The 71,728-nt window shown below is 37.5% G+C and overlaps 4 protein-coding genes across 4 annotated transcripts in view; 3 read left to right on the top strand and 1 right to left on the bottom strand.

Moving 5' to 3' along the window:
- The window catches only part of LOC145782615 (5-aminolevulinate synthase, erythroid-specific, mitochondrial-like), a 19,353-nt gene extending 3,622 nt beyond the window's left edge, over positions 1 to 15,731 (top strand). The window contains exons 3-12 of the mRNA XM_082594425.1: positions 1,672 to 1,875; positions 4,036 to 4,143; positions 4,790 to 4,872; positions 5,213 to 5,355; positions 8,485 to 8,669; positions 10,805 to 10,984; positions 11,229 to 11,393; positions 11,700 to 11,968; positions 12,768 to 12,919; positions 13,416 to 15,731. Of these exons, the coding sequence (XP_082450551.1) occupies positions 1,672 to 1,875; positions 4,036 to 4,143; positions 4,790 to 4,872; positions 5,213 to 5,355; positions 8,485 to 8,669; positions 10,805 to 10,984; positions 11,229 to 11,393; positions 11,700 to 11,968; positions 12,768 to 12,919; positions 13,416 to 13,587 (1,661 nt within the window). The 3' untranslated portion in view covers positions 13,588 to 15,731. The remainder of the gene's footprint in view (positions 1 to 1,671; positions 1,876 to 4,035; positions 4,144 to 4,789; positions 4,873 to 5,212; positions 5,356 to 8,484; positions 8,670 to 10,804; positions 10,985 to 11,228; positions 11,394 to 11,699; positions 11,969 to 12,767; positions 12,920 to 13,415) is intronic.
- An 11,528-nt stretch (positions 15,732 to 27,259) lies between these two features.
- Positions 27,260 to 71,516, top strand: LOC145781800 (E3 ubiquitin-protein ligase RNF123-like). The gene is made up of 35 exons (XM_082593470.1): positions 27,260 to 27,351; positions 28,915 to 28,987; positions 29,420 to 29,532; positions 30,175 to 30,279; positions 30,462 to 30,602; positions 32,253 to 32,428; positions 33,140 to 33,207; positions 33,722 to 33,878; positions 36,802 to 36,882; positions 37,539 to 37,616; positions 37,963 to 38,094; positions 38,617 to 38,783; positions 39,032 to 39,134; positions 39,312 to 39,372; positions 39,635 to 39,693; positions 39,969 to 40,040; positions 40,872 to 40,995; positions 41,679 to 41,780; positions 42,558 to 42,719; positions 42,985 to 43,208; positions 45,973 to 46,059; positions 46,275 to 46,382; positions 46,784 to 46,902; positions 47,253 to 47,386; positions 47,940 to 48,027; positions 48,563 to 48,656; positions 49,300 to 49,375; positions 50,442 to 50,581; positions 50,897 to 51,115; positions 51,606 to 51,681; positions 51,792 to 51,876; positions 65,992 to 66,173; positions 66,291 to 66,382; positions 66,893 to 66,981; positions 67,544 to 71,516. Exons 1-35 carry the CDS (start codon positions 27,279 to 27,281, stop codon positions 67,689 to 67,691), a joined length of 4,008 nt encoding a protein of 1,335 aa, XP_082449596.1. The 5' UTR covers positions 27,260 to 27,278; the 3' UTR covers positions 67,692 to 71,516.
- LOC145781802 (microsomal glutathione S-transferase 1-like) lies at positions 56,462 to 58,218 on the top strand. The gene is made up of 3 exons (XM_082593472.1): positions 56,462 to 56,765; positions 57,158 to 57,268; positions 57,892 to 58,218. The coding sequence occupies exons 1-3, from the start codon at positions 56,559 to 56,561 to the stop codon at positions 58,030 to 58,032; spliced, it is 459 nt and encodes a 152-aa protein (XP_082449598.1). The 5' UTR covers positions 56,462 to 56,558; the 3' UTR covers positions 58,033 to 58,218.
- Positions 59,512 to 61,348, bottom strand: LOC145781801 (uncharacterized). Its single transcript, XM_082593471.1, has 2 exons — positions 61,226 to 61,348; positions 59,512 to 60,416 (listed from the first exon to the last, which is right to left on the bottom strand). The coding sequence occupies exons 1-2, from the start codon at positions 61,291 to 61,293 to the stop codon at positions 59,966 to 59,968; spliced, it is 519 nt and encodes a 172-aa protein (XP_082449597.1). The 5' UTR covers positions 61,294 to 61,348; the 3' UTR covers positions 59,512 to 59,965.
- Positions 71,517 to 71,728: the final 212 nt, after the last annotated feature.

The following is a 71,728-nucleotide window of genomic DNA, read 5'->3' as shown; positions in this document are numbered from 1 at the left end:
TTTGGTTTGGCAACCCTGAACTACGAGCCAGGCGTTTTCACTGTGTTCTTAGTTTGCTTGGCAGCCACTTTAACAAGAAAATATTCTGCCACTGCAAATGACTAGAATGACACCGCCAACCAATCAGAACATGTTATAAGAGGCTACCGTCCAATTGTGACCTTTCTCGCACTTAGCCAGAGAGTTAATCTTTGTTTTGAACTTTATTTGGTAATTACAGAAGAAAAAAGAGCAATAGCAGTTGTGAGAATCGAACCCACGTCAATGAAATGATTATACTTTCTAACCCTAACCCCTAAACAGCCAACCAGCTGCCAACTTAGTCGGCAGCAGTGGCCGAGTGGTTAGAGCGTTGGGCTCGCAGTCGAGAGCCTGAATGTTCGACTCCACCCCCCCGCACTTGCTGTTGTTTCTCTGGGGAAAAAACTTCACTATGAGTATAATTGCCTCTACTCAGTGATCGATTTCGAGTAATGGGTAGTACCAAATTTAAGTCATAAGTAGAGTAGACAACCGGAAACAGACATTGCCGTCGGCTGCAGCGTAGGTCAGGTGTACGTCAGAAGGCGTGAACCGATGCATAGCGTTCAAGTCCGCTTTCTCGCAATGCAGGGTAAAAATATGAAAAACAAATAAACAAACAAAAAAACAGCTGATAGAAAATCCAGCACTTAATTTGCTTTGTATCATCTTCTTTTCGCCCTTTTTTACTTCACGGAAAACGTAGTTTATGATTGGTTCGAGTTTTCATTTGCAGTGCCAGAAATATATTTCTTGTTAAGTGACTACCAGTTTGCTTACTCAAAAATGCCCTTTCCAAAACATACTTTGTGAAACGACTCGGAAACCCTATGCTTCGATCAGAAAGAAGCTGATGCTGCAATGGGGGGTCTGGGGGGCGCAGCCCCCCAGAAGTTGAAATGACTATGACGATTTTAGCCCACTGTCCAAAAATCACCCCCCCGAATTGTAAAAGTGGATAGAGCCCCTGATGCCAGGTGTTGTTTATCATTTGTTCACAGTAAGTTTAAATAATCCCAATAATGACATTTGCTTTCCAGTTTCTAGTGATATTTTGTGTGAAACAAGCATTTAAAACATTTTTTTGTTTTGAATAAAACATTTCCAGCTAACATCAACAATCAACATGTTCTGTTTCTTATTAATTAAATCCGCATAGATTCAAAAGACTGGTTTTGTAACCAATTTCCAATTAGTCTGCTGTAGTAGCTATGACTCACATCCGTTTATTGGAAGCTACACATTAGTTTGCAAGTTCCTGTTTAATTAACAGCAGATTTGTCCTTTTGTTTTTTCACAATCCAAATCCACTTCACAGTTCGGTATTCTTCTGGTAGCAAATCAGTCCATTTTTCACAGTACATTATGATCGATTACATTGACATCTGCCGCCGTTGAATCAATGTTAAAATAGAACGATTTGCTGGCTTGGTTTGTTTTGATAGTTGTCATTTAAGTTCAACCAACGTTTTTCGACCGCTTGTCAAATCATTACTCTACTACTGCCTTGTCCTCAAGCAGTTTACGATGCGTACCCCAGACAGCAAGGCAGCAGACACTCACTGATTTGCTGTCTGGGTTGATGCTTCCATTTGTTTGTTTAAGGTGAATGCAACGTAAACTTCAATTTATTTTCCTCTTTTTTTTCAGCAGTATCTTCAGTGTCACAATCTTTTTCTCATTCTTCTGATGGAGTAAAAGGAGCTCTTCACTGCCCGCTGAGCAAGTATGCCTCATCGAAAAACCGCTTTTGGACGCCTTTTGACGTGGTCGAAGAAGAAGACATCTTTGTAGATGCTCTTGGACCCCAAGGAAAAATCGAGGTTTCTGACATTTTTCAAGATACAACTGAAGGTTTGTCTCGTGCGGTTACTGCGTACTGAAATATTGATCTTTTTTTTTTATAAAATTATGGTAACAAAAGAAGGTACGGGGCCGCAAAATATTTTTTCCCACGAGATTTCTGTCTCATTTACATATTTTGGTAAAAGTTTGTATTAAAACCGTGTGAATGCAACAGTTTCTCGTTGGCACGGTTGGTTCAGTGGTTTCATCCACTGCCTAGTGATCGTGAGAACGAGGGTTCGACGCCCGTCGAAGTCAGACTTTTTTTTCTATTAATTTTTGCTGTGCACTAGAGCTTTTCAAAAAAAGTAGGGTTAGGGAAAGCTTATATTTTATTATCATTGCAGAATTTCATTGGCAAATAGTTATTTCGCAATCTGATTTAACCAATCTCTCAAAACACTTTCGGAAAATCTTACTTTTAGAGTGACTAGAATCAATGAGACAGAAATCTCGTGGGAAAAAAAATTTCGCGTACCGCATGCGATGTTTTCGTTGAGTTCGACCAGCAATAAAACGACAAATTTAACGCAGTTTATTTCATTAACCAATTTTCTCAAAACTTATAGGCCTCGTTTGTATTCTCAGCTGTTAAATAGGATTTTCGAAATCGGACAGCTTCCCAGATGACCAATTAGCCATTTTTACATTGATTCACCGTCTGCAGACGTTAAATCATTGTAAAAATGATGGATTTTTCAGTCTAGAGATCGTTTGTTCACAATGGCCTGGTGTCACACCTCAGCCAACAAACTGGTCATATTTTACATTGATTCAATATCTACAAGTGTTGAATCAACGTAAAAAGGACTGAATTGCTGCCAGAGGCGATCCTTCCGTTTTTCCTGAACCAACCGTCGTACATGATAAGTATAGAAGCCTGTTTTGCAACACATTGGTTGAGTGTCTGATAACAAATCTTCTGAGTTTCTATATACTGTATATGAATACAAAATGAACAACGCAGTATTTCACAAACTGCAGACGCTTCTTACAGTTGTGGTTAATTGTTTTACTTAATTGATGGCATGCATCGTTGTATGGATACAGTAAGTGCAACCATGGACCGTTATCCAAACTATTATCATTCGTTTATTTCATCAATTTGTGCAATATCTTTTCCTCAAGCACCAGTGTCAAACATGGAATTAAATTATTTCAATAAGGAACCGAAACTGGTTACTGAGTGAACTGGCCTGCAGAGTCTCAACCGATCATCGTTTAGTTTCCTTCTTGTTATAGACATTTATCTACAATTGTGAAATCAGCGTTGTATTGTTGGTTACCTAATTGGGATCTTACAGCAGGCTACCGTATTTGTTTATGCACATTGCTAGATAATTGCTTGTTTACGCAATGTAGTTCACCAAAGAAATAGAAACACTGTGCTACGGTCATGGCGGCTTGACTGAATAAATTCACAGACGTTGAATTAATGCAAAAGTAGGACTAATTTGCCAGCTGAGACATTGTTGGTCATGCTCTTTATTCGTTTCTCTTATTCTTTGCCTTATTTGTATTGTATGAAACAGATTTTGTTAAGTTTAAGACATGTGAAAGTCAGAGTAGCTTCGTCCAATTTCGCCATACCGTGCATGCCGTTTGGCATCTCAGTTCAACCTGTGCTGTTATCATTATCATCAACCAATTTTGATTATACAAACCATACGCGCCGACTTCCGGGGGGCGGTGCCCCCTGTAAATTTATGGTTGAGGGCAACAAAAATGGCTATTACAAGTGGTGTTTCAAAGATAAAATACTTCGCGAAAGAGATTTAGATCATTTAAACCAAGGCTTCCCGATTCGGGGTGCTCGCACCCCCTGGGGGTGCGAGAATCCACCGAGGAAGAAAAGCTACAACAACGTATAAAGAGATAGAGTTTGTTTAACGAGGGAGGTGGTGATCATCTCTCAGAGCATTCTATGTTGGCCTATATAGCACAATGCACAACAACAAAATACCACCCGACAAGTTGCTGATAACAAAAAGGCTGTGGTCCGAACGTCACATTACAGACCATGAACTAATTCTCATGTTGAGGGTGTGGCCTGTCTCCAGAGCAAAGTCTTTCTCCACACCTCGTGGTCCATTGAGTCGGTAGAGCCGCTGTATCAAAGCTTAAGCTTTTTTTACACTAGATAACTAATTGTTGTTTTTTTGCTTTCAGCTCCCTATTGTGACGACATCTCCACTAACGTCATCGCCACCATCAGAGAGGGCATTATGACGTTACCCGAAGAAAGATCTTCAAGGGAATCCCTCAATCATAATTCAGGTTCGTTCAAAGACCTCGACTTTAATTCGTTCAAGTTGTTAGCCGACAATAGTGCACTGATACCCTGTGTGGTTTGGTAGAGGATGAAGGTTACGGTTAAGTTCCATTTTGACAAATACTTATCACTTTTACATTATTTCAACGATAACCGAAATGGAACTACGTAAAAATGACAACTTTTGCTTACTGGGTTCAGCTAAATGTGTCGTATCAGTCGGCTACTCAGCCTGGCAACACCTAGTGTACCGGTGTAACGCAAGGTAATTCTACATGATTTGGAAACCACATTCTCCTATTTAGCTTCGGTTGGCGAAAGACAGTTCTAGTCAGAAAATTGTACGTTTTCACGTTGATTCGCCGTCTGCAAACATTGAATCAATGTAATTGTAATTAGAAGACATATCCAGGTTGGAGTGATCTTTGACTATGCGGACAAATTCCTTCAGAGCATTTCTGTGCTTAGTTTTAACACGGCGATGGTATTATCCCAGTCGCCAAAGTGATTCTTTTTACATTAATTTAACGACTGAAGACGTTGAATCAACATGAAAAGCATCATTTTTACGAGGCCAGATAGAAACTGGCAGCATAATTAACATATTTCCGACCAAGGAAATAATTGATCGGACAATGTATTTTCTTTCAGGGTCTGGGTTCGACTACGACAAGTTCATGTCTGATAGAGTAGCCGATAAGAAGAACGACAATTCCTACAGGGTGTTTAAAAAGGTAACTGACAGCCAATCATGACATCATTTGTATTACTGCTCCCTGTCGATCTATCGAAAATTACATTTTCCAAAACTTGATGTTGTTTCAATCTTCGGTTGATTGAAACGAGCAAGAGAGCGATGTTTCTTTATATGCATCAGCTCATCTTTTAAATGACGTCATCAAGTAGTAATTTAGAAACGTTTTATTTAATAATACGAAATTAATCGGTAACGACGTTGAATTAGCGTGATAAAATAAATGCCTATTATTGTGATGATAAAATCTTTGAGTTGATCACCGGATAAAATTTGCTAACTGTATCAAACCGACCAACCAGCCAATCATATCTACTCAGGTGAACAGGCGCGCGGACGCCTTTCCTTACGCAGAGCATCTTTCTTCCTCGTATAGCGGGTCGGCTGCCAGCCGTGTTTCGGTATGGTGCAGCAACGACTACCTGGGAATGAGTCGTCATCCTAGAGTGTTGCAAGCCATCAGGTACTTTCACACTGGTTTAAATTTGCGTCGCTGTTGGAGGCAGTAATCCCATCCAGCAAGTCAATTCTTTTCTACGTTGGTTCAACTTCTTCGGACATCGAGTTGATGTAAAAAAGAACTGATTTAATGGCTTGGATGCAGAGTGAAGTTGATGTGCCCGGAGCTGATTTCTTAATATTTGTTGATTTTATTGCTTTGACGAAGACAAATATATATATCATTAAATTGCCTGGAAATAGTTTTTACGTGAAATACAGTTTACAGTAATATGTAGAGTAGCCTACCATAAGTTAATAATGAACTTAGGCCTGATTCGATTAAAAAACTGTTAAACTCTTATAAGCGGATAGTTTAAATATTTACACTCCTTTTTAGTGTCGCTATAGTGTTCTTCTAGAATGTTTGATAACTTTTATCAGAAAGTACAAGGAAACGCTGTGCTACCGAGTATCTTGTACATTAGGGCGGGTCACGAAATCACTTTTTTTTGATATCCACCTTCCTCATACGGATTTTGATAGATAGACACCTAAAATTGTTGTATACAAAATTTCAGCTCATTTGAACAATGGTTTGGGATGAGGAAATCGCGTTTAATTTTTGCCGAAAATCGCAAAATTAGGTAAAAATGCGAAATTTTAGATTATGTTCAATTTATATTTTTCCAGTGACATTCGTTTGCTGTGGCCTTATACTTATTTTTTAGACAGGTATGGACTTACTGAAGTAAGTTAGAGCTGCAGAGATTGCATTCTAATATTTATTGTAGTAGTATTAAAAATTAAATTTTTGCCGAAAATCGCAAAATTGGTTAAAAATGCGAACTTTTGGATTGCCTTCAATCTATACTTTTAAAGTAAAGCATGACTTTAAATTATTATTTATGGAAGATATGGACTCACTGCAGATAGTTATAGCTGCAGGAGACTGCATTTTATTATTTATTGCGGCAGTATTAAAAATTGAATTTTTGCCGAAAATGTCAAAAACAGTAAACTTTGGAGTGTCAAGTGTTGGCTGTCATTGTCAGTGACATAAAATCCTGCTTTGATTCTGATGATGCATGGAGTTTTCGGGAGTTCAATTGGGAAAGAATCATTCCCTCTCTTCTTCTAAATCCAGAAATGGTTTTGCTTGCTTCTGTAACAATCTTAATAGCCCTTTCAATTGACTGGGTTTGATTCGCAATTTTACCAAACAGTAATGGAACCTTTCTGATTTTTTCCAACTGAAATGATCCAAGCTCCGTTGTTAAAACTGGTTCCGTTGGATTTTCCCAGTTTATCATTTTGGTATAATCCTCCGCTTTAAAATTGAGTGTTGGTACATTGAACTGTCTCACACTGTCATCTCCAAATCTATTTTGACCACGTATCTTTCTTATAGTATCGACCGCTTTTCCTCGTATTATTGGGTCATTGTCAGCGATCATTGCCAGGAGGAGGTTCTCGCTATTGGCACTGTATGCATTTCTTTGCATATAAGGTTTTACAATGTTTTGAATTTTTTCTGGAAGCAGTTTAACTCTTTGCAGTGATTGAAATATATGGCACGGAGCATCTTTGTAGAGTGGCTGACATTTGATCCTAAACCACAATGATCCTAAACCACAATGGAGCATAATTTGTTACAATGAAGTTAACTAAGTGTAGAAGATTCTCACTAGATTTTTCATTGAAATTGTGTTGACTTATATACAAACGACAAACCCTGGATGCAAGTGTAAGCCAGCGAGCATGATTTAGTGGCCCAATTTTTGATTTAATATGTAGTGAAATTTGTCCGGTTGTAATGGTGTGTGTGATCTCGTATAAATATTTTTGGACCCATGATAAATCTTTAACAACATCGCCAGGTAATTCTGGAAGTGGAACCCAGCATCATCAGTTATTGGGGTGAAGTTATTATTGATAGACAAATCTTCAACCTTTTTACAAAGACGACCAATAGGTCCTTTGAATGATTCATTTCCAGTGGTTGACCCGTCCAGTTCAATAAACAAGTGTCGAAATGGCAGTTCGTTTGTGTGTAACTCACAAATCAACCATACTAATCTGTGACCGAATTCTTTTTCAACAAGAGCAATTACTCCACCGAATCTTCCTGTGTTCCTGTAATGTGGAATTACTTAATAATTAGATATTAATAAATCTGAAAAATACAAAATTAAGATTAGTGAATAGTGATGTTCTACGATCATTAAAGCAGTAGATTTTCGACAAAAATTCAATGTTAATACTACTGCAATAAATAATAAAATGTAATCTCTGCAGCTACAACTATCTTCAGTAATTCTATAACTGTCTTATAAAATAAGTATAAGACCCCACAGCAAACGCATTTCGCTTGAAAAATATAGATTGAACATAATTCAAAATTTTGCGTTTTTTGCAATTTTCGGAAAAAATTCAATGATTAATACTACTACAATAAACAATAAAATGCAATCTCTGCAGATCTAACTTACTTCAGCAAGTCCATAACTGTCTAAAAAATAAGTATAAGGCCACAGCAAATAAATTTCACTTAAAAAATATAGATTGAACATAATCTAAAATTTCGCATTTACACCCAATTTTGCAATTTTTGGGAAAAATTAAACGCGATTTCCTCATCCCAAACCATTGTTCAAATGAGCTGAAATTTTGTATACAACAATTTTAGGTGTCTATCTATCAAAATCCGTATGAGGCAGGTGGATATAAAAAAAAAGTGGTTTCGTGACCCGCCCTATTGTACATGTGGTTCAATCTAGATTACAATGCATTGTGAAGGTTCGACTCTTTTTTACCAGTCTTTGTTTTTATTTTCTAATCTGATGATAAGGCTTTTGGTGGATGTTTATTTCAGCAATGATTCGGTGCTACCATTCTTGCTCCAACCAGGGGAAAGTTATTTTAAATATTCAGTTTGCAGTATTTTTTGTAGCATTTGTATGTCATTTTTTCTGACAAACAAATGGGTCAAAAAGTAGTGCTCTCTCTAATTTTAACGAGTTGAATGCAAGATTCAAAAGTCTCCTGCATTTTAGGATTGAAACGCTGACAAAATGCGCTCCCCGGTTCCACTAATCCTTGTGTGTGATCTTCCTCAATTTTGTTCAGGATCTTAATCATCTTCCTCTTTCAGAGACACAATCAGCAGATATGGCGCCGGAGCTGGAGGAACACGCAACATCTCTGGGACATCTTCTCTCCATGAAGCTCTGGAAGAGGAACTTGCTGATCTTCACCATAAACAATCCGCTCTTTTGTTCTCATCGTGTTTTGTGGCCAATGATTCGACGTTATTTACTCTAGCCAAGCTAATGCCAGGTTTGTTACAGATTAGTTGAAAATAAGTTACTTTCGGTTGAATTTGTGTTTGCCAAAGAAATATTTGGTGTACGACTGACGTGATAGAAGTTGAAATAGACGCTGAATAATTAATTTATTTTATTAAACAATCCTTTAAAATTTTTGTTTATGAGAACTGTTACTTGTGCTTAGAGTTGGAGTTAGTTGTTGACACTTTAGAATTCAGATGCATGCGATCAATGTAATTACAATGTAAAAAATGGCTTAATTTTATGATTTTGCTTCCCTGACTCAGAAATTGTCAACCACTCTTTAATGTTTGTTTCCTTTTAACATCAATTTAACGTCAAGACACTCGAAATCAACGTAAAATGCTGAATGGACAAACGGGGTTTTCTCGTGGCGTGTGGTAGAAATATGACATATACCGGCGTAAGAAACTTTTAGTACATGTCAGATTGTCGTGTTAGAAGGAATTCGAAGAATCACGTCCTGTGGTTAATAACATATTGTGCTAAAAGAACCCTTCAAAGCTTAACATGATCGTCACGAAATTTTGTTGTGACGTTTTTTTTTTGTCCAAGAAAAACGGTCTTTTTTACATTTTGTTAACGTAAAAACAATCGATTTTGGTTTCTGCTCAGAGTTCGATTCGTTATTTTCGGGCGTATGGTCGAAGAGAAGGAAACCGAATTATCTTTTTAGATATTTCATTCTATTGAGTTTGTACCATTTTCTCACGAAATACAAATCTACTTTTAACCGAATAAGCCTTAAAAAAGCAACAATACGCGATTTCGCTGAAACATAACACGATTCTGGAAGCTTCTATGGAGACAGAAACTAGAATACAAGAAATCGAGCTAATGTTTACTTGTTTTGAAATTAAGCTACTTTTATGACTTGGCAATTTTGTGTGAACTGATTAAAAGAATTTTCAATACCTCCTTCCTTGTTCCTTGCTTACTGTGGAACAAGTAAATATACTTTTACGTACATGTACGTTTTGTTTAACCATGAAGATAGTTTTTGTTAAATGTCGTCATGGCACAATTGTCAATTCCAACTCCTACGCAACACCATGTACTGTAAATTCAAGAAAGTGTTTTCCGAAAGCACAAATTTCCGCTCGATGTTTACTGAATGACAAGCCATGCACTGATTTGGTAACGAACTCTCGTATCGTGTCTTATGCAAACGAAACCATATAAGTAACTCCGCTTCCAGTAGTTGCTACAAGCTACAAAAATTGATGGATAAAAATAAATTTATTAAAAACTTGAACATGCTGCTTCTTGGTTTCAGAAAGCGTGTCGTTGCACACGACGTTTGTGTGCCCTTTTTTCGTCACAGTTTTCTTGTGGAAACTCAAGCTAGTTCTCCTCACTTGATATACTCGCACATAGCATACCTTATTTACTCTTTGCTTTGTAAAATAACCGCAAACTTTGCCAATATTACCAAAATTGTTACTTTGTTTGATTTGGAGTTGAGAGGAAAATTTTTCTGATCTTTTTTCTCTTTTGACGAACTGTATTCTACTTTCAAACAAAAGTACCTTTTAACCTTTTCAAAAGTACGTAAAATTGACTGAAAAAGCTGTAGTGCAAAAACATCTCGTATAACAACATGCGGAACGTGACTTCTGTACCCATGTACCGGTGATTATGAAAACAAAATGTTAACACAGTTGGGTCATAAAGACGGCTTACTATATGCATTGTGACATGTAGCCTGTTTACCAACGTCTCGCATCATACTTTTAGATTTAGTTGTCAACAAACAACTACATTCGTGTGCATCAATGGGCTTTTCTGAAAAAAACATTACCTATATCTCTTTTTTTTTGTTTATTCTCGAGAAAAGGAACACCAAATTTCATGTGCACTATTCAAGGAGAGGACCAACTGAACAGTTTAAAAGCCATTCTAATATTATTAACCCAGAACTCATCAGAACTCAGGACATCTATGTTACTCTGAGGATGCTCGTTGAAATGTTGTGCCAAATTAACTCAGGACTCATCAGAACTTAGGACTTCTATGTTACTCTGAGGATGCTCGTTGGAATGTTTTGCCCAACGTCAAACGAGCCATAAAATTTGCTAGCACACTTGAGCGAGTAAACACAAACAATGATCTTATTTTCTTTAGGTTGTGAGATCTACTCGGATGCTGGCAACCATGCTTCCATGATCCATGGGATCAGAAACAGCGGTGTACCGAAGTTCGTCTTCCGCCACAACGATCCTCAACACTTGGAAGAGCTGTTGAGTCGGTCTAACCCCGACACCCCGAAAATTGTCGCTTTCGAAACAGTCCATTCTATGGATGGTAAGTTCAACCTGGTTGCTTACCTCATTGAAAGGCAACAAGTTCTTGATCAAACTAAGATAGTGTTGGATCGTCTCTTCCCAGACAAAAAATGACGGATTTTGATGTCTGGGTTTTAGTAATTTTAAAATGCTAGCAGATCAGTCAATCAACGTAAAAAAGGATTTTTGACTTGGATTCCTTAACAAATATTTTTTGTTGTAATGCTGAAATGGCTTCTTTACTGAACGACTTCCTTCCGCAGGAGCCGTATGCCCGCTTAAGGAGCTGTGTGATGTATCGCACAAGTACGGTGCCATCACGTTTGTGGACGAGGTGCATGCAGTGGGATTGTACGGCAGGCGTGGTGGTGGGATAGGAGAGAGAGATGACCTGCTTGATAGAATCGATATTGTCTCGGGAACGTTAGGTAATTGTCTGCTCACATCTATTACATCAGTGGGTTATTCCAGCTAACAAAACCAGTCTCTCTAACCAGCGTTTGATAACATTTTTTGAATTTCAGTTGGCAACATTTCTTGCGGTTTATATGTGCGACTGTTTGTGAAGGAGACTCGATGAATAATTGCAAACTATGGTCATAGCCCATGACTAGGGAACTGTGTTTCGAAAGCTGCTGCATATCGCTATTATCACGGCGAACTCACAGCATCAGGCTAAAAAAGATCGTTAATATCTACATTGTGAAGTACAAACTTTCAATTGTATTCTTCAGGTAAAGCGTTCGGGAATGTTGGAGGATACATTGCGAGCACTTCCTCCTTGGTGGATACCATCCGCAGCTACGCTGCTGGGTTCATTTTTACCACTGCTCTTCCTCCTATGAATGTTGCTGGAGCTCTGGCAGCTGTTTGCATCCTTAAGTCGGAAGAAGGACACGTTCTCCGATCCCTCCATCAGAAGAATGTGTCTTTGATCCGGAAAATGCTTTTAGCAGCTGATCTTCCTGTGGTGCATTGTCCAAGCCACATTATTCCCATTCATGTAAGGATTTGTTGTCGTATTTGTGCGTTTGTCGTTTAAGTAAGGTTACAAACAACTTGCTTGCAACCAAGAAAACAACAATTAAGAAGTGTGTTTCAGTAAAATTTATTAATATGACTTTTGTTTTAAATCTTAAATCACTTGTCATTAATTTTATATAGTTTTGCCATTAAGATTTTTCTCACATGGTTGGAGATTTACATCAAATATAGTTATTACTTTCTAAAACCTCTACGTCTACCGGAATGGCCCGTTTCGGTGAGTCCGATTTGGTGAGTTCCCTATTCGGTGAGATCCTGTTTCGGAGAGTTCCCTATTCGGTAATTATTTTTTAAATTATCGGGTGTAGCCTAATTATCATTGCCGTTTCTGGGTTAGGGGTGGGGTTAGGGTCTTATTTCAACGTTTAGCGACGTTAAAACGATGTAAAAGCGGCAATGATAATTAGGCTACGGTACCCGATAATTTTCAAAAAAAATTTCAACAAATCACCGAATAGGGAACTCTCCGAAAAAGGCTCACACCGAAAAGGCTCTCACCGAATCGGACTCACTGAATCGGACTCACCGAATCGGACTTACCGAATAGTAGCAGACCCACGTCTACAGCCTGTTTCACCCTAAAAGGGGAATCATCAGAAGGTCCTTATTTAAGTATATGTTTTGGCGCCCTTGCAATCTTTTTTTGTTTTGATTAATAATCGCCTGAAGGAATTTCCTTATTGTCGCTGCCGGTTCGGTCAAATGTTCGAGCCACTGGATAGCTCCACTAGTTTCATTATCGTCACAAAACTTTCCAGGTTGGTGACCCTGGTAAGAGCGCTGATCTATCCGACCTGCTCATGAAGAAGTACGGCGTCTACGTACAGGCCATCAACTATCCGACTGTGCCTCGTGGTGAGGAAATGCTGAGGGTGGCGCCTACTCCAGGCCACACTGTGTCTATGATGAGGTACGTTTTACATCATGTTGTATTGTACCTGGATGTGTTGACAAAACAGCGGATGAAATTGGAACCTAAATTTTTTTTAGTGGAGCTAATCACCAAACAAAACTTGCAATTTTTACTTGCTGTTTAATCATATTCTTTTAAGGTTTGAAAGCAACTTAAGAATGGAGCAATTCTACAGTGTTGAATGTTTGCTGTTTTCTGAGCATAATGGAATAGTCGCAAGCTGTTTTTTGAAAGTAAATTGGTCTAAATTGTACCTAAGACTTGCATGACTTATATGCCATGGAAACCTGGCTACTTTTGCACTAGGATAGGCCAACCATAGCTTTATTTAAAACTGGCTAAATTGAGGACTTTGTAACAACGTTTCTAAGAATGAAATCACTTTGCCTAAGATCTGTAGAAAGTATTGAAATCCGTCTGACATAAATTTCCTTGCGACGTGTTCACGACCCACACATGAGTTTAAAAGAACCGACACGTCTTGTACCTTCAGATATTTTGTGGAGAGCGTCAAAAAGGCTTGGCTGGAGGTCGGCCTACCCTCCAATGCCGGCCACAGCTCAGTGGAGACTTGCGAGTACTGCCAGAAGCCCGTTCAGTTCGAGTTGCTTTCTTCAAGAGTTCGACTTCCAACCTATGTTCCTCGCCAAGTTGCCTGTGCGTAGTATTCGTTATGCCCAACCAAATCTACATTTGTTTCATTAATTTAACGTTGCAAGACGTTGAATGAATGTAAAAAAGTGAATTGGTTTGTTAGGACTGAATAGATGACGTTGTTTTGTTTGGATCACGTCAGTAGGTTGCTTTCATAATTTTGTTGATGTGAAATTAAAATATTTGAAGTACACATTTTCAATTTTTGAAGCGTTACTTCTGCGTTACTTTATGTTTAGTTTTGTCTAATGTTATTTTTCATTTGAGATTAGTTAGTTTTTTCATGTACTAAAGTTTGATGTAATACAAAAAAGTATTTATATCATAAATATTAAATAAAATTTAACTACAAAGAATCAATTTAAAATAATTATGCTTCCGCCCAATGTATGTATTGCAAACAGTTCCATTGTTGTTCCATAGTTCGCATTACAACGTTAAAAAAGTTTTCAAATACTACACTGGTCAACAGCAAATTTTAATTGGAGATGATTTCGCTTGTCTCTGTCCTTTTGACGCTGGTTTCAAAAATGTGTTGACTTTTTTTAACCCATCAGGCTTTTAAGATATTTACATTTTTAGTGTTGTTAACGTTTGAACTCTATAGAGTTGCGCATTGCAACTTTCACCACAATACATAACAAGTATTGTGAAGCTATGAAACCAGAATTCATAGACCATTTTGACAACACTAACATGAAACAAAGTTTGGTCATATTTATAAATATTGCTACCATTGCTACATACGTAAACTATTAAAGTGCAAATGTGTTGAAAACCTTATGGGCTAGAGAAACAGCGAGCGCACATTCCAAACCAGTAAGCCTCACATGTATCTCTGATTGAAAAGTTTGTTGACCAGTGTTTTGTGCTGTACTTTCTGTGCGACCTTCTTTGGTTGAACGAATTACTGGCGCAACTGTGTGGTTTCACTTTAAATTCAACCTGCAAAAGTTATCTTAACAACAAATTCTGTTCTTTTTCAACGTGTGTGAACGTTGAATCAATATAAAAAGGGCGAGTTTTGCTTGCTGGGTCGCTGTGTTATCGCGCAATTTCCGATTTTAATTCCATGTTGATTTTATGTTGTTCATGAAGACTTATGCAAGATGTGTATTTTCTGCTAGAATATTTTTGTTTCCTGCACTTACTGAAAATCATGCTTGTAATATCGTTCAAGTATTAGCAACAAAAGTGGCTAAGAGATTCATGGATTGTGTTAAAAGTGTCTCGCAATACAGTATAACCAGGTAAGATATATTCTGGTTTGAGTTAGTAATGGATTTAGAAAATGCTTCACGTGTTTATCCCATCTGTCAAAAGTTAATGCGTAAATCAGACGCGTTTTTATTGGTTCAGCGTCTGAAGACGTTAAATTAATGTAAATTGGAATGATGTTTATTAGTTGTGTTAAGTGAAAGAGAAGGCTGTCGAAGATTTTAGCTGTCGAAATTGCTGCTTTTTACATTTGTTTAACGTTTACGTAACATAGTTTGCCATCTGAGGTAAGTAGAAGCTGTTTGGAATATCGCTCAATTGGGTCCCTAAAGTACCCTATTATGTAAATGCCGTATTTTGACACAAAAACCAGAAAAGGGCAACACCGGCTTTTCATTCAGCTGCTCGTGATTATTGTCTTCGTTTTTACTGACCCAGAGTTTGGTTTGTATGAAGTGCCGGGGGATGCCGACCTAGCTAGCATAAGTCACGTTCTTGAGCAAAAATGTCAACATGTGGTGAAAGGGTCAGATGACCATTGCGGTTTACTGACGTTCGCACACCACGTTGTCTTCACTGGGAATGTTTCGTCATACTTTTGACAAATTTCATACGTTATCTTAAACGGTTTGCGTGTCCTATAACTAGCCAATTATTTATTCCGTAATCCGGTTTGTTATATATCTATGAAATGTATTATTAAAAAAACCATTGCTTATTACTGTCAAGATCATACAATGCAAATCAACCGTTTTTTACATTGATTCAACGTCTGCAGATGTTGAATCAATGTAATAAATGTTGATTTGCTGTCAAGATGTTGGAAAACTAGCAAAAACACCTGTGAAGCTGAAACGTTTTCGAATTATTGACCGCGTGTTGTTGCTGGGAGAGTTGTGATGGTTTTCATATGCGGCAATAAAGATTTTGACTGTCAGTAAGGTCTTCACTTGCTAGCAACTCGCATTTACTGGCCTGGTTATCGGGATTTTGAAAAAAATGGTCCGTGAAAGTTTCCGAGTTTTCAGCATGATTGATAAATTACGACATTTAAAAATTGTTTGTGCTTTGTCTATGTATTAGCCTACAGTGATTCTCAAACTGTAAATCGCAACGCACTGGTGCGTCGTTTGAAATTGCAAAGGACATTGCACAAAGGTTTGGCTTCTCAACTAAAAAATATCATATAAATAACTTAAACCTTTTATTAAGGCTATGTTGGCTTTCTGTTCAACTTAATTCTTTTGAGACAGCAGATTATTGATCAATGATTAACTTGGAAATGCAAACGTTAGTCAGCAGTCTATTAGGCTACCACTCACAGTTTTGCAATAACTGTGATTATAACGAATTGATATTGATTACAAATGAAAGAAGAGAGAAGTTCTTTGTAACGATCGCAAAATTTCTATTAGCTTTTGATAAAATTTTTAGAAAACATCAAATGAGCATATAGATTACTGATGTTTGATCCTGTGTGCCAACATATAGCTCATAACATAATCTCACCAATCGTCAATTGCGTTGTAAATTCAGCAAACTCTTCTAAGTGTGTTGCTAATGGAACACATGATTCCATAAGGAGACGTGACACACCAAAATTTCAAATAGAAATTTTTAGGGGTCCTCGACCACCAAGACAAAAAGTCTCATCACATTCACGGACCCCTCATCACATTTCTGTCCAGTGTGTGCTTGGAGTTTGTAGCGGGGAAAGCTTACTCCCTCTTGTATCGCTTAAAGTTTGATTTGTATTTGTGGGAGGCACCTTGTCTTATGGCTAAGCGCGTTTTGTTTTTTTGGTGCCTCCAATCTGTAGCCTCGATATGGATAAAAGTTAAGGTATGTGTTTGATATAGCTTAGGCTGCTCTTTTTGTCACTGACTTTTGCCAAATGTAGGCTACTTCCTTATACCGGTATGTAAAGACATAGGCCTACTGAAATAAACTTGATTATTTGTTATCATTACAGTTAGCGGTTTGATTTTCAAAGCGCTCCGCGAGCAGCCACATAGCCTAATGTTAGGCCTATAGATCACTGGTTTCCAAACTATGAGTCGCGACCCAGGGACGATCAAATCAGCCAAAATAGGACTGTGGCAAATTAATTTATTACTGAAATTTTGTTGTTTCTTTTATCAACTTGTTTTAATACCAACACCGACTAGATTATTGTCACTTATCATACGTAGGCTATTTATTGGGGTCGCGGATTGGGCTACTCTGATCAAAATCATTTATTGCTTCAATAAGCAGTTTTGCCGGCCTTGAAGTCACTTAATTCCTTCAGAAAATCACAGCAAACGTGAAATTTAGTAGATAGCCTCTGCCAGGGCCGGATTTAGATGATGGGAGGCCCGGGGCACTATTAGATCGGAGAGCCCCGTGAAAAACCACCTCAACGTCTACAGTAGCATTAATCCAGCACTGCACAGCATTTTGAAGGTACTTGAAAGGCTGAAAAAAAAAATAATGACACAAAATTACATTTTTTTCACGTTGGGAGGCCCTTCAAAAGAGGGGCCCAGTGCACCCGCACCCTCTGCTCCGGGCCTGCCTACTGCATGTTCACAATGCAATACTTCTGAACTATTTTTTTGAATTTGGAATTCATTTTTATCTGCGATTCTGATGCTGTAAAGCCCTATTGTGAGTTGTGTTATGAAATGTTGTCAAATGAAGCCTTGAAGAAAAATGTGGCGGACGAGGCCTAGGCTTTCCGCCAATACCTAGCTGTAACTGCCACAGCAACATCCTTAGTAGCTGGATGATCTGAGAATTATTGCAAAAAAAAGAATCTTCAGTTCATCAGGGCGTATTAACTCAAGAACATCACACTCAGATAATCCCTAGCTAACGGTGACGAAGTGTTCCGAATAAAAATCATGATTCGGAACATGCTCCTGGAACAGTAGTACAGAGACTGTGGTAGTATGGTAGTTTAGTTTCACTTCAGACAGATTTTTTACGTTTATAAACTTGAAAAGGCAGACTGCATGCAGTGGCTCCGAGAGGGGGGGAAGTCGGGCCAGTTTACCCCCTAGCAAAACATTGTAAAAGAAAAACGAGTAGTTTTTTGTTTTTGCACTTTTGAGGGGGGCCCATTTTTAGTAAGGTACTCTTCCCAAATAAGGCCCACCCTTTCCTATCTGGAAAACCAAAGCAAGCAAGGAACAGCTGTGGTAATCTAATTGGCTGCGATAATCATGTGAATGAACAGAAAAATAATTTGATTTCCTAGAAGAAACCACATGCCAGCAGAGTTCTATCTTGCAGGAGTAAAATTTTGTTCAGTAGGCCTACTAATCTATCTGCATGTTTCCGTAAGGGGTGTTTGTTTTCTACCTTTGTTAGAGTTTCAGGATATGCTAAAGGGTCTAAAGTTTCAACATGTATTGACGTATTGACCTTTCTTGGATAGTGTATTTAGGTAGTTTACGTTAAACTGATTGTGAAGAGTTGCCCTAACAAGGCCCATAGAAATCAGCCATGGGCCTTATTAGGGCAGGTACCCTTGACATTCAATTGTGGGCTGTTAGGAGAAAGATAGTGCAGTTGATACTCCCTTACTGGCAGCTAACAAGCACAACCTCAGATCAACACACCACCACCATGTGGTTAGGGCACAAAATAACTTACCTGTTTCCAGTTTTGCGAAAATTGGGTTTCGCTTTTACTAGGATTTGGAATTTTTTCATTTGATTACAAGACTACTACTGACCATGTCTTTGCTCCAAGTGGCGTCACCAACATTGACCATACAGTCGGTGACCAATCTCAGCTGCCATCACCGAGTAATGACATGTTTTCACAGCCACCAACAAGTTGTGGGATTTCTCCACAATCGTTAACAAGTCATGAGATGTCTCCACAAATATCAACAAGTTATGGGATGTCTCCACAATCGTTAACAAGTCATGAGATGTCTCCACAAATATCAACAAGTTATAAGATGTCTCAACAACCATTAACAAGTCATGAGATGTCTCCCCATAAGCAAGTCATGGGATCTCTCGTCAACTATCAACAAGTCATGGGATTTCAACACAGCCCCCCATACCAACACTATGTCATAGCATTATGGCTACACCGTCAGCAAATACCCTAAGCAAGAAGCGGGGGCAAAGAAAAAAGAGCATTAATATCGAGCAACAACTGTATCGAAGTCTCTGTTTGACACGTATGGAAAAGGGAGAGAAAAGGCAAAACGAAAGGGGAAAACAGTAAATATGCAAACACGTCCAAGTGTAGGAGATTGGTGTTGCTCGGTAGGCCTATGTTTAGAAAATACAGTCTCTGACATGAGGCAACGTGAAGGTTGGAAAATATGATAGGCAACCATAAAGACTGTGTTGGTTTAACAAAAGATGATGATGAATTTACATGCCCTGATTGCTGATTGTGATATGTAAATGTTTTACTGTTGAAAAAAAATTTCTTTGAAGAAATTTATTTGAACTTGTTTAATTGAAACTTGAAAAAAAAACTTGTTTGCGCAAACTTACAATTGATTGGAAAAGAACTTATATGAACTCACTACGTGAAGTCTAACATTTCTTTCTGTGATAAACTATGGTAACTACATTGTTTTTGCGATTTTTCACTGTTTTGATGTTGTGTATTGTTTTTTCCCCTCAATTTATGGTTCAAAAAATTGAGTTTAGAAGGCTGGCCTTATTAAGGCAATGGTGCCCTTTTAAGGCCCACTCAGAAGTAATTAGCAAATCACATATAACTTTAAAACTGTGGTCAATATGTTATTAAAATCATTCTAATGAAGTGCTTTAATGATGCTAAAACACAATAAAACACACATTGGTACCCGATTTTTTCATTTTATGATCAAATTGCGACAAAATCAAAAAGGCGGGCCTTATTAGGGAAGGGTACCTTACTAAAGTAAAAATGTACCAACTAAATAATCAACACATTCTTAAATGAAGTGCGTAGTTCCAAGTATTTCTCAATCATTGTAAATGTCACTCTCGATGCTTCTCATCAAGAACAAATCATTTTCGTGTTAAGGTAGGCGATGTTGAACAGCTTCAAGACGTAAAATCCGAAGCTGAAATGACTTCTGTATTACTGAACGGTTTCGATTGTATTGATAGTGTCAACTTGAAAACTGGTGCTGTTTTAGCTAAGCGGAACTATTTTTGCTTGACAACTGAACCTTTTCAAAATCTGCGTTGGTCAGGCATAGGATGTTGTATCCAACATAGCCTAATAAGTTATCTGGGAAAGTTAAAGGTATCAGTCCAAGCACGATTAAAGAAAGTAAATCCTGTATATTTTTTGTTTATGGATCATCATCATCATCAGTCATCATCTCCGCCTGCAGAAGATTGCGCATCAGCATGAGTTATTTGCTTCCAAGAGTGGCGATTTTGAACCAGCTCGCCCAGTGTCGCCAAGTTGAGTCCGGTCCATGATTGGATGTTGTCTTGCCATCGTTTTGGTTGTCTGCCACGTTTTCTTTTTCCTTCTACTTTTCCTTCTGTGCAAACTTTGCTGATTCCGAGTGGTGATCTTTTAGTGTGGCCGAACAGTTTTAAAACTTTTGATTTTATTAATTTACTGCTGCAATTGGATGTAATTTTGTCATAGTTAAAAGATCTTCTGTTTTCGTGTGGTCAAGTAGCCTTTTGTTGGTCAAGCTTCTCATGATGTGATTTTGGAAGGTACGGTAGTAAGTTTTTTCTTTATTTGAGTTTTTTGTTTATGGATGTTGTTGCTTAGGCTAAATCTAGTTGGAATTCATAATGTTGCCTACAGACAGCATTGTTCAAATGTCTTATCATTTTTGGAGTAGGCCTAATTGATTATCTGTAAGCTAGCGGCATCTTTAAAGTTAGGCTATAGCCCAGTCAGAGGAAAAATTCTGAAAAATTTAAAGAAAGCTGTCCTATCATCTTGCAAAGAAAATTGACTTCGAGAGGGTAATCAAAGCGTAGTGCAGTCAAACCCAATGCTTTACATTATCCTTTTGCAATTGAAGACCATCAAAGAGCTTGATCGGAAGCTGAGTCAATGCTAAAGTAGCCTACAACTAGCACTTTTAAATTTGTGACTGCTTTGCATTAGGCTATGTGGATTACGGTGCTAAACAAGATTCACTGATGAATTTAATGAAATTAGAGAAAGATGTAATATAAGTAGCCTAAGAGAAAGCTGAGAAGAGTAGGCTACTACTCGCAAGCTAAAGTTGCAGTGGCAATTATAAATTTAAAAGAAAATGATTTTCTTTTCCTGAGGACAGAACGCTTTTATAACTCCACTTAACTAGCTGAATCATTCGAAGGAAATGTTTTCTACCGTAGCCTACATTGCAAAGCATTCGATAGTTGTTGGAATTGACAAATGTATCAACAAACTCAAACATATCGTCGATGAGTTTGAAGTTCCATGAAAATTTCATCGTATGTCTGTTGTGCAGTTGCGGGCATGTAGGACAAATTTAAACCATTTGTAGGCTACAACAATGACATTTTGGATGAGTTGGTACTTTTGACAGAAAGCCACACAGCAAACTTCAGCTGCAAACCAGAACGAACCACCCCATAATCTCTACACAAGGAATCATTGATAGCAACTTTCGAAAGGTTTTTCCAAATAGTTTTGTTATGATTTTTTTTGTGTTCCAGTAGCTACCTCAAGCGGTTGCGCTTTGAAAACGTGGTTATAGCAATTACTGAAATTTGTAAAGAATTGTTTGCGCTCCAGTAGGCCTATGACTCAAAACCGATTGAAAAGCCTAACTATAGGCTACATGTTGTGCATCAATTCAGATGTTGCAAATTTTATTATTTGATGCTGTGATCCGTAACTTTGCATTGCAAAAAGTCCAGAAAGGATTGAATTAAATCAGGGATGTCCAAAGTCCGGCCCGCAGGCCAACTCCGGCCCACGAGACGTTTTTGTATGGCCCGCGCCTGTTGTTGTACAATGTGTTATTTTTGGCCTGCAGACACACAAAAATCATATAAATTTAACTTGCAGTTTTCAGAAAAATTATTGTGGCTGTTAGCCCTCGAACACTTATTATCAAATCTGGCTCGAGTGGGAAAAAGCTTAGACACTCCTGAATTAAATGCTTGGTTGAACTATTTTCGTTGCCTGTAGGCCTTGTGTGTTTACAAAGCTTTCTAGACAAAATAGTTAGCCTCAATGGCATTTTTGCTGCAAGTGTAATCCAGTGATTATATATTACATTGAACGAAGTTCTTTTCATGTTGAGGAAAGTAGGCTAATTTCAGCTTAACACGAACATGCAACGCAATATTTGCTAAAAAATATTATGGGGCCCATTCTTCGTATTGTTTCTCGATCAGTGCTGACTTCTCTCGGAGGCCCTGACTGCATGCCGCGAAAGAAACAATTAGAAATTGTAATACCACTAATAGCCAGGCTAGGTCAAAGGGACGTCTTGTTGTGAAAGCAGAGTCAGTATATAGTGACTCTGGTGAAAGGGCAGTGAATTTTTTGCTGATACCGTGTTACGAACAGTTTCGTTCATCACTGTATTCAATTCTTAATATTTCATTTTTAATTCGTTTTTGGATTTAAGACTTTCACCTTTTGCCGATTTTAATTTTGTTTGGTTATTTTTAAGCAAAATATGGTATCTGCTTTTACGTTTTAACAATGCAAACATTCGGCAGGTTACCATTTTTACAATCAGCTGTTCTTGAAATTCTAAGAGCAACCAATGAGATTTCAGTTTCTCACAGGTTTGGTCCACCAGAGGAGCTACATTCGTGGTAACCACCTAGGTTCGAGACTTAGATTCAATTTTTAGGCTGTTTATACTTTTTTACTTAATTTTAGATAAATTCGTTTCTACGGCATCATCATCAAGCAAGATATTGATTGTTATCGCAATTTGTAGCCTTTTAATTGTCCTGCATCTGCTCCAGTGGACTTTAAAGAATCCAGGTCAAGAAACTGAAAATCAAGTTCTAGTTTGATGTATTAGTTTGCATCAGTGTTTCAAGGCCTCTGCAAATATTTAAAACTGCCAGAAGTAAGTTTCTTAAAAAGCTATCTTAGTTTGAAGATAAAATCATCAACCTACGATATTTTTCTAAAACAAATGATTTTTTGGAAAAAGGAACTTGTGGAACTTCTTTTGGAAATCAAAAGAGAAACAAAAAAAAACGAAAAAAAACTTTTCACGTCTTGAATTTGGTAAAGTTAAAATCGCCCTTGTTGCAAGTGTTACAGTAATAACTTAATAAAATTGTACAGTATGCACGTTTATGTTTTCTTGTAAAACTACGAAAAAAATGTAATAGGGCTATGTAAGTAGCCTATGTATTTTTTTTAAATATTTAATCGTATTTTTGCTTTTTTTACTTTGTTTCTAAATTTGTGCGGTCACTCTGAGCTGGTTTCCAGTAATTTTGCCTCGCTGAGTCTCTTTTGTAGCATCACTTTTTTTAAAAATGCTTTTGATGACTCACAAAGCAAAAGTTCAGGAAACTTGTCACCTTTTGGATTTTTTCTTTGTGTTAAAAAGTTTAATCGCCCTTGCACTTGTAAGTGTTAATTGTAATTGTAGGACTAGTAGGAATTGTAGGAATTGTAGGACTTTCCCAAAAAATCAAGTTTTTTTTTCTATTTTGCTTCTAGGTTTGTGGCTGTACAATTATAAGATAGTGGTAACACTGTTTTATCGATGTATATTTTAAACTTTTGGGTTTTGCCATCTTTCCCTTTTGTTGGTGTCAAACTCGTATGTTTACTTTGCCGTTTTGTACATGTTTGCGCCAGCAGCAAAAAATAAATTGAATTGAAAACAACAATCTTTTAACCCTATATGTAGCGTCACTTGGTTTTATGAGGACGCCCCACCCTAGCAGTGAAATACTTCTCAGAAGGAAATATGCCAGAAATGTGAAATTTCTTGACTTTTAGTTTTATTCTAATTGTGAATTTTCTAAATCTACGCTGGTCATATTTCTACCTTCCTGCCCTTCACAATAAGCATTTCGTCTCAGGTGGCTAGACATTTTCATGCAATGCTAGATATATATAATTTAATGTTAGTGCAACTACTTTGAAATCTAAAAGTGTTCAAAAATGCCTTTTATTAATGAGCAAAAGTAATTTTTTGTTTCGTTTAGCATTACTCTGTGTTATAATTCACAACTTTCAATTTTGAAGCTATTTTTGGGAAATTAAAATAAAAACCGACTGTCTGACGTTTTTTCATCTCAAACAATTTATTTCAATAAATTTGTTGAGTAAAACTTTAATTTCTATACGCACAATACAATACACAATTACACATGGATATTTTTTTGTGAAATTTTTTTGCTCTGTGATTTTCATAGCTCCCGTTATTTGCGATCAATTAGCACGGGGCTAAGATATCCCGTGACGTGCTTTCCGCAAACGAAAACAGCTCGTATTAAGACAGGGTTAAATGCATCTATGTAAAAACAATAAAAAGTGAAAATCATAGCACGTTTGTATAATTTGCCCCGATAGCTCAATAAAAAGTGAAAATCATAGCAAGTTTGCATAATTCGCCCCGATAACTCAATTGGTTAGCGCGTCACTTCTGGAACAAAGAAGCTTCAAGATCAAACGGTGCTGGTTCGACTCTCGGGGTGTGCGCTTGAGCAACGCACGTTAAGGACTGCTCTCCATTCAGCGGCATCTAATGGATGGAATAGTTCCCTAGCAACAAGACTTCAACAATCAGAAACTTCACTCTGTAAATCTCGGTGACTGGACCTGCGTCAGTGATTCAAAGCCTCTACAAGTATGCAAAACTGCCAGGATTAAGCTCTGCAAGAAGCTTTCCCAGTCCGAGGATAAAGATTCAACCAATCAAAAGACACAAAATTGACAATCTCACTTAATAAAATGTTATTGTTTTTGTAGCCTAGGGCACTAGGATAGTGATCAACAGCTTTTCCATAACCCCCTTCTTTCACTAACAATTCTGTTTTTTGTGGTAATATTGCTATAAAACTTGTCAGTTCATGAAGTTTTTATGGTAATAAACCAATAATTAGGCTATACATTGGTGACCAACTGATCCTAGAAGACCACATGAGGGGTTTTGAGTTGTAATGCTTTGAAAATCTGACTTGTGTATTGTGTGAGTAGCCAGTAATTACATATTGAGATCGTGAATTGCGTGGCAAGGAAGCTTGTCTTTATTTCTACATATATACAGTAGGCTAAGATTCAGTGATTTTCAAACTTTTTTGAACTACAGCACACCAATAATTTTGTTGTCTACCATGCCACATTGACTTGAATACCTACTGCATTGTTCATTTTTTTCAAAATAATGTGTATCTGCATTTTAGCAGAGGTGAGCAGTAACATGTTTCTTTTGTGGCGCTCCTACTATTGCACTGCTTTTTGGTAGCGATAGCGGCATCACATTTTTGGTAGAGTAGCAGCTGCAGTAGTAATGCTACCCCTTTCCCAAGGTAACGGTGAGGCAAAACGGGTGTAACCTATTTCGTCCTCTAAACAGATCAAGAAAAAAAAACAACAGAGTCGAAGTCGCTGATCGGAGTTGCTGCAAACATTTCTAAATTTTTCCCCCGTAAAAAGATCGAGAGAAAAAATATCGAAGCGCCCAAGTCGCTAATCAGAGTTGCCGTTGCTGAAACAACCACTTTAAGCATCTTGATTTAATTGTTGAAAAACTGAACCTCACTTTTGGGTTAGGGTCATATGTATGGGTTAGGTTTATGGGTTAAGGTTGGGGTTATTTTGATAAACCGAACCTCACTTATGGGTTAGTGTTATCGAATTAAGATTGTAACCCCTCTATTACAAACGATCACGAGCTAACCCTAGACAAAATTACAAAGAAAAAGTCACACTTATTTTGTGGTGGCCCATAAAAGTTCAATGATTAATTCAAGGAGGAAATTTTAAAATGTTTCCGGAAACTCCGATTAGCAGGTACAGCCAATTGCTTCGGCTTTGTATTATTTTTTCTCTCGATCTTTTCAGGGGACGAAGTGTTTGGGGGACGAAATAGGTTGCATTCAGGCAAGACATTGTTTCATTCATACATCTGCTAATTTCCAATTTAAAATAGAAAAAAAATAAATGATTTCTAGAGATTTTCAAAGTAGCAGATGCCCACCTTTGCATTTTAGTTTTTTAAAACTGTAGCTTTTCCAGGCCTCGAAATACGTTTTTATTGACGGCGGACAAACGTGTCTGGTCTAAGCAGCAATTTCGGCGGACAAATTAAGTCTCACGGCGGATACACCAGTTTTAGCATCGATCGTCACGTTTAATCACTATATTTTGATAAGTCTTTGCAATTTGAGAACTATAGCTACGGTTTGGAAGGCTTTTTTAAAAATTCAGCAAAGTCACTCTGAAAGGCTTATATCAGACTAACGACGTGTGCTTGAAGAGTCAAAGCGCCCTGTAGCCGCTTTATATATGCCGCATAACTGATTAACTTCCACCGAATGGGGTCGTGTGGCTTCTTGCGTCACAATGCTCTGGGCACGAGTCGGAAAACTCCAACACTAACGCTACTATTTTCTGCTGTGCAAAGTTTCACTAAACTTCTTTCTTTAGGTTTAATTTTGCGCGTCATGTGAGCGAAAGTGTCGAAGAGTAAGTAGGTTCATCGTATTCATTCTCACTATCAGAACTTTCCCTGGGCCTTTTCTTTCTCACAGTAATACCAAAACTTAACCATTTTTGCTGCATCATGCTGTAATGGCCTATATTGGTATAATCTAATATTGTAACCATTAACCAACCTTGTCATCAATATTACTCCAAGATCAAAGCCAGACATTGTGACGTAAGACTTAAACTAAGTTACGTGTGATTAGTGTACGCTGTGCAGTATACCGATACTCCCATCAATTCATAGCAAAGAATTCACCATTGTTACGCTGATTCAATGTCATCCATCGTTGAAGCAACGTAAAAATCGAAAGTTTTCCTGCTTGAATGGAAGCTAAGGGATACAGTATTAACATTTTCTAGATGCGCGATTGCGCGCTAGAATACGCGGAAAATTAAATTCTTGCAACAATTGTTCATGCCATGCAATGACGATTTGTATCGCTAGTTCACTGTGTTATTTTTCGGCAGACAAATATGACCAATCTAGATTGTACTTCCCGCGGTCATCACACACTTTGACGGCGGACATGTCTGCTGTGAATTTCGAGGCCTGCTTTTCAACTAAACAATAGGCAATACGTTTTTACAATGCTTCAAAATCTGAAATAAAATATCAAATTATGCGAAAACTCATAGAGAGCTCTACAACTGTTTTGACAGCAATAAAAAAGGTTTGCTTAGAAAAATGCTGGGAATCACTGCTTCAGACTATAGTATATTGTAGACAACTTAAAATACCAAAATTATTTTCAGAATCGTTTCTAACAATTCATAGCAGTTCAAAAATTTCAGTATTGTAATTGAAATTATTTATTCTGTGTTAAATTGATATCATAGAATTAGTCTTTCGACTATGGCAGCTTCCATTGCTTCCTTACCAGGAAGTAATTTAACCAAAAGAAATGTTTCAACACGAAAAAAGAAATGTAAGTTATGGTGTGAGCAACTCTGTTGTTATTTTATCTATTTATTAGTTTACCTTTTTCAACAAAAATTCATACTTCTTATGTTTTACAATATGTATATTTATTGTGCTTAATCTATTGAAAGCAACAGGAAAAATAATCTGAAAGTACCAGTGTATTTCATTTTACCTACATTCAAAATTTTAGGTACCAGAGGTCGATCTTAACTTTTTTTTTTCACTAGCCCATCGGACTAGTTGCTCCCTGTTTTCACTAGCCCGCACGATTTTTCACTAGTCTGACCAGTTTACTGACTTTTCACTTGTCTGATGACGTATTAAGATAAGTGTTTTGACTTAGACTGAAACTAACTAAAGTAAAGGCTTTCAGATTTCACTACGCACAAGAGAGCAACAATACTCACAAAAACACCTTCTCGTACTACAGACGCAAACATTGCAATTTTAAAACATAAAAAATAAATGTGGCATGCTGTGTGCTTAATACTTATTTATGTTTTAATATTACGTTGTGTGCATCTGTAGTACGAGATGACACGCCACTAGCCAGGGTGGCACAATACATAATATTCGTTCACTGTCAAAAGAAGTGGACTATTGGATGGATTGCGTTTGGTTAGGCCTCTACCGTCAGACCTGTCTGGCTTGTTGGGTTCTTCAACTTCAACGAGCTCTTCAACTACGACATGGTAGCAATCCAAAGAAAAGGGAAAAAACGAAATAAAAGTCAAATAAAATATTGTTTGTAAAAATGTTCAAGCTTGGGGACGTATTAATATTACACAGTGACACCAAGCTCTTCTTCGCTGTCAATATTTTCACTAGCCCATCGGACTAGTACTGCAACATTTCTACTAGTCCACGCAAATTTTCACTAGCAATTGGCTAGCGGACTAACGTTAAGATCGAACTCTTGGTACCATAGTCTGTGAATCAGTAACCTAACCATCTTCAGATCACATCTGAGACAAAGTGCATTAAAAATCTAGGCTTGCAGTTCACTGAACCTGAATATAAAAGGCAAATGCTTATACTGTATAACATAGCCAAACAAGATAGCTAATATTGAAAAGTGTTCAAATACAATTATGTTTATTGGCTAAAGAAAAACTACTGGTGCAAGATAGGTTGTAATTGTGTTACTTTCCCTTACAAGGAAAAGATAAATGTTTAAAGAGAAAGGCATTTGCTTCCACTCCAAGCACCTCCACTGGCCATGGCTATCTCCCTATTTCCAAGCATTTAAACCTAAAAAAATGCTTTGCAAGATCATAATATGTCCAAGCTGTGTGGTACTTCCATAGCAATATGTTGCCATCTTGCAAAGAGTTGTCACTGTAAGGAGAAAAGTTATCTAACAACCTCTGAAGCAATTTTGCACTTGTTGTATAATAAATCCCTCTTTATTAGAAAGTGCCAAGTGGTGTGGTACTGATCATGTGTGGAATTATTTGGACAACACAAGAATGATGTACTTAATACCATCAGTAACTTATGCTGTTTTGGAATTTTTTTGGCTCTCTTTGTAAACTTTTGGGTGAACAATTTCAGTTTTGTGCTTTAGGTTCCCCAAATGTATTGAGCGAAATTCTACATAGAGTTTTTCCAGCTAAGAAACAAGACAATGTTCCAGATAAGTACGTTGATTTTTTATTGTAAGCTTTTTGGTAGTTATATACATTATTTTATTTATTTCATGGATAATAATATAACATGCAAGTAATAGTATACAAAACTTGCCAGTGTGTGTGTTTTTTTATTTTCTTTGAAATGCAAATGTTGTAATTTTTATATTTACACACTGTTGTTAGTGTTTGTGACAGTTTTGCATTGATTGCAAACATATTTTTAATTTCATTACATATCCTAAAAAAATTACTTTTTCTACCATTTGTGGGTTCAACAACCTGTCAAGTAACATTCAGAGTTTGTAAACCCTTGTCGATGTTTCTCAATTATAAAAGTTATTTTAGTTAGGTGCAGAGTTAATTTAAGTTAACTTTCCAACCTAGGGTTGCTTCATCTACCTGGGTGCATGAATTTTTTCGTGAATTTGATGAATTTTTTAGGTCAACTGGGCATACTATGCTAGTTGGGTTCCATAATCTTGATGAGCACATCAGTCACGTGATGGGTGAATTGTCTCCTGCCAGTACCACACAATCCTCACCGTTCGCATCAAGTATGCTTAGTTTTTCTATGTGATGTTGAATTTATTAATTAGGGACACAATTTTGTAACGAAAAATCAGGTTATAAATAACTGGCTATACAGGTGTACTTCAGCACAATTAAAGCAAGTTGTCTATTTGGTGAAACTTAGTCTTTTTATGGTCAGTAACACTTACACCAACTACAAGGAACAACTTTGCAATTTGGTTAACTGTCAATAGTCATTGCCGTATTTCAATGCCTCAATAAATATTCAAAATTGCTTTGAGTGAGCTTTAGAAAATATCAAAATACGAATACGTACCTATCCGGACATGCATAACAGCACAAATGTTCAGACCGACAAATAGAACAATGTTAGTTAATCTGTAGCCCTGAAGATGGAAATGTGTTTAGATTTATTTATATTGTTTCTGAATTTTGGGATATGTGTTTCGTAGGCTATTGAAATTGATCAAGTACTGTATTCCAACTAATTTATTTCTATTTTTCTTCTCTTTTTAAACTTACCGAATTAGTTTACTTAACTTCGATTGTTTTCTTTCAAGTTCAGGGCTTTTGCTTAACTTCGAGTTAGGCAAAGACGATCAAGATCACAAACCTGACTAGGTAGTTGGCATTCCTATTTAATAAACCTATTTTGTACTTTGCAGCTTCAAAATCTCCGAGTACATCAAGTATTGTAAAAGCTGGATATATGAAGGTCTTGTTTGGTGAAAAGAGGCAAAAATTTGTTCATACTCCTGTCAGCACAGATGGTATTTTTTTTTTAGTTTTGTTGTGTTGTCAACCAGAAGTGTAGTGATCAAAAAAAATATATGCTTCTGGCATGACGGACCTTGTATAATGTATATGCTAGATTTGTGACAGTTTTATCTAATCACATTGTTTTTATCCATAACAAGACTTTGAAGTGTTTTAATGCTCATCATTTGTTCAGCATCTACTGATGGGAGACTTGGGAGCTCAGGAGAAATTGGTCTTCAAAGTCATCCTCTTGATACTGTTCCCGGAGATAATTTGGCAGTCATTGGGAGTTCCAACTTCCAATCTATTAAGGCATCCCACTGCGTTTATAAAGGTAAAAAATGTATAGGAATCGCTCTTTATCTGCTGCCTAAGTGTCTTTTGCCGTTCTGGTACGATCTTACTACTTTGGGTCGAAATACCTATGGCAACATTTTGAGGTCGTAATTAAGTGTTTTTGAAACTTGAAACAAACCTTCAAGTGCATCTGCGCTTTTTTACGGGGTTGCGGCTATCATCAATGTTATACTACCGGCTACCGCTCTTTATCTGCTGCAAGGGGAACCTCTTAACTGCTAGCCACTGCAGCCATGTCTTCGTCTGTTCTCTAAACCATCACAACGCAGATTTAGCAAATTGTCAGTTTCATTGTTTGTAAGAGATTTTCTTTATTCAACAAGAAACGTTTTTTGTCGTTCATTTTCAACCAAAAAGCGAAAGTTCTGAAAGGTGTGGCTGCCCAATGCCGCACCCCTTGACGCCATACGAGAAGTTAGCGGATAGTTTGGGTCGTGACTTAATCCGCTTTGTGTTTTGCGGTCACATCAATATCAACATGACTTTCATGAAATGGTTATAATGCATTGCATAATGACCAACGACCAAGACTTATTTCTGAAAGCTCAAAATCAGCAGAGAAACAGCGCAAGTTCCGAGCCTTGAACAAGAACTCTAAGCCAACCATCCTTCCCATGTCCATCCGGCAGCAGAAGCTTTACCTTACAGAATACAGATAGGCCTCCTAATCATCTTTGTACCGCTGCACGCCAACCACATTTTGAAGCCAGATCCGTTGGCCATCTTCGGAAACCAAGGTCGAACGTCATTATGATGGACAGTTGTACACTATAATGGATTATAATAAAGAAATATTTAAAAACAACAGTGACAACAGTACATCCATACAAATCATCAACTTTTAATGATACATTTTGTTAAATTAATCCATAAGAGTCACAAAACTAAAGCGTTAACTGTTAAAATAAAAGCAACGTCTTTTCATATATTATCCTCAAATTTCTTGCGATCATTTCCTACTTTTCCACCAGCGCACAGAAGGACTAAATTTACTTGCTCTTTTTCAGCTTGATTATTTTTAATGCATTTAGTTTTGCTTAGACTGAATGCAGTACTTGAAAATTGATAATTTGCTTTCGATTGTTGCTACTGCTTTTCAAAACCAGTCATTTTCTTGATCTTGGTCAATGCCACATTGGGCACTTAGTCTTGACCTATTGAATACTGCATCAGACAGAAAGATTATTGCTATTACGCTAAGTAAGAATTGTAATTGACTTCTTGTGCCATGTACAAGACATTTTTTAAATCATTTTTTAGGGCAGTTTTGCGGTTTGCGATTTAGTAGTAGCTTCCCTGACTCAGGTATTTATTGATTTCAAATCAGCTTTCTTCATGATTAATATCTATACGAGTTGTTCCACAATATCAATAATGGTCTTTCTTGTGATGTCAAGTTACCTCACATATAGCACCCATCCAGTGAAAATGGTCATTTTCACATTGATCCAACATCTGCACACGTACGGTAATCAATGTTAAAAGGACCAACCTTGCTGATTGGGTATTTTGTTTTCTGTAGTTTTCATTTGTTTGAACGAACTCATAAACTGACTTGATGAATAAGCAAATAAAGTGACACGGCAATTGCAACATAGCCCACACAATTCGTGCAATTTCTCGGCAGGGAAATGGATGTACGAAGTTCTGCTTGGAACACAAGGATTGATGCAGATTGGGTGGTGCACACAGTCTTGCAAGTTCACCAGGGAAGAGGGAGTGGGAGACACAACGAACTCCTTCGCGTTCGACGGATACAGGGAAGCGAAATGGTCTGCCAGGACAAGCACCAAATACGGAGAGGTGATTGTCCAGGAACTCTTCTAATAACGTACTTCTACGATATTTTAACATTTGTTTTGAGAATCTTACGACCAGTCTTGTTATATTATCTGTGAGTAGCCGTAGTGCAAAAATTGTCTGCTTTGCTCATCAAGCATATCACTCCTTTTTACATTGATTCAACGTCAGTAAGCGCTGACTTAATGCACAAAAGGAGTGATTTGTTAGCTGGGTGATGAAGTTTAAAATTATTTTTTGTGTTGTTCGTATCTTGTTCGAAAATAACAACCTACATTACAGTAATTTCGATATGAAGGTTGTTGGTAAATGCTTTATGTATCCAATCGATTCTGTCTATCATACGATTGTCATACATACTTTTGTGCTTGTTGCTTTTGAACTGAGTTCAAAACCAATTCCCTGAATGTCAGCACGAAGATGGCTTCATTGTTTTTACTCATCTTCATCCTCTTACTTCTCAATGTATAAGCTTATCTCGAATCCATTTGTTGTTCTCAGTTCCAGACAGTGCAAACGTAATCGTTCAAGGCAACTGTCTACAACATTGCCCGGCGACCGGCACTTACTCAATCAGGAAAATTTAAATCATTAATATAACACTAAAGGTGTGGTGATTGGTGAATTTGCACCTATCTTCTCAAAGAAGAAGCATTCTAACCAATTGTTATCTGACTCATCGTTTATAATCCAAACTTGTCGTTGCATTTTCAGGCTTGGGAAGCGGATGATGTAGTCACGTGTCTTCTCGACCTTGACAACAGAACTGCTTCGTTCTTATTGTGAGTTGAAGTTGAAATTCAACTCGGGCTGCTTTTCAGAAGTCACGTTGCTTATGTGCTAGCAAAAAACATGATAAACTTGAAAGATATTCTTTAGTTGTTGTTTTGTTCAAAAGTAATGTTTTGATCAGTAAGTTTAAGAACAACGTTAAAAAATATCGGCTACAAATAAACGAACCGCACTTGGTTTTGGAAGCCTAAATATTGTTGAATGGAGCTAAGGCCAGAACGACGATTATTACTGGTTCGGTTATGGTGGTGAGCGTTTAATTGTGTCTTGCCAAGATACTTCAAGTCGAGACAAGAATTGTTTTATCTTTTACGCTTTGGATTAGATTAATATTCACAAAAATCAATTAGGAGCAACTGAATTAGATTACCACATGCTTGGTTGATCCATGCTTCCAATCTCCATCCTTCTATAGCCCCTTCTGTTTTTTCGTTCCTTCATAACTTAAGTTATTACAACTGTTTTTGTTTCAAGTTTACAATTTAGCTGTCTTTAACTTTCTAGAAATGGAAAAGACCTGGGAGTTGCTGTGACAAACATAGCATCTGGTCCTGGCCTAGTTTACTTTCCTGGCTTAAGTTTAGCTTATAAAGAAGTGGCTTATTGCAACTTTGGACTGCGCCCCTTCAAGTACCCTGTCGCGGGATATCGAGCCATCCAGGTGAGGAGACAATAAATCATTCCAACATTCATTAATGGTCTTCAAGTCATATGAAAAACGTTCTGTTGTGAGAAAACGTAGCAAAACTTGTAAGATCTATCTTTGCTTGTGTGCTTCTTCACTATTTTGGGTAAAAATAGAGTGAAAGCAATCTGACCATTGAGGGGGTTTTCTTGTAGGTTTTAAATTTGTTGGACAATAACCAATGGAGACCACCGCGTTTTAGCATGTATTAGATGAAGACTACTATGACACAGATGTAGCTTCTCTTGCAATTCATCTCGTCTTAAGCAATAACATCCGTTTTTTGCAGCTGATATTATAGTTGGTTGTTTGCACAGTGCAAGATAGCGAGGTATTTTTGACAAACTGCGTGGATTGGACTACACGCGGCCGTTCATCGGCTAGTTAACATTCACTTTCGAAAATGCAAAGTGGTACCAATTATTATGTAATAAGATGTGCCATAAGCTATTTCGTAGTCACGTGTGTAGCATAGTCATCAATATCGTATAAAGTTTTTCAACCGGAACTGTATTTTTGCAATGGCAGTTCGTTTTTGAAAGGGTTTTGTTCCACTAAGCTGAGGCTGCTTTTGTCTTCTACATTCCGCATGACAGTATTAGGCAGTCATTACGCATCAATTGCTTCATTGATCGAGCACTGCAGTGTTTGTGGTTCTTTATGATTAATAGAAAGAGATGTTTTTATGCAGCATATACGAGATAAGTGCCTTTAGCTTGACACAAGAAGGCTGTTTCATAAACGGCCATTAGTTGAACTAATTGGGCCTAAGGGAATGCTGCTCTCTCTGAACCACTTAACTTTTAACTTTTTTAACATGCCCAGTTGCCAATATTATTAAAAGCTTCAGCTTTTCAGTGTAGTTTTTCTTAGACTTTTTACATATACTTCAATTTAACAGCACTTCCACCGAGAAATGTGTTTGTTAGGTTAAGTAATTAAATTTATATAATATGACTCATTGACTCAATTTGTCTCTCTTAAAACAAACCAGCGTTTGCTATAATGTGGCGCGACTTCCATTTACTAGCTCGTAAGTTTTGATTTTGGCAGCCAAGCTTTTAATTACGTCAGGAATAATAACAGTTTGTAATGCAAGACAAGCCTAAGACAGTCAACATGCAAGTTAAATGTATATATTTTCAAAACCTTGTCATATTAGCCGCATTTTAATGAAGCTATTTTATTAAGATTTTTAATCTTCAGGTTAAAAATGAACTATCATACCGTAAATTTTGGACTTTGAAATATCTTTTTTATTTAAAACGCATTTCCTGATTTTGCCAGTCTAGAAACGGGGTGATGTTTTACTGTGGATGCAGCAAGCCTTCCTTAAAGAATATGTAGACTGCCTTGCTTGTGACACAGATGACAACAAACGATGTAGACAGATGTTGAATTCTTTTCAACAAATTACTGCCCGAAGCAGACTGTTTGAAATTCGAAAGCTCGAACTCGCAGCAACATGACGTCATGATATTCCTGTGCGATATTTTATGATCAAGCGGGTCGTTTTCAAACTAACAAAATCCGCCCTTTTTGCATTGGTCCATCGGCTGCTGACGTTTTTTTGGGCTTCAGAGCTGCGGTGACAGTTATATGTTCCAGTTTCGTATTGACTTATTATAATTTTGGTAGAAAGGTAACTTTGTTGGATCTTAAGCTGACAAAACTAAGCAACGACGCGGTATTTGACAAAACTAAAAACTGAACGTTTATGGGTATATAACATGTTAGCCCTTCTTAAACATCTGAACGGTAAGGGATTAATAAAAATGCACATCCGTGTTTAAATTAGGTTTAACATTTGTACAGCCGAAAACGTTTGCAATTTTTAGTTCATTTTTGTATACAGTACGTACAGTATATATTAATATTAAATCCCGTATCGTTGCTTGTTTTTTTTCTGCTTATTGACATTATGTCGCTTAAAGAAGTCGGTTCATGCCACTTGGAATCACGTTTGTGGAAAGAAAATAAATTTAAGCTCAAGTGAACGTAACGTCAAGGTTTAGATGCACCCACAGTGGATCATTTAATCAGCCGATTTCCACGAGCGTCTTATTAGAAATCGGAAATTCATTTTCCCAACGTTCATCTATGGATCAGTAATTGATGATTCTAAACAGCGGATTACGGTTGGTACATGAAGAGTAGTCTGCAAAATAAGCTGCTTAATCTGCAGATTTGCTTAATCTGTACATAATCCACTGTTGGTCAATTCAACGCTTAGCGCCGAATGTCATAAAAGAAAAATGTGTTGTTGGACTTCATTTGATGAATCGTTTTGCAACCAAACGAGTGACCATTCTACACTTGTCGCTTGCACAGTCTCGTTGTGGTTAAAACCATGTCATAAGCTCTACCCCATATGAAAATCAATTCTTTAGTAAAGGAATGATTTTCAGTGTCAGAGTAGATGCATTTTCCCCTACCAATTCTCCAGCTACGGCTTGTTCAAAGTACAGCGGTTGAGTAAGCGTTGGCTAATCCACGAAACAAGCAGATGAACTCTCCTCAAAGATTAATCCATTGAGAAGTAGAAGCTTAGTTGTCTTGCCGAAGCAAATACCACAATTTTCAATCTAACAAATTGTTCAAAGAGGATTTGAGTCATCTGACGAGCAATTTTACTGCCAATATTTATTTTGAATTTTAGTTTAAGCACCAGACTAGAACATTGAAAAGATCACGTTGATGGCACAATGTTATCGCTACTTCCTTATGGTTTTATCGAATAATTATATTATTCAAATGCAAAACACATTGTGGAAGTTGACTTTAAGATTAGAAGTTGTTGTCACTTGTTGCTTGATTGGTTTGGTTGATCTCTCTGAGGTTCCATTCTTTCTAAGCCTTTTTCTTTTGTCAGGAACCTTTAAACCGCTATGTGTTTCAGGACCCACCCAGTGATTGCTCTGATGCGGAGTATTTGGTCAACAGCTTGTCCACTTTGGTCAGATTGTGCGAAACTCAACCGGTCAGTAGTTCTTTATTTTTGTTTTTGCCACTTTGCAGCTTGATCTCGCTGTACACATGCACCTCTTTTGAACAGTTGTTAGTTTGCATTCATTCCTGAGCTGACAAAAGTTACTATTTTTTATCGCTTCAACGTTTGAAGACTTTAAAATACAAAAATGGCTTGTTAGGTAATTTGCCTTAACATTTATTTTACAAATATAAAAAATAAAACAAACTTTCACCCAAATTAAGTCTGGACTCTGGACCCGATGAATGAGGTATGTGAGTTTATTGAAGTATTGATCTCAAAGGATACAAGTTCTTCCTGTTAGGGAAGAAGTAGCGTAATTACTTTTTTACTTTTGATCATTAGGCTACACCCAGCCTTGTGGCTTCATTGCAAGCAATAAGCCTCAATTCAACCAATGCTGCCATTCATCTGGAAACTATCTTTCCTGCTAACAAAAGTTACCATTTTGAGGTCTTCACAGGGTCTAGTGGCGGCTTAAAAGAGAACATTTTATTACCTGACTTATTACGTTTTAACTTTTCAATTAAAATTACTCAGAAAGCAAACCAGTCGTTTTTTACATTGATTCATCGTCTGTAGACGTTGAATCAATGTAAAAAAACAACTGATTTGCTGTCTCGGTAGCTGTTGAACTTTTATTGCAGGAGTTATATTCCCAACTTGATCTCATCAGCGAGCAAGTTCTTTTCGCGCATATCTTCCAAAGGCTCGGCCCTGTCTTGGTAAGTTTAACAAACTAAAAAGAATACATCGCAACATGCTGTTCTTACTCAGGGAGAAAATCAGTCCCTTTTTACGTTTATTAAACCTCTGAAGATGTTGAATCGACTCCAACGGGACTGGTTTTGTTTGGCTGGTAATGACAAGTGTTTTATGAGCTTTCAAACTTCTCAAAATGATTCTTTTTCATAAATATTAAGACAGACATGTAAAACCAAGTTAACACCAAGTTTATATTGTTTTTAGTGAACACAAGCTTTTAGCAGTTAAATGAATTCAATTGACTTCACCACGGGCTGTAAAAAATATATTTCAGTGTTGCCACTTTTGATCGCCCTTTTTTCTCAGAAAACAATGTACAATGTGGACGCCTACTTTCTAAACTTTCTTCTGGACATTTGCAATGATTCCAAACGCAGCCGGGACAACAGGTTCAGACAGCTGCATCTCATCCTCAGTTGCTTATGGCAATATGCAGAAGTGAGTGTTTACTTTTTGAGTCAGTTGACAATCCTGCTTGAAAATTTGTACATTCATTGTCTGCGTTAGCAACTGACTACAGGCATTGTCTCGCATCTTATTAGGTTTCCTGTCACTGTAGTTTGGTCATAAGATATGATGTCTCATGCATGCATTGCATACCATGACAATTTCTATTCATGCAAATTTGAAATTGTTTTTAATGACTCAATTGTGGCACTTTTGTACTGCATTTCTTGCATTGCTAATTTGTATTCAAAGCAACGATTTGAAGTTCTGGCTTTTCGTGACATATGAATCTTAACATATTTTCTGTAAAAGAATAGAATTCTTTAACAATAGCATGTTCAGCTTATTCAAGTAATTGCAGTAACATTGTTTAATGATAATATCTTTCACACTTTCATGTTTTTTTTCTCAGGCCAGTTGCAACATGTTTGGTGTTGTGTTTACAGTGCACCTCATTTTCGTCATTTTTCATTTGGTAGTAACGTCTATTTAAAATTCAATATTTTTCTTCAGGCTCGTGAGGCCAGGGATTGCACCAATCACCTCTTCGGCTGCGCCCTGAGAAAATATCGATCCGCCCCTGTCCATGTGGATTTTGTGGTCCAGTTGCAATGCCTGACCTTCATGCTTGGAATTTTCAAGCACCCACAGACTCGGCGAAACCTCACCATGCATTGCTCATATCCTCTTTTTTACGTTTTTTCTTCGTTTAATTGATGTACATAACATCTCAGCCAGCAAATCAATCACTTTTTACATTGATTCAACAAGTGATTGATTTTCTGGCTGGAATTAAGGATTCTCAGCATATTTGGTTAAGATTTTTATGCTCTTTGTCAGTTGTTAGGTAAGATTAGACACTTTGTCAGCGTCATAACATCTTAGACAAACACACACCCTTTCAAGTGCTTCTTTAACTAGACTTCACATTTGACAGGCAGGCAGAGATTCCAGCCTTGTTTTATATCAAGCAGGTATCCAAGCACAGGGAAGCTGGCCTTAGCAGGCTGATTCCTATGGTGTGGGCAGAGGTATGTGCTTCTGATGTCAAGTTTACATTTTAAATTTTTCATCTTTATTTGTAAAATTTATTTTGGTGTCCATTTCTAATTTGTTAAGTTTTGCGTTTATGATTCAGAAATATGTTTGTGTTTTTCGTAGTTTTTTTTAAACTTTGATTCTAAAATGATAACTTTTTTCTGTTAAAGGATAAAGACCCAAAAGCAACTTATGAAAAAGGCTACGAAAAGTTGAAAGAAAAAATGGACGGTAAGTCGTTTGGTTGACGGGACCCTTTTGTAGAAACTAAACTGAATTATAACGTGTATTTACCATGTACCATAAGGTATCACATTGTATCCACGTTTATTTGCATCTGTGACCAACGATCCTTTCTGAGTTAGGAATGGTCAAAAACCTCACCAATTCTGCTTGGTGATTATGAAAGGCGAAACTTTGTCAAATTCCTGCAAAATATAATTGCTTCAACCACCACACGCGCATTGTGAACAGTTGCCATGTTTTCTTCCAGTAATCAAGCAGCTCCAAAGAGAAATCATGGAACTAATGGCCCTGGATGGCAATTCTCACGTGAGTAGCATGGGTTACTGGTTTGAGGCGTATCTGTTCAGTGCTCAGACTGTATGCAATCAGCCGTTAGACACCAAAATCGTCATTTTTACATTGATCCAACGTCTGCAAACGTGGCAATAATTTTGACTATTTTCAACCATTTGTTTGCATTGTTTACATCTTAACCGTTTTTAAACCCATACGATTTAGAAATTAGTGGCACAGCATGTGGAAATGTTCAGTTATGCTTCAGAATGACGTCATAGTATTGTTTACTTCATTTTTGTTTGCAGGGTTTCTCCATCAGCGAGGCCTTCGTCAAATACTTTCGAAAGTATCTAGAACATGTGGTGTCCACAACCCGAGTAATGCTTTGGAATTGTTTCTTTACGTTTGTTTTATCAATTGAAGAATTGTTTTTATAACTGTATGGTCGACTTATTTCTGTTCACCTCGTATTTTCGTGGTCGTTGATAATGATTAATTACGACTGGATCCCAGCCAGCAAAATCCTCATTTTTACAGTGATTCAACGTCTGCAGACGTTGAATCAATGTAAAAATGACGGATTTTTCTAGTTGTGATCTTGTTTAAGTTGGCACTGATTTGACCATCATATATTCTCCTGTCTGCAGACCTAGTGCTTTCCCAATGAAATGTCACAGTTCGATGTCAAAAAAATAGTTGGTAGTAAGAAAACATTTTTGCTAAATTCACTTCCTAAGCCAACCATACGCACTCCGCCTGAGCTGCAATCTTGCTTTTCTAGACGGAAAATCATCATTGTGTTCGCTCAAAATTTCTCAGCCAGAAAATTTATTCTCTTGTTGCGTTCTCTTTTCAACGTCTGCAGACGTTAAATCGACATAAAACGACAGATTTGCTGGTTGGGTTCTTTGATTGGACGCGTGTGATTTATCTCTCCAGGTGCACCAGTGTTCGTAACAATAAGAAAAAAAAAAAAAATCAGAGAGTGTCACGATAATCAGATAGTAAAAAGCATCGTGACTAAATTGATGAAAACAAGGTGCAATGTTTCCATCAATTTAGTCACGATGCTTTTTACTATTTCCTTGTTTTTTGTTGCACTACTTTTTATCGTTTTGGATCATTGGTGAATTCAATGGAAGATTTTTAATGAAACGTTCAATGACGAAATTTTGTTTTTAAATTTATAAAAACACTTTTCTCTTTAGCCCGAACACACAATGGTGTGCCACCCCATCGTGCTGCACTCTTTCATGCAACGCTTGGTTGACGTCATACGCAAGCTTTGGGACCAGTTTGCTCCAACGAAACCAAATTACGTCAAAGCGTCAGGTTTGTGCACTGTGGCTACGCGCAACCGTCCAGACAGCAAAGTCCGTCACTTTAACGTCCACAGACGTTAAATCAATGTAAAAATGACGGATTTGGCTGTTTGTGCGAAAGTGTTGTTACGCTGATTTTATTACGTCAATGTTGGTTGCTCAATTACAAATTGTTTTGTACTTTGAGTTGATTTCACGATACTGGGACTGGAATGTCTTGAGCTATTGATTTTATGCGTTTGGTTTATCAGATCAACTAGTAGGTGCATGGCCAAGTGATGAGAACTCTGGCTCGCCGCTCAAAAGGGGGCCGGTTCAATAACGCTCAAAAGCACGCTTTGGTAGGACACTCAAAGGCATTTCTGAAGGTGGACACAAACATTGGCTTCCTTGCCTTCCCGTTCGTTTGATCTAAACCTTCAACCACCGGGCGTAAGCCTGGATACGACAACGAAAAATCAGATCAACTGTAGTCTCCAGTAACTTCATTAACAAAGGGCCACACCATTTAGGTTCAGGCCTTGTTAATTGCGCTTTTGTCAAACAACTACATTTCAATTGTAGCACGGTATCTTTCAGTCGTTCATTGGCACATATGCAATGTGTGGTATGTCTCACGTCATAGCTGGTTCTATCATTTTCATCATCATAGCTAGTACTATCATTGACGAAAAACAAAATTTGACTTTCCAGAGGGCTACATTCCCATCGACGTCTTCTACAATGAAGTGATCGACTACTTCGACCTGCAGAGAGTTGGTGGTTTAAAGTCTCATCTTTTCAACGAGCATAAAGGTGCGACACTATTCTGTATCCACGATATCGTACTCTGATTATTGTATTTTTATGCGTTGGTCAAAAGCTTGTCAGTTTACTACTGAACTCTAACTTACACTTATCAACCAACTCGTTTGTTTTCTTCCGCTTTTGCGCTGATGCAAAGCTTGACTGAATTCACTGATATTTTCACACAACCTAATCATCAGGAAGGCTCGATTTGCTCAGCTTATAAGCATCGCCGTTATTTTTGAAACTGAGATTGAAAGTGTGAAAAGAGTAAATACTTTTTTTTCCATTTGCTATCGAGGAAACAGGCATATAACCTCATTCCCTAATGATTACATGAATCAATATCTTTTTTTTTGGTGCTTGGAATGTTAGATCTATCTTTGGGTATATTTGGGGCACTGATTCCAAAAATGTGATCAGTTTTGTGAAAAAGTTTTGGGGAAAAAATGATTGCATTTTCGAAATCAGTGGCCCAGGTATACCCGAAAATAGGTCTATCGTTGCAGGCACCAAATTATGTGCTGACCGGTGTTGTTTATCACTGGTTTCTTGAAATGCCACCTTTCTTCAACTATAAACTGCTCTGTTTCAGCTCACTGCATTAACACTGTAGCTTGTTTTCTCCTGCTCATACCAGTGCATGACTCAGAAATCATGTCATTAACTCGAAGTGCGCATCTGCATTTTTCAGCTGAACATTTTCCTTGATAAGCGATTCCTTTTTTCTTACACTTTTCTATGTTCTATCAATTTTTTTGCTTAAATGTGATCGGTTATTTTCAGACGAGCTGGCCAAGGAAGGAGTCTCCGTCATAAGAGGAAGAAGCAATCGGAGAGCAACAACAGGAGATGACAGCCCGTGGAGTGAAAACAACGCCATACTCTCATTGTTTGAAGAAGACGCCGCTGGACCTTCTTTGTCCAGTCTAACGAGGGCTGATGAAGGCATGACACTAATAACATAGAATGCTGACATTACAGTAGAGTTCGTCTAATTCGTCAGTTCGCCTAAGTCGTCACATTTTTCAAAACCTCTTAAGGTGACGAATTTTCAAATTGTGTTGTATTACCATTCTTGCTTCTTTGTGCAGCTGTGTTTGTAAAGATTAAAGATTCGGATTCAATATTACATTTTTAAAAAATTTAATTTTTATTCAAAGTTTTTAATTTAAAGTTTTAAAGTCTAACTTTTCATCTCTTGCATCCACAGACACCGATTATGATTCATACAATCCAGTACTCCGTTTGGCTCGAGCACTTCTGAACCAGAGTAATAAGATGTCAGGAAGGGATCGGAGCATCACTGTGAGCAGAAAGCGATCTTCCAGTGGAGAAACTGAGGAAGATCGTCTTCCGACAAAGACGCCTCTTCTCGAATTGACAGATGGATGCCTCCTCCTTTATTCAAATGTCATCTACCAGCACATGGATAAGGTTGGGTTTCATTAATTAATAAATATTTATCCTACTCCTAGGACAGAGAAAACTTTTTATGCGTATAATATGTGAGTATATATGACACCGTTTCCTTGGCAGATATGTGTTACTCGCAGAGCTTCACAAGCCAGACATTGTCGGTGCAGTCGAGTACATTCTTACATCAATCCCATTTCGTCAATGCCAAGCAGAAAGGAAATTGATTGTCATTTTTATAATATCTGTAGTGTAACCCGAACTTACCCTTTCCGACTCAAGATACAAACGTCTATCCACAAAGCCAACAAAATGGTGGCAATGCTGATACCGTCATATACTTGCAAAGGTTTTGACACATGCCCATTAGGGCAGGTCGATTTTATACTTATTTTGGAATATTAAAGTGAATAATGTACCGGTAGTTAGATTTAGCTGAAAAACTCACTTCTGTGAAATATCAGCCATACCGGATGAGAAACGGCTTGCGGAAATTGATTTGAATTTTTTTCGACTTTTGAAAGAAAATTGCATTACCGCTAGATGGCGCAAAACCAACTTCGAAAATGGCTGCTTATTTTTCGTTTAAACTGCTTTGACTCAATCTTTCGGGAACTCAAAATGAAAACTTTTATGTTCAGGCGTACTCTTCGAAGTAGAAAATTAATAAAAATGAAACAAATATTCAGTACACGCGAACTACAGTCAGGGATGATATCCCTGACTACAGTAGGGGAGAGTGGGGTTAGTTGGAAGGCGGGGTTAGTTGAAAAATTATAATTTTTTTAAATCTCGATGACTTTTTTAAATATTTACTGCCACCATGTCATGTAGTTTATAAAAACACATAATCCATGTTAGTTTCGATTTGTTGAGTCAAGTTATGCCTGTTTGGCAGACAATTTTGTATTTTCTTACTTTCGAAGTAAAATTTTTGCGTTTTAAGAAACATTTTTTGCGTCGATTATAGTCGCTCCTCACAAGCTCTAAAGTCTAAACGGAAAAAAGGAAATTTTACGGTGCTGTATTCGCAGGCCGGCACTCTTTGCTTGTCCTAAAATAAAACATGATGGCATTAAAAAAAAGTAACTTACGGTAATAATAAATCTGTGATACAAATCAAATGTTACTGGCCTAAATTATAAACATTCAAACATCAGGGATTTATGGCAAACAAAGGTAAAATAGTTTCGGTATATAAATTTTTAGGTTACTTATACTCTTTGTGCACTGAGCTTATTAAATAACATCAATATGATGCACGTGTTGATTTTTTCATTGTGGTACCAATTCATATGTATCACTTTCAATCGACTAAATAAACCGTGCATACCTTGTCTGACGCCGAACTTGACGTGCTTGAGCTACTTATCCATTCGGGTAATTCTGATGGTCCAGGTATGTCGCCTTCCTCCTCGTAGAAGTCATGGGGAAGTTTTTGTAGCCGTTTTTCATTATTTTGTGCTTTTGAAACTGCTGATCGATCAACCAATAGGCTAACATTTGAGATACCTTTAGGATCAATTTTTAGCGTTTGATCCATCAGATAAGCTCTTTCTTCCAATGGAATTTTGGCATTTGCAGAGAATACAAAGAGAATGTGCTCTTTCTTGCAATCCAAGAGCTTGCAGTTGACTCGAGTATCCTTGCATGCCACAACTTCCAGCGAACAAATACATGCCCAGTTTATATTCTTAACCAATTTCAATAAATCTTAATTTTTCTGTTGATGGCTTTGTCAGAAATCAAACGTAGGCGAGGATTTAGCTTAGCCTACTGCCAGCCAGATACTAATTAAATCCTCGCTGATGTGCAAAACAATACCCCAAATATTTCTTTTAATTTTAGCATTATTAAGGTGGTAATAATATTGAATTAGTTGTTTATAAGTGCTAGGTTCCGTTTTGGCAAGCTCGCAAGGGCCTCCATGATGCTGTTCACTTTGTCGTGTTAAACGCGGATTTTCTTTTGGCATGTTTCAATAAGAGTTTGTAAGCAAGAAAGTTTATCACATACTAGCTGAAATTAAATAAGATTTAAAAAAAATTTATTTAGATCAACTAATTCACTGGCTTGTCAAATCATTGCTCAAAACGATCTATTATATTCATAAAAAGCACATTTCCAATGCTGTAATGATAAGCTGATTAGGCTACTCAATCTAATGGATAGCCTAAGTAGAAAGAGACGCGTCAGGCTTATAACAAGCACTAGGCCTACAGTCTATCACTGAATTAAGTGCTTAATTTCAATTCGAGCTAAACAACAAGTTTTTCACTGTTCAGGTCTCCTATTCTTATAAAATTCCGCTAACTGACTGTGATTAGGTAGGCCTACATCATCTATAAAGTATGGAGAAAGTCATCGCGCGTTTGCGGCTGTTATGACGACTTCCACTAACGGCGCTACATATTCGCGCTTTTCAAAAAAAACGCGGGGAGCAACTTTTAAGAATTTAATCGTATTTCCGCAAGCGATCGTTGCACTTTACTTATTTTTTTTACTTGCGAAAGATGTTTTTCACTTATTGGCAACTACCGGTACTTTATTCCATATCAAATTTTAAAATCGACCTGCCCTAATGCCCATTGCCCAACTACAGAGGTTGATATTAGAAGTTGTTAGCTCTTAACGGTAGTCATCGATTAGTCCACAGTATTTTACTTTTAAAATGAAGGAATGTGTTCTGCACTTGGCAAAATTTTTTTGAATGATTTACAACGTCATATCTTCAATGACGATCTGCAATTGTATGTCATCGATGACGTCATGGAAATATTTACAGATCCATTCGACTAGGACGAAAATAGTTGAATATGCGACTGCACTGAACGAAATCGAATTGAAGCTGAAGAAATGCTTCGGTTCTCAGGTTAGTGGTGACGAAAGAGTTCTAGTTTAAACCTGAGCTTTGAGGTTTTGATGACTATGATTAGTCATGTATCGAATCGTTAATTTGTAGATAAATACTGCAATACCAAGAAGTAAACAGTCTGTGTTGAAGGAACTTTTTTGTTCCAACGATGAAGTTCGGTCTTTTTTGTCTTGTGCTTGCTGCAGTGCTAATATTATTTTTTATTGAACCAGCTGGATGAAGTCCGAACCAGTTTGAACCAGTCTCATGCGGTGCTCCTCCGTCACATGACAGAGCTATGCCACTCAATTGCCTGGTTGAAGGCGTCTGTCTATGCTCCTGTGAGTTCACGGCCAAGTTGTTTGATCTCAGTTGATTTAGTTTGTTACTGAGTTTGACCAAGTTGCTTAGTCGATTAGCAGCAGCGAATATTCACAATACAGTAACTTTTTTAATTTTTTAAACTGTGGTAACTTGGTCTACGTCTCCTTTCTCAGTTACGTGGAGTTCGCACATTGGAGAGAGGGTCTGGTCTGAGATGTGGATAGTTTTACTTTCAAACACAATTTTGAAAATGCTCTTTTACATGTTGCACTTTGCAATTATCATGTATAAGTCGCACCCGACTTTGTGAGTGAACATTTGGTACAAAATTCTCGGTTTTATACTCGAATAAATAGGAAAACACTGAAATTGAAGCTTTATTCCAAAATTTTCATTTCTAAACCTTTGTTGGGCGCAGGAAGCACAAGACAATCTCTGGTGGATGCTGCAGGTAGCCATACGCACCACTCACAAAGCTTGGGAGAAAGGAACTCTCTTTACATTCATGCCTGAATTTTACCTCACTGCTGCTTCTAGGTACAGTAGGTCGCTTGTATTGAATGTGGGGCTGAGTGGATTTTGCTGTTTTTCAAGGAGCAGTTTTTGCTGAGATTTTCTTTTAATGTTATGAGATTTTTATGGAGTGTTTGTTAATTTACAAATAAACTGACAAATTGCTATAGTGATGGGCATTCAACAAACAATGGTAGCAATTTTTTGTTTAATCAAAATTGATCTCAAATGACCATTGACCATGATCGACCATGACCATGATTTTTTGTTTATTCAAAATTGGTCTCAAATGACCATTGACCATGATCGCAAGTGCCCATATCAAAGCAGGCACTGGCGTATCCTCATTATCAAATACATTTAAATTGTTTCAGGTTATACAAATGCTTGCGCGAGTACTTCTCCCCTTCTCAACCGTTCGAGAACCTTCCAGATTTGCAACCAACCCTAATGCAGTTTATTCACTTCCTCAGTATATTTCACTGCAACACAACTATAGTCAATAATGGTGAGAATCTGGTTCCGTATCATTGGATTTCAGATTCTTTTCTATGAAAGTGTTTTTATTTGTAGATAAGTTTAGTCGGTCTGATATTTCAAGACCGTAATGTTTTTACATCATAAACGTGCCGCGTTTGGTGTGAGACGACTTAGCAACATACTACCACGTACAATCGTACATGTTCTACAATAAAAAGCGCTTGATATACTTTCTAGCGTTCCGATGGATTTTTTACTGAATTCTTGCGAGCTGTCATTCGATATATGTTCTTGTAAAAGGCGTCGTAACCTGGATACTTGTAAGGCGATATATCACTTAGTAGGTAAACTGCAGGTTTTATCGGACAAAATCATTGAAGAGGTAGTTCGGTACCACTGTGGTTGAAGATGTGCCCAGTGGAATTTCGGTCGGCGATTTGCCTCAGCACTGGCGCTATTTTATCATAGTAACATGCTCCAACTCGCACAAAGTGATGAATTACATCAATCGTGTATTGATCGTGTTGTTTTGCTTACTCATACGCCATCTGGCGGATATAATTCAAAAAGTTTTTTACCAGACATAAAGACGATGCTAGCTAACACAATCACCACTTTCATCACATATCCTATGCAATTGAAAGCCATTGAAGCGATGCCTGAAGAGAAGTAATTATGTTCTGTTTACTTTAATATGGACACGATTATGACAATTGATATCAAGTAGATATAGTTTTTTTTATATTGATTCAACGTATGTAAACATCGAATCAATGTGAAAAGAAAATCTGGTTTATTAGATAAGTAAGTTTTCGGTATCTTGTATTGCGTTGTTTTGACGTCCGCTACAGGATTATTTCAGAGTTTATAATGCCGTAAATACGGTATGTTCAATATATAAACAGTTTTCAAAGCATAAAAACAAAGCGCTTCTTAAATGCTGTGTATCTTTTGTGTCAATCGACTTCATCAGACACAGCAGGACTACCAATGCTTTATTGGTTGAAACTTGTCAAAATTTTCTTTTTCACATTATTGTAAACAAAAACTGAAAGAAAAATATTGTGGTACGAAAGCATTATCTTCATTCCAGATAGCAAAATTGTCATTTTTACATTGATTCAACGTCTGCCGACGATGAATCAATGTAAAAATGACGGATTTCGCTGTATGGGATTGTAACCTCAGTTGTTGTCATGCTTAGTTTGCATACCTTTGTACGGAACCTGTTGTACGCTTATGACCAAGACAAGCCCTGGACGAGTGTTGGCCACAGACTACTTGCCACCTTATGGAGGGTAAGTACCGCTTTGGTCATTCTTATTTATAGCATTTGATTTTTTCTTGCTGATTTTTGTTTTTGTTTTTTCTTGCTGATTTTTTTTTAACAACCGATTATGTTGTACTCTGATGTGTCTTGATACGCCGAGACTGTCTGTCTAGTAAATCGTTGAAACGCATACTTGCAATAAACCTAGGTTTATATAAAAACAAATAAATTATCATTCCCGCAATACGGGGAACAAGAGACGTTAAATCGCATAGCTTGGTAGAATCTGTTTGACGCTGAACTTTAGTCATTTTCTTGGCTTGCAAAAAGGTCATATCAACTATGAATTAAGTTTGTTCATTCAAGACACGGTCATGGAAGATCTGATCCAACTGAAAAATTCTAACATTTTTAACAAGATTAAAAAATTTGAATTTTTGAAAAGTTCCAATAGGATTTTCAATCAGAAAGTTAAAAGCATGTTTTGTGACTTTTGCGGACTTGCTAGAAACACTGTTATCATCCATGTCAAGTTAACAGCTTGTCGCAATCACGTTGGACCGAGAAAGAAATTTGAATCATTTGTCGTAGCTTAGGATTAGCATGTCTGTTCATATACGATCACCCGTTCCATATTCAAAGTAAACCGTTTAATCTTTAATGCCTTGCAGGGCAGTGGATTTGCAATGCGATATGACCACCCTCCTTATGTGGCCAAAGTGAAAACCTTGTTGAACAGAGAACACGGTGAGTGGCTAATTTGCCGATTAACTTTTCATCATGATTTCCAAAGTTGGCTTTGAACAGACAAGTTGGATTTGCTGACGTGGTGACGTCACCAGCGCATTTGATTGGACCACTCTCCATGTCAGGCGTCAAACACGTGACATTGCATGCTGGCTCCAGTAGAACAGAGATCGGCTGTTCTAACCGGTAAAGGGCTGATGAGAAGTTCCAGAAAGTCTACAATGAGTAGCTTCAACAAAGGTTTAGAAAAAAAAAAACAGAGAGAGACTGTTCACCAGGCATTTGGTAATAAAATTAATTTGCGTTCTTCTGGTGACTATTTACTAGGTTACCTCGTGATGTTAAAGATGATAACTAGCTTTTTTTTTCCGACGTTTCGTCAGTCAGCACGACTGACTTTATCAAGGTGGCTAAAACAGGTTAACACAACCTGTTCAGCAACGATGGCACAACACAAAAACATACTGATAAAATGAGTAAAGTAAAGCAGAAAGAATCAGAATTAAAACACGCAACAAGATACCTAGAGGTTCAAACCTGAAAAGCTTTCTGTCTTGTCTGATGTCTTTTCAACGTTTCTTGACAGTGGCCCAATAGATAGATAAATTTACGCTGCGGGAAGTAGCCTACTGGTTTTAGGCATTCACTGCATTTAGTTTAACCTCTAGGTATCTTGTTGCGTGTTTTAATTCTGATTCTTGCTGCTTTACTTTACTCATTTTATCAGTATGTTTTTGTGTTGTGCCATCGTTGCTGAACAGGTTGTATTAACCTGTTTTAGCCACCTTGATAAAGTCAGTCGTGCTGACTGACGAAACGTCGGAAAAAAAAGCTAGTTATCATCTTTAACATCACGAGGTAACCTAGTAAATAGTCACCAGAAGAACGCAAAAAAAGGTTTAGAAGTTCTAAAATGTATGCATAAACAACCAATAAACAATGCAAACAGAATAAAATCTTAGCACTTTGTGCGGAAAGCCGTGTCTAGTGTCTAGTCCAGCGCGCCACACTTTTTCGCGCATAAATTTTGTCATCAGACATCCAGGATTTTTTTCATTTGCTTTAGATCCTTACGTACCGGCAAAGTTGCTTTCGTATGTGCACAATCTCCTACTCAAGGAAAGTGTTCTAGCCGGCAAGTTCGTCTACAGCATTCTGGAGCATTTGAACTGGAGTTTCTCTGAGTTCATCGGCCAACTTCAAGAGGTAAGTGCTGTAGAACTGCAGATGAAAACTAATAAGTTGATGATTTCACACAATGCTGGATAACAACCATGTGAACCATCTTTTCAAAACCTTGTGAACCGCTTTTTTTGAAGCACCTCATCTTCTGAGCCACCATCCAAGCTACGCCATCAAGACTTACCCTTGTATCATGTACTTTTAAGTTCTTTTTGGTAAAAATTGTGTAGTTATTTTTTGCAAGCTTTGCTTGGGCATCGACTTTTAGTAATGTTGATATTATTTCAACGTAATCTTTTAAATTTATAACGTTCTATTGTCAAAAATCTTTTCTTTTAGGTTGACCAGCAGAACTCAAGAGGCTTGAACAGCGCCAGCGGTTTGCTTGCGTCGCTTGACGCACAGGCGTTACGACAGTTGCGTATCGTGGACATGCTGTTCGAACTGTCGGTATCATTAATGCGTGTCCTTGAACTGACCGTTGCCGTGGCACCTGACGTTTTCTTAGACTGGTCCAACAACGACACGTCAGATACTCTTGTTGTTGGCCTGGTGCAGGTAAAACTTTACTTCGGCTTGTGTCAGCTCATCATCTTCTGTCATATCATCTTCATCTCTTGCCTCTCTATTCTCTTCCCGGTGTACTCGGCAAATATCGACACCTTGAGGCATTGCAGGATAGTTCCTCGTTTCCAAAATTCCCAGAGGATGACGTAGAAGAAGCGTGGTTATCTTGTTTCAACGTAGCCACTTCGGGATGGGGAGTTTTTCTTGTTGCAAAGTTGGATTATCGTTTGGACTACACCCCTTTGTTACCACGATTGCGTGGTTGTTGATTGTACATACCGATGCCTTGCGTTTGTTGCATAATTTTATTTATTAAGCACGCTTGATGGCACGTTGCAACTGTTGTTTATTGTCTTAGTTTCTGTACCAAGAACGACAATCTTTCCTTTGCACCAACTTTCTTACTATGAATATGAAAGAATTTTAACTATCGAAAAAAAGTAAAGTAAAAGTTTTCAAAGCATCTCATTATATTTTTCAGTGCCTGAATCAGATACTGAACAGAGTCACGATGAAGGACAATCTCTTTAACAAAATTGTTTCGGGAAAACGGCCAGGTGAGTAAAGCAACGAATTTGTTCGTTTGTTCATTTGTCGTTATCGAAACAGCATTTTTTAGCAAATCATTCTCCTAAACACCTCGTTGAAATAGTTCAACTTGTTCCAGGTCTGAGCAGCTTGCAGCACTACCCACTGATGACTGCCGCATCCGGGATACTGCTACGATTGGTCCAGCAGAGTAACTCCGTTTGGTGAGTCGGTTCTTTCACGGCTTCTCAGGAAGTTTACTATTCTTGGGTTCATTTTATGTATTCCAATAAAAATTAATCAATTTGTTGTTGGCCAATGCCAATTGCTAGCTGTTCCAGTGAGAACTCAGCCTTGCACTGATGGATCTTTCCTTTCTACATCAATTCATTTTGTTATCGTTTTATGAAGTTTAATGTGATGCACTCATGTTTGTATGTACATTGTACAACCTTTGTGAGATTAATGCTCCAACGATGATTTTCAAAATCTGTTACCAATCAATAACAGAGGTGCCCTTGTTAAATAACAATCGTAAGCGCCATCCCAAATAGCAAAATCCGTCATTTTTGCATTGATTCAACGTCTGCAGACGTTAAATCAATGTAGAAATGATGGATTTATATTTGCCTTACTGTATGGTTCATTCCTTTGATCCAAATTAGCTAACCACTTAGCGCACTATATCAACATTAATCGGCCTTTCAATGCTACCCTCTGTGCCGAGGTTAGTTATTAAGCCTTGCCACAGTTTTTTGTCTGCTGCCAGTCTCTTATATGTGCATTCATGGATGTTTGGTGTCCATAATTTGGAATTCTCTCACCATTTGATTTTTTGTCTTCCCTTGATCATCCTTTCAGCACGAGCGATTTTTGACATGAAATGCACAAAACCAAACAATGCCCGCAGTTATCACGTTAAAAAATCTGTTTTCATCAATTCTTCTTGGAGCATTTTGAAATGTTCAAATTGCAGCACACCAAGCAGCGGATAGAGTAGATCTTCTAAAGTTTATGAACGAATCTACATCAATGGTGATGTATTTTTTTATGTTTTAGTGCTTAACAGCACTACTTTGGCTGCTCTAAGCCAGCGGTTCCCAAACTTGAGCCCGAACACCAGTTTCAGTTGGTCCACAAAAGAAAGCTCTTGATAATTTTTTAGTGATTTTGATTCGATGTTCAGTGTTGTCATATGTGGCTAGTATACAATTTTAAAATTGCATGCAGGTATCCACAACGGCGCCAAGACAATTGTTATTACGTATCAAGGGAGTTTAGTTCCCAATGATGTGGTTGTGTTGTAAGCTTGTATCAGTCTTTCTATAGGCTAGCTAAGAAGTAGCTGCGAGCCATTTGAAGTAATAGGAACTGCTAAAGGTGTTTCAAGCTGCATAGGCCAATGATGAGAACCCTGGTTCGACTTTCGAAAGGGCGCCGGTTCGACACCGTCCAAGAGCATGTGGCTATGTCTTGGGCAAGACACTTATAGGCATGCCGTCGATTGCGGAGTGGCGCCCTTTCGAGTATAGCCCTTGATTTCTCATGATTATGAATACGCTGGTCTTCAGAGAAATACCTACGGCCCTTCTTAAGGCCACGACCTGCTGAACTGCACTCAAAGGTGTTTCTGCTGCTTGTTTTTGGGTTTATTTTTTAGCTTGTTTTGTAGATGTTTTGGTAGCTTGTTATTATCCCGGTAAATTATGCCACCGGTCAACGACTGGGCTTAGCTAAGTTATTACATTAAGTTATATTTTATATTCATATTTTGTGGCCCGGAGTCAGAGATGTGTGTGCAATCTGTGTGTGTGGCTATTATCATGTTCATAACCTTGGGCAAATAATAAATATATTTTGTAACATTGTGATAATGTAGTAATGGAAGAATACACATGTTGAACCCAATACTGTACTACATCGAGTGGATAGAAAACACTGCCAAATTTGAAATTAGCCAAAAATTTTCCCTAAATGGACCCTATTAAAGGATCCTAAGCATTGCCTTTAAGCGCCTTCTTTAAGAACGCTTGGTGACCAGTTCACTGCTTGTTGATAGTGGTGTACCAACAAACGCTTGGTTGGAACATTGATTATATGAAGTAGATATTACCTCCGGAACATCTCCAAAATATTGCCTCCGGTGCATCACTAATTTGTAGTACTTCCTGTCACTTGTAATACTACAGCTGTTGTCTCTGTCACGTTTCTCTGAAAGTAGTTTACACCAGCAAGTATAACCGACTAACCGTGATTCTGATACTTGGATTGATCAACATGTGGAAATGAATTTATTGCGCTACTGTTGTAATGTGATATGGTAGGTTGCATGGACTGCAGAAAGTTTACAAAAATAATTAAAAATTATGTGCATTGCGTTGCTGAGTGATAAAGACTCTGATGAATATTCGCTGTGTTCTTCGTTTTTGCGCTGTGTTCTTCCCTTCTAAAAATATTCCGAGTCCAAATGTCCCCCTGGACCCCCTGTCAACCCTACTGCCTGAAAGTAAACTGATATATCATCGCCAATCTCTAAAAAGCACTTCTTTTTATATGTATGGAGATATAAGTTTTGAGTACTTTAATTAAGTGACGACGTAGGTTTGCTCTGTAACAATTTTCCCCTGTAGCACTAGGCCCAATTTGACCTGTTACACCTGACCGACCCTGTAGCACCGGGCCTTTAGGTAACGTATTGTGTTGTGTAGTGAAATCACCTACCGCGCATGTTTTGTTCTTGTTTAACAATTTTTTCATAAACAGACTCTGAACAACAACCTTTGCCGTCATTCTTTATAATGACAATACTGACAACAACTAGTGAAATTAGATTTAACTCCATTCTATTCATTCAAAAAGACATAGTGGGAGCGATTGCATTAAAAAAGCTAAAGTAGACGAAAAAAATTCGATTAAATTGATCTCATAACTTCAGAACCGAAGTTTGAACTTTTTGAATGTTCAGTTTTATTGATTTAGGCCGTTCTAAATCAGAAAACAATAATTTCACTTGCAATTCGTGGACAGATTTTGTATTGCATGGTATTATTAAGCGTATCGGACATTTTTCAGTTTAAAACTCAAAAAACAATGTTTTGTTGAATGCAAAAATCTTCTAGAAGACATTCGGTTTATTTGAATCACGTGACCTACGTCATCTCGGATGACACATGAGTTACTATATTTCGTGAATACGGTTTTTTGAATGTTCGATTTAAAATTATTGTTTTTGTTTCGCGACTTTTTGGAGCCAGTGTTAATTTAAGCTAATTAAAATGGAAAATTACAGTTTTACTTAGCTGCGCTTTTTGTTACAGTTTTTAATGATTTGCAAGCATCCGGTTTAATATTTTGTTCATAAACGCAACTCAATAAGCTTTAAATTCTGTCCCACGTTATTCGCCGAAATGTTTTTTATTTCTCATTCCATCTGTATTATTGTTCCTAGTACCCATCATTTGTAATTGATAGGACTGTGCTAGAGAAGTTGATCTTTCAGTTCAACCAATGCATTCAGTTTTATCCAACAAATATTTTCATTTTTACGCTTTTTCAACGCTCAACTATGTCAAAAAATCAACTTTTGATCGGACCAGTGGAGACACTAGAAAACTTACTGGGTGCTAAGCCAATCAAAAGGCTAAGTGGTGGATTTTCAACTATTTTTAAAGTGTTTTTGACAGACGTTGAATCAACGTGAAAAACAACTGATTTCCTGTCAGAGCAATTTCATATGAGCATAACGTTTGTTAGCAACAGATTGATAGGAAATAAGACAGAGCAACCTTAGCGGGTTTAACATACTTTTTTACACACAAAAAATATAACATAATTAAAATAAACTCAAACGTTTTCGACACGTACGTGTGTCCTCGTCAGAAATTAAATCTGCAATATACATAAAATGAAAAATCGTAAAATAAATTTGACTTTGCACTACAACTGTAACGACACTCTGGACTGAAAAGCACAAACTGAACAGACGATACAGGAATGGTTACGAGTAAATTATGCGGTGGGAAACAGATCACATGAGGTGTAAACTACAGGCATTTGACAAACAATTTTTTGTTTGACAAACAATTTTTGACAAACGATTTTTTGTGTGTAAAAAGGTATGTTAAACCCGCTAAGGTTACTCGGTTTTATTTCTCTATGGTTCAACAAAGCAAACTCTCTACCAAAGGTTTGGATTGATACAACAAGTAGGCCTACAAAGAAACCAAACCTCCACTTGTACTGAAAAATAGTGGCAGATAGCTGTGTTTACATGCGATTCAGATAAGTGTTGTTTTAATTGTTAAATCCTTGGTTGTTTACTCTTAGTCATCGATTCATGATGTTAAAAGAGCAACTGCCCAGCTGGCAAAATCCGCTTCCGTCTGAAGACGTTGAATCAATGTAAACGAGACTGATTTCGTAGCTGGATCATGTTTGCAAGGTGGTATTGTTTTTATTTGCTCAGTTTATTAGGTACACAGCCGACGTTCAAGTGTGAATGATTTTTTATCACATTTTTCTCTGATGGCATTGGAACTGAAAACCAACGAAAAAAACAGTTTTAAAATTCGTGGAATTGATGATTAGCAAGTTAGTTCGTATTTCCAAGTCAGCAAAATCGTCTGCGTCATGGGTCACGTGACCAGGCTGCTGTCACGTGACTTGGTACCGCCAGCCTGGCGTGATTCAGCATGATTTGCGTCTGTTAAAGCGTCGCTGATGTTGTTTCGATACTAAATGCAACGTTTCAGATTTGTTTACACAGCACTAGGAAGGATTTTCTTACGCCACTGCGATACGCCACATTGCCGCACTTGTCGCTTCATTCACACTTCACTTCACAGCTAGCGTTTGTTGAATGCAGTCAGGCTCAGACCAGCACAACTGAGAAAAGAATCAAGACGAAATGCTGAGTTTTGAAAACGACGTTTTTACCGCTTTCGCCTGGTATGGATTGCTTGCAATTGTCAAGATGATGCTGCTGTCCATCTTGACAGCAAACTTCAGGGTTTTTACCAAGACTTTCGTCAACGAAGAAGATGTGGTTACATTTGGCAGCAGTATCCATATCAAAGATAAGCCATCTGTTGGCTTTTCTCCAGCAATTGAACGGGTAAGTCAACCATAATTATTTGCAATCAGCATACAAATATATCGTGTGCGTGTATTAGTTGTGTTAAGGAATAGTAACAAGGTTTCGCTGCTCTAAAATTATGCGATTTGTTCTGCAAACAGTCTGCTTTGACGTAATAAAATGCAAGTTAGTTGAATTAATATTGCGAAGTAACACATCAACGGAATAGTGCTTTAAAACTCACGGAAATATTTCGTTAGCATAAGCAATGGTTTCGCAAAAGTTATTTTGAACGTAAAACGATTTCTTTTCCCACATTTAGCGACATTGCCTTAGTTTGATAGCTTATTCTAGCTAGCAAGATTGGTTCTTTTTACAGTTTTTGCAGACGTTATATTCATGTAAAAATGACCATTTTTGATCATTTTCAGATTCGACGAGCACATTTAAATGATTTAGAAAACATAATTCCCTTTTTTCTGGTCGGTCTCATCTATGTCCTGAGCAACCCAGAACTGGATATGGCGCTTCTACACTTTAGGGTGAGTGACTAAGCGTACTGCCACTTTTAACGTTATTTTAGGTTTAATTAACGTAACTTGTGCTATTTCTTAGTGCAAGTCTATTTCCCAACAAGTGACATCATATTCTAGTCTTTCGACAACTTGCTGTTCGAAATAGATTTGATTCAACAATTGATACATCTTGTGGTAGTCTAGTTTATAGTTACCAGAAGAACGCATTAAGTTACAGTAACACGTATGTATAGACTTATCATAAAACATAAAGAAGTAAAGGGTATAAAACTCTTCTTGTTGTAACCAAGATTTGGCTTTATTGAACTTAAAACTCGAATCTGCAAAATAAATGACCACACAACAATACAATTCAAAGTTAAAGCCAAACCAGCTAAATCAACATCTTTCACTAGAACTTGCACAAACTGAAACTGCAAACATCCCAAACAACAAAATCCGTCAATTTTACATTGATTTAACGTCTGCAGACGTTGGATCAATATAAAAATGACAGATTTTGTTGTCTGAGATAAACACAGTATCACCAACAGTGAACAATGGAATCAACATATGTGCACTTAAATCTGGCTGAAACTAGTCTATACCAGTCCATACTCAACATAGTTACCTTGTTCCTTTTTATTCAGATATTTTTTGGTGTTCGAGTTGCTCATACCATCAGTTACCTCTTCAAGATACCTCAGCCAGCTCGTTTCGTGTTTTTTCTCTCTGGCTACATGGCTACCCTGTCGATGGCTGCTCGAGTGCTCATACAGATGGCTACATAGAACCGTGCATACTACATGCATTTACGTGGTTGGACGCTTGAGATGAACCGGCAAATGCTATCAGATGTTAATAATATTAGATCTGGTCTAAAGACTAAAGCAGATTTTGCTCGTGTGCAACCGTATTATTTTTGCAGTGGATCAGTTCAATTTTAAAATATTTTTGAAATAAAACTTTGTAGAACACTTGTGTTTAAGCTGGAACAAACATGACCGCCTAAGCAACGCAAAGCAGCTAGCTACAAAAATTGGTCTGTTTTATATAGATTCAACGACGTTGCCGTTGTATCAATACAAAAAGACCGATTTTTCCAGCAGATAATTATGTTTGCAAATCATGGTTAGGCGTCAAGCATAACAGTCTAAAAACAACGGAAGCGTTCCAATGTAGACATTTTTCGATTTATGGCACGATCAAAATCAAAGGACATTGCTCGATATGCAATACCCTGTTTCTTCGCTTGCATCGTTCCCATGTTGTTTGTCAAATATTTTTTATTCTTCGCCTAAAAGAAACATAACGTGTTGGTGACTTTGTATGTCTAGTCGCCTATTGTTCACTTACTTGTTTGCAAGAACAAAGGGGCAGTTGAAATTGCCAGTCAGTCAATCATTTCGCGAGGCATTAGATATAAAAAACACAATCCTTCCTTCAAATAAGCAGTTGTATGCACGAGGAGCTTCTTTTTTCTACTTGGTTATGTTGTATTGTTTGCGTTTGTAACCAATTTCATGCTTCACTCGGCCTTCGCTTTTCTTTACTGCAACCGCATCTTCTATAGTTACAGTTGTCTTCTTTTTAATTTGTGCATGCAATGTCACTTCTTTTTGGAAGAAAAACTAACTTTTTTTTGACGAGAGACAGTGGTGCACTTGAAGCGCCTGAATGCGTACTGTGTCGATTTTTTCCCTTTGACATTGCATCCAAAATCGATTAAGCGTATTTTAACGATTGTTGGACGTAGTTTAGCTCATATCTGTTTTCTGAAGAAAATGACACTTTTTATTGGCGGTGTTTGCCCGAAGCTCCGGTATTGTGTGGTGGACGAACGCGGACAATTAAACACAAACTGTTGTCAATAATTTATGAATACCTAATTCCGAAGAAACTCAATCTAGCAATCGACACTAAACCGACTTTTTCCAGTTGATTTATTAACTTTTCTAATAAATAGTGACGACGAAAACAAGTTTTGAAGCTTGCATGTACATCTTATAACGACGCATAAAAATAGTCTTATTGCACAGCGGTTTTTCATGAATTATACTCGTAAAACACATCAATGCCATCGGGATTGTAAACTTTGGAAACCGCCAAGCCCATGGGTTTTATCCAAGGGGGATGATCACCCTCCAATCATTGTAGTGGGGAGGGAGGTGAGCAATGCAAAATCAACCCCCCCTTGAAATGACTATGACGATTTTAGCCCACTGTCCAAAAATTACCCGCCCCCCCCCCCCCGAATTCTAAAAGTGGATAGAGCCCTTGGCCAATCCCATCATCCTGAACAACATGTTTCATCAAGTACACTTGCAACGAATTTTTCAATGGAAAAAGAGACCGCATTGACAAATTGATAACATTTCTATTGGTTCATTGTTTCAACTTGCGTATAAAATCAGTTCCATGTTCATCAGTTGTGGCAGAGAGTTGAGTGCTTTGCCAGACGAATAGAAACATGTTTTTACACATTCATGAAGCGCCTTGACTTGATGACTTATCAGAAGGTGGATGGCATAGTTGCTTTTCATGGATGACTTTGGCTTGGCATTTTTTCGCATATTTTAAAAAAAATTAACTTTTGAAACGTCTAGAACGATTCCATAGTGTTTTAAAACTATGTGACACTCTTTGGAGACTTTTGACTTTAAAGACGATGCCCCATTGCTTAAAGACCACATTCTTGTACAACATATTGCTTCGTGATTGGCTTTATTTGTGCGGTGGTGTTGGAGGTACAAGTATGATGGTCGGCGATTGCTGTATGTGCTCTAAATTATCACTTCTGTGTGCTGAACCACTTCCCAGCTGCTCTTCCGATACGAGAGGCAACTCTGGCTTTGTCTCGCCGCCATCTTCTCGTTCTTCAGAGAACGACGTTTCAACGACATTCTGCGAAATAAAACTCACTGGTTTCCCGCCGTCCATATATAAATTTTTCCTTCCTGATATTTCTAGCTTGTTGTGGTTGCTTGTTAGGCTCTTGTCCTTGCCAACGAAGCTTGATCTCCGCCGACGCAAACAGGCAAGGGCAGGTTCAGCTGAGAGGTAGAGAAACAGCAGTACTGCAATAACTCCACATCCTATCAGGGTTGTTATCCCCGGGTGTAAGTCAAACTCCCGATAGTGGTTGTGCACCGTCGTGGAAACACTGGCTTCACTACTGCAATATAATTAACGATAATTTGCGTTGATTTAATGTTAAAGCATGTACACAAGCTTTCGATTGAGTTACATATAACCAAACACAGATAACGTATAATACAATATAACACACACTGTGCATTTTACAAATCTTCGTTTTCGCATTGTACGAAAAATATGTTGGACAGTGAATTTGATTGAGGATCATCAAAGAGTTCATTACAAGCCACGTTCAGATTAAAAGTAATGTTCAATGTTACGGCGTTGTTGGTTCTAGCGTGTTTGTGCTATCGCAGCTAATATCTACTAGCGTAGGTGCTGGAAGGTTAGGATGTAGCAAGAAAAAAGAAACAGTATAAAACTAAAATCAAAGAAGCGTTGCAATAAACCTGTTTTTCGAATAAATATAGCCTAAAAAAAATTTCCCATGCTGAAAACGTATTCTAAGAAAACTGTTTTAAGCTGTTGACTGATTCACATAAGTAGGTGCATTGCTGATGAAATCAATATCAGTGTTACGCAAAGAGTTTCGCTCATCTGGCGTTTACATGTGAAGACGCCCGAAAGGCGAATGCATTTTTCCTTCATGAAATTAGTGCACTGACAAATAGGAGCGCTGACTTTTTTTTTACAAATGCACCTTGTCGGATTGTAATGTGCCGTGTCAACACAAGCTTCTATCACTCTCGTACTTTTTTCTGCCCTTATTATAAAACCGCATTGTGTGTCGTTGACATATGGGATCCCGCTGAGACTAATAGATACTACTTTGAAGGTCTAACACTACAATGCAGCTCAGGTTTCTAATCCAATAGCGTTTTCACTTACCTGTTGAAAGTCGCTGTTGTTAGAACAGCTTCTGTGAAATGATGTGTTGGTGCAATGGTTGAGCTCATACCTTATGTGATTAAATTACATGATATTGAAAAATCTTTTAGGCTAGAATCCAGGTCTGGAAGAAATATTAAACTAAACGTTACAGATTTATTTCTCGAAAACACATGTGGGATTTTGGGAATGTCATAATCGAACCATTTTGATTCATATTGACTGTTAATTTTGTGCAAAGAGAACGTTGTGATATATTAAGTTTTGGTTTACACTTCCTTTATCATTTTCATTCATTCTGCTCTGGTTTTCGATATCTTTCTCCATATTAAAAAATTGTGTCTTGGGAAATATTAATGTTTTTCTACTCAAATGTAGTACTCACTACTCACTTCCTCTTCTGCGTTAGTCTCAGTGATTAGTTTTACTTATTTTCATTAATGCAACAGTTATGCATCTGACGTCTTCTCCAATAGCTCAATTAACATCCGGCTGTGCAAACAAAACTAGTTCCACTGTGTAGTTTAGCGAAGCTTTAAATGACCTCTTCTTGCATCGGTACTTACCCAGATAGCAAAATCCGTCATTTTTACATTAACGTTGAATCAATGTAAAACTGGCGGATTTTTCTATCTGGGTTATGGGCTAAGCTTCCAAAGTGACCATCTCGTCGGAGGACAGAGATTCTGACAATCACTCGATTAAATAAAATCCATAGAATAATGTGGAAAGATGCAAACGTTTTAGGGCTGTATGTTTAATTGAGTGCAATCACCCAGACGACAAAATCCGTCATTTTGCTATCTGGGCATGGCCAGTTGGCCACGTAACAGCTTCATCCTTTTTGTGACATTCAAAAGTTTGGCAGAAAAATTTGGAAATATAAAGTGAAACTTTTGAATGTTGTACAGGAACGAAGCTAAACATCACTTAGACTAGTTATAGCAAGGCTACCTTTGTAGTGGAGGTGGTTAATTTTGAAACCGAAGTTAATTTGGCTTGTTTTTTAAGTTGTCTAAGATTGTTTCTCTTGTTAATTATGAAAATAATCAATTTGGTTAAATCAATAGTTCACAACCCTTGGACTTTTCTAATTATCGCAAATTTAGCTTTGACCGAAAAAGAACGTCTTTATAGCTCTCTACATTTTCAATTCCAGACTGATATAGCCTTGCTTTAATCCTTTCCTTATAATCGGATAACCACTTACTAACAATGATATCAAAAAGTCAAGTCCTCTGTCTTATTACCGAGAAAATGTTAGCTTTATATTATTGTTGCTTCCCCCTGTGATGAACCCGACTGTGCCATGACAGAAAAACGTAACATTCGCCTTCAAAACCTCAGCTGAGATCTTCTCTAGCCATCCCTTTGCACGTTCTTGTTTTGGCTCATGAATATTTATGTCTTTAGCTCTTGTACCATTTACATTTCCCGCTATATCAACTCGACAACCTCATCGTTAAGGGAGATGAGGTGCATTGTGCGCATGCTCTGACACCGTCGACGTGATTGATATTTGTAGAAAAATTGTAATTGACGTTAAAAGAACGTTTATAGACAGCAAAGAGCAATAAAGCACTATAAATTTTGATGGCATCTCGTTTCAGAAAAGATACTACTTGCCTTTAGTGCTTGTTGGCGATACACAATTTACTTGTGTAGGACGGCGTCCACCTGTTTTTGCCCGTTGTCTGTTACCTCGATATTTCAAATCTAACACCAGTTGTAAATTTAAAGGTCGGTCTGACGGTATTTCATCGAGTTTATGTCTTTTTTTTTTTTCCATTGTTTGATTGGTTGGTTTGTTTTATTGCGAGTATAATAATACAGAGGTTTGAAAAAAAATACAGTGCATATTCAAAAACATTCACAAAGTAACCCTCAGCTATATGTTTGTTGGTAAAAATAAGCAGCAAATTAAACATAAACGAAGACGCATGACTATGAGATATTCCCACGCTGATTGAGCGACCAGGAATGAGTTTTCTGAATGATTTAAAACATGCGGTCTTTGTGAATTTTTCTTTTCGACAATTGGTTCTATGAAAAACCAACGGCAGACGGCAGCTCCGTCATTCCTGGTTTGTCCTCTTCTATCTCCCTAGCCTTGCCCTTGTACGGCGCTAACTCTGCATAATTCTTACAAAACCAAACTAAGTTTATACTTTAGTCTATACTGATACTAATACTTATGTTATAGTTTATACTGATACTAATACTTATAGCTTATACTGATACTAATTTTGAAGGCTTAATGTTTCTGATTAAATTGTTTTCCAAAAGCTTTTTTTGAAAAAACAACAACAGCAATACGCTACTTTTGGGATAAGTTGGCCGTGTTCCTGCTACATCTGTCAGTCAACTCTGCTCAGTTATAAACCTGAAATCTATGCGCCGCAAATGACGCGGACTTTCATTCAGACAAAACTTCCTCGATTGAACCTCTGGTGCTGATGATTTGTTGCTTTACCACATCAGGTTGTGTGCGGAAACTGACACTGCAGATGTACTTGTCAGACACACAAGCTTTAATTACCATTGCTATTTTTACAACGTTTGATTCTTGTAATAGAAAGTCAGTTCGTAACAATGGCTCCCATCCAGTAGCGAGTTGTCTGATCTAATTAAGCTTTTTGTCGTGAAACGTCAGAAAGAGTGGTTTAAAAGTCTTATAGCAACAGCCAACAGAACAACGGACCACGTGACTGTCATTACTGTTTTAAGTTTGTAGCCTGCTGAAACGTCTACAGACATTGTTTCGATGTAAAAGATTGATTTGCCATACAAGACCATGGAAACCATAACTTGTGGCAGCAATGCTGACTTTGCAGGGCTACGTAGGCCTTTGGAAAATGTTTCACGCAAACGATACATGTTAGTTAGAGATCGTACTACGAAGAGTAATACTGCAGTAAACTATTAGGCTTAGAGGAAAGCGGTGTCAATAACTCACAGATGACACTATTGTTTCACAGGGAATTTTCTTTCCGTCTTTAATAATAACTCACAGATGACACTATTGTTTCGCAGGGGATTTTATGTCCGTCTTTAATGATGTTACCAAGTCCCAAAGGTATCATCAATTTTTTGGATAGAATTGTTTAAATAATTGAGTTGGTATTTCTTTGGTTCAAGCTTGATTAAACTTCCAGTCTGTGACATTTCTTTTAATGAATTTTCTGATGCCATTGTTAATCGAGGTAAACAGTAAAACTTCTCCCGAAAAATATGTCATAGGCAAAAATCCTCTATAACTCAGCCAGCAAATTAGTCGTTTTTTACATTGATTTAACGTCTGCATACGATAAATCAATCTAAAAAAGACTGATTTTCTGACTGGGAAAACGTTCTCCATGGTGTGATTTTCTCTTTAACAATGTATCCACACCGTCCATGAGGAGTTTTTTCATGATTTTTCGAGGACTTTTTCCTACGTGTATTGGTCAGATAGATAATATATTGTTGTAGAGGATGATCTTGTTACCTAATTGGATTAAATGCATACCAGTATTTTACAGATCGTTTCGTTCTCTATCATGGTTAGGAAGAGAACTCAAATTTTAACGGCTTACCTGACCTGTGCTTATTCAAACCATGCAACATTGCGGATGAATTTTTGTATTGTACCGCAGCTTTCACATGAAATTTATTGTGGTGATAATCTTATGCTAAAAAATTAAACGTGAAAACTTTGCCCTTTCATACCACTTTACTTATCGGCTGTATAGCTGAGTGGTGAGAGCCAAGGTTTGACGTTCGATAGGGCGCCGGTTCGACCCCGCTCAAAAGCATGTGGCTGTGTCTTTGGCAAGACAATTCAAGGCATGCCGTCGATTGCGGAGTGGCACCTCTTCGACTATAGCCCTTGATTTCTCTTATGATTATGAGCAGCTCTGGCTAGAAATACATTCAGTCTTTCATAGGGCTATTGCCTACTGAACTGAACCACTTTACAGAGACGTCACAGTAATTGTAATGAAAATTTTCATTCTAAAGCAACGAATTCTTTTTGTTTGATGCACACTCAGTCACATACTTCGCAAGTCATCTTGTTGAAAGAAGAAGTTCTATGGCATCAGCAAACGGTCTGGTTCACTCATGCGAGTGATTGTATGCTTGAGCAAATGGACCGACTCCCATACTAAGCAACTAGTAGCCTATTACCATCATCAATATCGCTGTTGGGAACAAATAGCTCATTTTATCGATCAATATGAATAAGCGGCTTGAGTTCAAACTGCAGAAACGAAACTAATGGTCCAGCAAGCCTTTCAAAAGCTAATCCGTTTTAAACTAGGTTTTACTTACGATTGAATTTCTCTGCACGCCACACATTGTCTACATTTGAGCCTCTGGGGCCGAGGGCCTATTCTTAGAACTCAGGGTAAATGAAGATGGAGGCAGTTTAATTTTAGAAACGTTTGTACCAACTTGAGTTTATTTTGTTATTCATAACTCAACCAAAATTAACGTTTATCTTAATATTGAGTTATTTTTTTAATAACTTTTCATGAAGTTCGTAGACCATACTTTAGTATTTAGATTTCTCCATCTAACACGTGTTTCTATTTTTATTTTCATGCTATTGCTCATGAAGCAAATCAGTGTTTTTTACATTGATTCAAAATCTAAGTACGATTTTTCAATGTAACAAGGAAGTAATTTGTTGGCTTGAAATTGTTTATTTCATTGATCTATTTTCTTTTCAAAGTTTCTTCGACTCGTTCATTGGTCATTACCTTAACCTCTTATAATTTCATTAGGGAGGAGAGAGCCATCAAGACTTTGATCACAGATCCAGGATTCAACATCATCTCTGTTGAGTTTCTTCTCAACATGCGCGATGAAGCGAAATCGAGTGATGTGATTGGTCAATCCAAACCACGTGGTCCAACAATCCCTTATATGAGATCAAAGGACAAAAACTTCGTCTCTCTTGAAGACTGTAAGTTAAAAAATACTGAAAGGCAATGACCTCTGTTATATGCCGACTGGGTTGATGACGAGCCTCTGAAGCGCTTCTAGAGAAATTCAGTTGAATGTTATCATGGTTGCTTTTCAGACGAAGAAGTCATGGACATGGAGGTGGACTCCCTTCGTAACGCAGTCCACAAGTTACGTGAGTCGGTGAAAACAGCGGCAAACAATGTCGAGGTAAGTGCAACACTATTTTCTTAAATGCTAACTAGCTATTTTTAACATTGGTTTGTTTATGGCCTTGAGATAGAAGTACAGGATAATAAAAGTAGTTCCTTCCACCGTTTGGTGTGTTGTAGAAATGCTTCGACGAAGCTTGAGCTTAACGCTTTTCTCTTACTTGTTGGTAGAACCTGCCCTGGTACTACACCACAAACTATTCGTCCGATTGTAGCGACAGTACCTACAGTAGGTAGGCTACTTTGAATCACAATCTATGTGCATTGTTTGATAAACTAAGCGTTTACAAAATCTATTTTACAACTCAATCTTGCAATGATTCTGCAGGTGAATAATGGTTTAGGGACATTTAAAGCTTTTTTGAGCCCTTTGCTCACAGTTGTTGGCATGTTAGGAGCGGTTTTGCAACACTCTTACTTGTTATTTTGCTCAAATCAACATTTATGTGCTGCACCAGGTCGTGCTACTGTTTACTGAATACGACTTTACTTACAAATGTTCTTTCAGCAACCCATGGACGAAGATAATTTGTGCACGATTTGCTATGCCAACGAAGTCACGGTTGAATTCCTTCCGTGTCGTCACACGTCATGCCGGTACGTAAGTTGAGACCGACGCTTGTTTTCTTGGTTTTGCTGCAATTTACAGCCTTCTACAGGAAGCGCTTGAGCAAGATTACAAAATAAGTCGTTAGCACAAAAAAGAAAATCAGTCGTTGAGACAAAATAAATTTCACTTGTTCCACTGTGAAATTCACTTGTCTTCAAGTTATCTTCTGTTTGAACGATTTCTTCTTTCCTAAAACTTTTCTCAAACAGTTTTACATCTTTATAAATATTTATGGTGAAACAATAGCGATTAAGACAAGCAAAGTACACCCGAAGACTTTTTATTCAAGCTTACTTCATAAAGCATGATTTACAAGATCTTTAAGCAATTGGGCCCACTGGGTGAATATAGTTTATTGACGACGTAAAGCTCTAGCATTGGTTCCCAATTTTATGTAGTAATGGATCTCTTTCCAAGAATGGTCAAGTTGGCGGTACCTGAAACTTTATAAGATGATTTTGAAGATCCAAAGTCTTATGCGTATTTCACATCATCAGGTTTTCAATCATACATGTGCCTAGTTCAACGTTATGTTACTTTCTTTTCTAGGCAATGCATCAAGCAGCAGTTGATGAGCAGCAGTGAGTGCTTCTACTGCAAGACAAACGTAGAACGGTATGTCGACATCACCTCCTCCAGCCCCGGTGACACCTTTTCCAAGTTCTCTGGAGCCGGACCGTCAACATCCACGCAGTGACGCCCGAGAGCAGCATTAAGTTTAAAACTGGTTCACTTATTAAAAAAAAAACAATAGCCTTTTTTTAAATGCTCGTATTTTACTCGCCTGATTTTGTGAAATTTTACTACTGCGTCGCTATTGGCGCACTTTTAGCAGTGTTGAGGCGATGTTCAAGTTTTAATGTTCTTAATTTCAATTTATTTTATTGTATGTGAGCCTGAAAACGACAGCTATTTTTTTTAGCTTTGTCAAGAGGCCATTTTGCAAGTTTTTGCCGAGGTTTCTTTTGTTGACCTAACACTGTAGTTTTATAAATGGAAACTTATTAGGCAATCTACTGTCATGAGCACGGAGCCCTAACTGCAGAATCTAAACTCATAGTATGTTTCATAGATTACTGAAATGTTTGGTAAGTTAAACTTGTTTTCATCCTCAGTGCAAAAATTGAATAATGAACGCATTTCAATACAATGCGGCATTTTTTTCACAACAGAAAGGTAAAAACATGAGATAAATGTGTTGGCAAACAGCAAGCATTTGTCGTTCTACCAAGTTCCTACTGTTTCGATGTGATATGGAACTGATCAGTCACGCATCACCGTCACCCACTTGTCCATTTTACTGCCATTGCACTGGCTGTTCCCGCAGTGCATGCATCCAATTCAATCAACCAACCGATTAGGTCTTCTCACAATCCACGTGAAGATACCCGTTTATACAAATATTTAACTTTTAAACCACTCACAAGGGTTCGTTCTAGTGATGCACAATACTTCACCATGGACAAGTGAGGGTTGCTACATTTAGCAGTGTGCCAGTTCATCGCTAAATCAGCTAAACGTTATTAGGCTGAAAAGTCGCCGAGTTTGTTATTCCGCTGTTTGTTTTCAGTGCAAGTTCAATCCGAAGCAGCTAAGCTCTTTCGAATCTGAAAATTTATATTCTTAATATAGGCTAGGATGGGTAATTGGGTATTAGGTATGGCAAGCCTGTGCTAGTGTACATTAATACCTATAATTTTTTCTTAACTTCAAGGAAATCCTGCACACACCAGGGACAATGTGTGTTTTCATTTATTGAACTCTTTGCTGGAAATATACTTGATCAGAATTCGTTCCATCCCTGACCTTTTTTTTTCTGGCCTTTCGTGCTTGTCAGATTAACATGCACATGGGGATTTGTTATTGTCTGTGATTTCAACTTTTTCTTTAAATATTTCGTTCGTTCACAGTAACATCATTAGTTCTTTTCGTATCGATTCATCGTCAGCACGCTATTTTTTTTATCGACAATGATTTAAACCAGTTTAGGTATACACCACAAATCGCCAAACTGGAGGGTGGAATTAAGCAATCTACTAATGACTTCTTTTATTTGTTGGGAAAAACCTGTGTTGGTTGGGCTTCGTTTTATCCAAGATTTCCTTCAGTAAATTCTGTTTATTGTTTAACCAATATCTGAAACGTTGAAAAAACGTAACCTTTTTGTCAAGCAGATAGCCGCAGTTTCACAACGGTTATGTTCTATGAGTGTTTACAATGAAATTTCGTTTCTTTCTTTTTATGAAATTCCTTGTCGGTTAGTTTGTTATATTTTGCGCTTATTTGTAACAACCACAACGTAGCAGATAGAAAGTGGTTCAAGCATCGTTTACGAGCGTTGAAACTACGTCGTTTTCCTCATTTTTAGGTGAAAGTTATACAAGTTAACTTATAGAAAGTCTACTGCTTTCGGGTGTATCATCCAACGTCTGAAAAGCGTCCGCTTACATCAGTATTGCAGTCTATGGATTTAGCACATAGATGAGTTGGGCGAGTTACGTCATCGATTACTGCTCTGGCAGTCTGGTACTTCATACCTCTGGCGAGCCTTGTGACAATCTAACATGTAAAAGTTGCCTTTTTTACATCTTTTCAACGTCTAAAGTTACTAAGGGTGAATAACTTTTGGTTGGTTAGGGCAATGGTGTGTAGCCTATCGGCCATTTTAGACACTCATTGTACCTGATACGTATGACAAGTAGTTACGGGCCACCATCAACCATGTGGAGACGCTAAAGTAAAGAAATTGTCTATTAACTGCTCAACTTCTAAGATAGTTGTCTAAAACAAAAGTGATGGTAAAACGGTTCATAGGTCTCTGACAGCCCGGAAACCCACAGTTGATACCTATGATTCAAATCATTGCCGTTTCAAGTACTGCAACAGTTGAGCAAGGTATCAGTACTTGGTATTCGAACGGGAACCGTATTTTCCCAGACATTCGATGAGCCAAATCTTCTGCGTTGCAAGAGCCGTGCAAAAAGGTTGTTGTTGTTGATAAAATGTTTTCGTTCGACTGTATTTTATTTTTGTTTTCCCTTTGCATTCGTTGATCTTTTTCTGTCGAAATGTGATGTTTTTTCTGCAGCTGTGTAAAACTGATTTTGTTACTTTTATCTTGATATGCTAACTATTACGTTTGAGGCCTAAAACCCCGGGTTAATTTATTTGTATTCAAAACTGTGGATTGGAGATCGATCCACAATTATGAGAGGCAAAGTTTGTAACCACTTTCTCCACTAATGCGTTAATGTAAATGTGAGGCTACCGTACCTTGAAACAATGTAAAAAAGCTTATTTTCAAACCGTTTTGTTTGTTTAAAGAGTTGTAATGTGATTGTAGGCTCATCTGTTGTGACAAATTCAAAATATTTTGCCAATTAGAATTTAGATAAGCACGCGTAGCACGATCGTTTATCACTATGCAATAGGCCTACAATTACATCAGCTTAGTGGTATTCATTTTTATCAGTCAGCAAATTAGTCTTGTTTTTGCATTGATTCTACGCCTTCAGACATTGAATCAATGTAAAAGAAGCCGATTTGCTGATAGGTCAGTATCCGTTGTGTGATTCGTATCCAACTATCCACAATATTCACCTACACCTTCTCCCGAGTGACTGGGTAATTTCCACCTTGACAAATAACGTCTATCTTAAAAGTTCAGTTTGAAATTAATTTGAATTCAACATGAAGCGACATGGCTTTGGTACAATATTCTTCTCGAAGCTACGCTAGTGAAATACAATTTTTGTTTTCACTTCCCTTTGTCATCTCCTGGCTTGGGGTCTTCGCAATGTAATGTAGCCGACTACCGACTGATAACTTTGTCCTCTCTGACTTGTATTTATGACGTCATATCTTCTGGTAGCAATTTTTGCAATTCTTCTGAAAGGGAATGGGCCTACATTTTCATTTTTAACTTGGAAACACGTCGCCCACGCGTTATCGTAATAGTCAGGTTCCCGTGTATTATATCTTTGTTGCTGACATATTGTTGATCACTTGTTCAGCAATGTTTTAAAGCGTATTCTTCGACTTTGAAATAAAAATGTTGAATTTTAAACGTTGCTTTTATTCGTAGTTTGGCACTTAGCCCAATAAATATCATAAATAGGCCACCAATAGATCTTTCCCGTAGCCAACCATTGAAACGTGACGTGGAAAACAAACCACTTCACGAACTGAAATCGTGGTAGTGAAGCAGAATTTTTGAACGTTTTGGTTGTTGTTGTAATTGAACAATCGCTCACTTTAGTTGTACATTTTGTACTAAAAGTACTTTATTGACTGAGTATTACAATTAAGTAATCTATTTTAAGAAAAAAATTGAATTTACTGCATGGCCGTAGCCCATGGGCCTAACTACCGCCAGCACAGCGCTACAGCCTACTGCACGGGGCCACTGAACGAATGGACCTTGCATTGATAAATTTTTATTTGAAATACATCAGTTAACAACTAAAGCAGGTAGCCTAAACTTGTTATTATTTTATTTAGATTCTACACATAATTTTTTCGTGTAGCATTTTCGCTTATTAGCTAGCCTACTTGATGTTTTTGTCCTACCTTGGTTTATGCTCAGGTTCACTCCAGGTTTCTAGCCACTTAATGTTTGTGTTTGATTTGGCTTCTTTTGCTTTTATGGAACTAATGTATTGACACAGAATCAAACAACATTTGTATTTTTTGCAATTATTACTTTCTGTCGAAATAGGAACAATCACATCACAA

Source organism: Aplidium turbinatum, chromosome 13, assembly GCF_918807975.1.
Source record: "Aplidium turbinatum chromosome 13, kaAplTurb1.1, whole genome shotgun sequence".
NCBI classification, from domain to species: domain Eukaryota; kingdom Metazoa; phylum Chordata; class Ascidiacea; order Aplousobranchia; family Polyclinidae; genus Aplidium; species Aplidium turbinatum.
The sequence above is the reverse complement of the archived record's forward strand: the minus strand, read 5'-3'. Positions and strand labels throughout refer to the sequence as shown.

Bases quoted from the DNA above. Each gene is read 5' to 3' on its own strand.
- LOC145781801 (XM_082593471.1), bottom strand. From the start codon at position 61,293: ATGAGCTCAACCATTGCACCAACACATCATTTCACAGAAGCTGTTCTA. The intron at 60,417-61,225 runs GTAAGTGAAAAC...ATTATATTGCAG, and splicing joins ACAACAGCGACTTTCAACAG to TAGTGAAGCCAGTGTTTCCA.
- LOC145781800 (XM_082593470.1), top strand. From the start codon at position 27,279: ATGGCAGCTTCCATTGCTTCCTTACCAGGAAGTAATTTAACCAAAAGA. The intron at 49,376-50,441 runs GTGAGTGGCTAA...CATTTGCTTTAG, and splicing joins CTTGTTGAACAGAGAACACG to ATCCTTACGTACCGGCAAAG. The intron at 66,383-66,892 runs GTAAGTGCAACA...ATGTTCTTTCAG, and splicing joins CAGCGGCAAACAATGTCGAG to CAACCCATGGACGAAGATAA.
- LOC145781802 (XM_082593472.1), top strand. From the start codon at position 56,559: ATGCTGAGTTTTGAAAACGACGTTTTTACCGCTTTCGCCTGGTATGGA. The intron at 56,766-57,157 runs GTAAGTCAACCA...GATCATTTTCAG, and splicing joins TTTCTCCAGCAATTGAACGG to ATTCGACGAGCACATTTAAA. The intron at 57,269-57,891 runs GTGAGTGACTAA...CTTTTTATTCAG, and splicing joins TGGCGCTTCTACACTTTAGG to ATATTTTTTGGTGTTCGAGT.